Genomic DNA, 72,089 nt, shown 5'->3' on the forward strand with positions numbered 1-72,089 from the left:
GAATGTTCCAATATAGCTCCCTGTTGACTGGAGTATAGGATATGTGGGGTCAAGTGTTACAAACCAAATTCTGCGGCACTAGAAATTGAAGATATCACGTAGGAACCAGGATAAGAACGGCAATCAAAGCAAAATACATTATTCAGTTTGTACTAGCATCCTTATGCTATTGTCCGCTGATGGACGCATTCTCCAGGTCAGTGGAGAGCTGCAGAATTCCTAGAGTCTGTATAAAAGCTGATGCTCGCTCTTGTTGGCACGGGCCGAGCCTGTAAGAAAGTAATGTGCTTCGGGTTTATAGGTTAAACTGTAGAGCACATGGGAGAGAGACAACGCCACATTGTTCCTGCACGGGAGCTCGTATTCAACTCATTCCAAATCAACTATGTGGCATTCCATGACTTCGTCTTCTTTCCTGGGGCGATTGCATCGATGTCACTGACGCTATATGGCTCCCCCTCTAGAGGTCAGCATGATCTGCGAACGATGTCAGCACGCCTATGAAACTGGCAGACTGAGGCACCGTGACCACTGACCGGAAAGGAGACGTCAGGCGTGGAATTGAGGGATGCGACTGTAAGAGTCGCCTCGCAGTAGGCTGGCCTCAGCCAGTGAAATACGATGGTGTCAGGTTTGCCATGAATGTTCACGATGTGTGTGGACTCGCGTTTCTCCATTACGGCAAGGGGCCCAACGTAGTGTGGGTGGAAAGCAGGTCGAACGGGTCCATAGCGCATATAGACGTGGGTTGCGTTCTCAAGGTCAGTTCAAATGTAAGGTATGTGCATGCTGGAACTGGACACGTCGGACAAGTTTCAGGTCCCGAAAGAGGTTGCGAAGAAGGTGCACGTATTCCTGAGTCGACAGAGCATCCAAAGGTGGTTGCGCTGAAAAGTAGTCATTGGGTAGCACAGTAGACGAGCTCCGCACTCGAGCACGCGATGTCCTAATTTAAAGCGCACTGGACACCTAGAAGAACCAGTGGTAGACGTTTAACCCGTTGCGATGGCCTGCTATGAGCAATCAGCGCTGGCTTGAGATGCCGATGAAAGCGTTCCGCGAGGTCGTTGATTTGGAGACGGTAGCAGGCCGTACGAAGAGGACTCGTACCAAGCAAGCACAGAAGCTGTTAGCAGAGAGCGCACTCGAATTGCTGTTCGCTATAAGTGAGAACTTTGGCAAGGCATCCGAAGCGGGCAATGCATGCCATGACAAAAGCAGCCACAAACGTTGCGGTAGAGCTGTCGTGAAGTGGCGTTGCTTCTGGCCAGCGGGTAACCTTGTCGATAGAAGTGCGCAGGTAGCGAAAGCTCTGAAATGGTCGTAGTGGTTCAACAATGTCAATGTGAACAACGTCGAAACAAGGATTAGGTTAGAGAAACGCGTGCTGTGGGAACAGGATCCCTATGTACTTTTGCACGTGGTTAGGGTGCAGACGCACAAATGTAGTCACGTGCATCAGCTTTCATCCGGGGTCATAGGTAGCGCACTGAGATAAGGTGCTGTGTTGCACGAACGCCATAGTGAGCGAGCTGGTGCAGTGTGTCGAAGGTGTGCTTGTGCTACGTGCTGGGGAGAAATTGTCTTCGTGCGCCTGTATAAGTGTCATAGACGAGTGTGAGAGCATCAAGGAGCTTTTAGCCCAACCGCAGTGATTTTTTGGATGAACGCAGTTGAAGGAGCTCAGCATCATTAACTTAAAGGGTGGCTAATGTCTGTACATCGAGTGGCGCAGGACGTGCAGGTGGTGTCACGACGTTCACATGGCTCAGAGTGTCAGCAGTTACATGCTGGTCACCGCTGACTTGTCGGATGCCGTTGGAGAATTCCAGTATGAACAACAGCTGACAGATTTCTTGTGGCGTGTGTATCGACGACTCCTAGTGATCCGTGAAGGTGGCAGAGAATGGTCCCTCGACGATATCGCAAAAGTGAGGGATGGCGAGGTAAATTGCAAATAACTCTCCACCAAATGCGCTGTAGCGAGCTTCGGTGAAAGTGAGTTTCTTGAAGAAAAAGGCTAGGAGTTGCACTAAATTATCGATGTTCTACAGCAGAACCGCTCCCACGGCTGCGCTAGACGCGTCAGCCATGAGCGTCAGTGATGCCGTGGGGTTAGGGTGTGCAAGAAGTGTGGCCTTTGTCAGTGCGCCCTTAATCTTGATCAATACGCATTCAGCAGCGGCGTCCCAATGAAGCAAGCTCGTCCTATTCTTGCTGGTAAGGAGGCAATCCAGAGGTGCTACTATGTCCGCACAGTTCTTGATAAATCCGCGGTTAAAATTAACCATGCCGAGGAACTGTAGCAGCTTCTTGATCATTGTGGGCTTGTGGAAGCTCTCTGCTTCTTCGACGTTTGATGAAAGTGGGCGAATGCCACTGGCATAGAGTCGATGTGCTATAAACTGCAAGCTGCCAATACCAAACTCGCTTTCGGGGACGCTGATGACGATGCCGCGTTCACATAGTCGTCGAAGCAAAAGTTGTAGATGTAAATGCTATTCAACGGATGTGCTCGCTACGACCAAGTTCTCGACGTGCACGAATACGAAGCGTTGTCCACGCGTTAGCGTGTCAATAAAACTTTCTAATGATTAGGTGGCTCGCTGAGAGCAAACGGCATTCGCAGACTCTCGAAGAGTCCGAATGGCGTTGTAATTGCCGTGTTTTAGATGATCTTTCTCAGCCACAGGGATTTAGTGTTAGGCGCGGGCAAGGCCAACAAATGAAAAGACTTTGACGCTGGGAAGAGCGACGGTGAAATCTTGTATGCTCGGCAAAAGGCACTAATCCGGAATAGTCTTAGTATTGAGACCCCTGTAATCTCCACTTGACTTCCACTCACCCGACATCTTGGGCACCCTGCGGAATGAAGCTTCCCAGTTCCGGAGGACGACCGAATAATGCAAAATTTCGACATGTGCTCAAGCTATGCACGTGCTAGTTTGAGCTTGTCGGGAACAAATAGACGTGCCGGCAGACTGCAGGATGTCCGGAAGTGTTTATGTGGTGTCTTACGTCGTAGCAGATGGGTGTTTTCCAGTTGGACGGCGCCGTGATGTCGGCAAATTTTCGTAACAAAGCCGAGAAGGGTCCATTGGAAACCGCACGTTGCCCAAGAGATCGCTAAATTTGTGGTTTTCGGCGCATAAGTTGTCGTGCCCAGGAGACGTTATCTTTTGACGTCTACAATGAGTCATGACCAATGTGGGAATCAGGGCCGATAATGGCAGAACTCATGTCAGTGACCATGAACAATCACCGTAATGCTCTTCGCAGGCCCAAGTATAAGTGAGCGTTTGCAAAATGCTGGAATTCCAATTGCATTCACGGCCTTCACGTATAGAATGGGAGCAGTTGCGCCATCCGCTCGTATAGCAGGTAGAATGCTCACCTGTGCACCCGCCTTGATCAGGAAGCGTAGCACAGCGACGTTATCGATGACGTAGAAAAGGCGATATGGGGTGGGACCCTGACCGCTCGTCATCTTTAGCAGTCGGCCGGGCACTTTCCCGACTAAGTGCAAGGAAGAAGCAGCGAAGTGCTGGCGCACTAAAACCACTGTGATACCAGAATATGACCGGCTCATCTGCTGCACTGTATGGCTGGCCGTCGTTGGATGGACCGCGTTGACCAGATGGACATCAGCGATGACGGCGGGAACGGGGAGGCACGTTCCTATAGGAGAGATCGCAACCACGAACTTGTCCAATCTATCACACAGCTCAGCAACCGGGCTAGTTGTCGATGCTATCTCTTGCCAGGTTGGAGGTGAAGAACGCGCCGTGTGCGATGCTGACGCAGGCAGCACAGCTGGAACCAGCGGAACTGAATTGAACTTCCATCACTTCGTAGGCCAATGCAGCGAGCCTTGACAGATCCTGGGTAGAAGCAATCGCCCGCAGCAGCTTGATTTGGGTGCGCAAGCACTGAAAAAATAGCTCTCGTACAACGGCATGGCCATGGTGGAAGTGCTTTGACCGAGAAGGTTAAGCATTCGGCACAGTAGCTGGCTTGGATGCTGATTGCGCAGCTGTTCGAATAAGAGTAGCTGTTGTATTTGTGAGCGTTCCGGCGTAGCTGTACGATCCTGTATAGCAGCCATGACTGCATCATGAGGCGACGCTGGGAGGTTGTGCCTGAACGAAAGCAGAAGCTCAGCAGTCTCGTCGATGACGGCTGCTCGAAGCGCCTCGACCACAAGGAGGCTTTTGCAGGTCTGTAACGCTGTCAGCGAGAGTTCGAAATGGGCCCCTGATTGGAAGAACCAGGCCATGGGTTCCAGTCCCGAAATTCTGGTAGGCGGGTGATGTTCGAGACAACCACAGTGGTTGAAGTAAGCTCAGCGGCTTTCGGGTTGGTCGAAACTTGCTGGCGTAGACTGTTGGCGTTCGACATCGCTCGACTTCCTTTTTGTGTGGCGCGTTACTACCAGGCAGAAGTTGCGCGTTGGTCCACACGTCCGTGCTCGTCTATTGTAGAGCACGTGGGAGAGAGAGACAACGAGACGTTTCAGCGCCAGAGCTCAAACTCAATTCATCCATTATTTCTACGGCTCCCAGCCAACTAAGCTCCCATGCCGCTCGTAGTATCCCCTGACCGCGTCTTCTTTCCTAAGGTCGTCGCGGCGATGTCGCTGGCACTACAGGTCTTTCATTGGTGAGAGGATAGATTCGGTATGGCCCCGTGGACCTTTGTCTCCGGAGGCCTAACCAGGAAACTACATAGCGGTGATCGCTAATCCTGGTACCAATTTCCTATTCGACTGATTGTTTTAGAGGACCCTGGAGGTTCCCCGAAGCCCTTGAAAGAGCTTTAAACGAGCAGTACGAAAAAGAGCAGGTGGAGTAGTTATTGCGGCGCTTCATTACTGCTACTCGAGCTGGTTAATACGAGCAGTCTGTCTTACTGCCCTACACAGTCTAAGTATATGCCGAACCTAGGGGTATCACAAGAGTCAGTGTTTTAAGCTGCCTTAGTCAATATGTCTTTAAGCCTCATTCGTTTGCTACAGTACGTTCCCGCATACGTTTATGCCAATGACATCGTTTTTTTTCGCATCAAACCATGATCTGCATTCACTTCATCAATCGTTATAAAATGTTTTGTACCCTTGAAACTTGGATCGATAATGTACATAGGTCTCTGAACGTCATTAAATGTGCAGTTCCTCTCTTTCTTTAATATTTTTCCATTCACATTTCACTGATGTATCATTAAGAGTTCATTACCAAGGTGAATTCTTTTGAATATTGGAAAGATCAGTAAGATACTATATGAGTTGCGAAGGCATGCATTATTTCGGATATATAAAATGTATGCCCGACCAATCATGGAATTTCAGTGTATCTTCTTTTACGGCAGCCCAGCTTATAAAATTCAGCCTCTGATTTTATTAGAAAGCGAAGCCCTATGACTGCGCCTTGGACTTCCCAAATTTGTCGCAAACACCCTTAAGTATATGGAGGCACGAATACCATGCCTAAAAAGCAGGTTAAAGATTCTTAAAGTCCAAACGCACTTAAATATTTACAATTTTCTTCAATAAAAGATCAATGTGTGGTTTCATTATTAAGCCAGTTCATTTTTCAATTATCATTGCTCGCGACTACAAGCCCCTCAGACTGTATTCGCACAGGCACAACGTATACCACCAACAAGTCCATCCGAGATAAGCTTCAGTTTCAGTTTCAGTTTTTTATTCTTTAAGTACAATGAACTGGTAAGAGACAATATACAGACGAGTCTCCCAAAGTCAGAGACTGCAACGAGACCCTCGGTTAATAATAACAATGCAGAGATGTATTAAAGAAGAGCAAGCAAACTAAAAGAAATACACAAAATCACGAAAATACAACAGAAAAATAAGATCACCGAAAAGAAATTGAATGTATACAAGCATATAGTTCAAAACAAAAAAAAACAGTCAACACACACAATTGACAAAGGTAATGAAGGAATGACGCAAACTTAGTTACAGATATAAAACAGCTTGACAGCATGACTAAATCTATGAAAGGATGAAGGTTTAATGCTGACAGCTAACCCATTCCACAGTTTTATAGCAGCGAATGATGATGTCATTTTTCCATAGTTAGAATGAACATTAGGTAGTAGAAAGTTGGAGTTACGCGCAAACCTGGTATCATAGTTATTGATGAGTTGGTTGGAATCGATGAATCGGTATGAGAGCTGTTTAGTAAGTAATTTATACAACATTATTATTAGATGATAATCGAACAAGTTCGTTACAACAAAGGTGTTATTTTCACGAAGTAGTAGAGTAGCACTCGCGAAAAACCCACTGTTAGTGATAATGCGTATTGCTTGGTTTTGCAAGTGCTGAATAGACTAGATATGGCAGCTATATATCTTTCCCCAGGAAACAATACCATAATTAAAGAGATTGTGAATGAAGGCAAAGTACAATACTAATAACGCGTCTTTAGAGAAATATGTTCTTCAATAATGCACTAATACCGAAGGCACACTTTTGCTTAATGAAGGCAATGTGTTGAGTAAACTGAAGGTGAGAATCTAATTTGATGCCTAAATATGATACACATTCAGAGACGGGAATGTGATGACCATCTAGAGTTATCTCAGGCAAGTCAGGTAGTATTCTTTGGCTAGAACGGAAAATCATAAATTGAATTTTTCAAGGATGGATAATTAAATCATTGGACGATTGGATTGAATAACTTTAATGAGAGGTCCTGCGAGCTACGGGACGCAAGGTCCCATAGAGCGGGCTACTCCCACGTTGGGACCGGGAGTTGTAAATCCCTGGCCGCATCGTGGGCTCGCTTGACGGCCCATAGCTGCTCCGCCAGGTCCGTGCTGCGTAATGCTTCTTGTAGCCGGGCGGAGTCTTGATCCTTATTTGCGTGGGTCCGACCACACGGCCAGAGCAAGTGATGTACGTCTAGTGTGCTATGGCAATTTTCGCAATATGATGTTTTGTATAGGTCAGTCATGTAGTGATGTAGTCTGTTCTGCGTGGGGTACGTGTTTGTTTGAAGCATTCTGAACGTGAGGGCCTGAGGCCTGGTGAGCTTATTGTGAGGTGTGCTGTATATTCTGCGGTCTAGATAAAAGTGCTTTGTTATCTCGTTATATGTGGAGGGAGGGTTGAGCACCCGAAACAATATGGTCAAGCTCATTGTTTAGTTTAAGAATTAAGGTATTTAAAGAATTGTCACGCATCGAGATAGTAGTATCGTCTGCGTATAGTACACAATCTGCCGACTTAAGACACGTGGGTATATCATTAATACAAATAGAGAATAGTAAGGGACCTAATATGGGGGGGGGGGGAGCCTTGTGGTACACCTTGGTTAATAACTTTAGTATCAGAATAAGCACCTTCAAAAAAACTGTTTGTTCTCTATCATGTAGATAACTTTTTAGGAGGTTTAGTACTAGACCGGTAGTTCCCAGAGATCACAGCTTAGTAAAAAGAATGTTAGGATTAATTGTATCAAAAGCTTTAGTGAAGTCCAAGAATAATGAACCAATGAAGTTGCCCGTATCAGTCGAGTGACGAACGTAGTCGGTTAAAGATATTAAAGCCAAGTTAGTCGAACTGCCAGCGCGTAAACCAAATTGAGAAGATTGCAACAAATTAAATTTGTTTAAGTAATTATTTCGGCGCTTACAAAATAACTTCTCAACAACTTTTTTAATCGACAATAGAATAGAAATAGGACGACAGTTAAACACCTCCGTTTTATCACCTTTCTTAAGAACAGGAATAATCTTAGCCCTTTTAAGCGAAGTGGGAAAACTACCACGTTTAAAAATATTATTAATTATAATACTGAGTGTATCAGAAATAAGTGGACCGACAAGTTTTAGATGAAATACAGCAATGTTATCTAAGCCAGGGCTAGTATACTTTAGAGCTAATATCATTGAACATACCTCATCTGCAGTTACGGGAAAGAGAAAAAAAGAATGATTGCAGCGATAAGTGGGATAAGTAGTAGTCATATGACGACTGCTGTATGTATTATAGAAGTAGTCACTGAAGCTATTTGCTATGCTAGAAGAATCAGTATGGGTTTTATTGTTGTAGTTTATTTTATAACTAGTATTACCGGACTTAGGTACGCTCATGAATGCATTAAGAAGTTGCCATTGTTCTTTGGGATTGTTCTTGTGTTTTGTAAATTCATAGTGGCAATGCTGTCGTTTAGGCTTCTTTACCAAGCTATTCAGAATGTTACAATAATTTGTATAGCGTACCGCTAAGCGTAAATTAAAAAAATTGATGACGTTTTCTCCTCAAATGCTAAACTAATGTCATACGCATACATAAATGACCAATTACAACGTTACCTTTCTAACCTGGAGACAAGCAATATAACAGCCTCTTATGCTTCACTGTCCTCAGAGAAGTCTGACGTAGGCATTTTCTCTTCTTCTCTTGGTCGGCTCTTTTCTATTTGCCTTTTAGATTACACCCCTATTTTTATAGCAGAATTATTGGCGATTGTTCTAGCGTTCTGCAAACTTTCAGCTAATTAGTCGTCAGCTGTCGTAGTCACAGATTCTCGATCGGTATGTGTGTCGCTTTCCACGGCAACGAATACAGCTATCCTAAGTGTCTTCCAAAATTTAGTCCCTACAACTTTGCAAAAGAATTAATTTGTTTTGGGTTCCTGGCAACCATAGTTTATACTTTAAAAATTGGCAGATTTATTAGCCACATGTTGAGGTGGGCCTTTGACTGTTTTTTTACCGAATACTGCTTACGTCACTCTTTCGAGATAGAGAAAATTCGGTTTTCAAAATGATTTAAGCAAATTATCGCTGACACCATCTCCAGACCTGTCTGTTTTTGCTGGAAGAAACCGTAGTATCCTCCCTGGTTAATTGTAAGTTACATACATCAGGTTAGAATATCGGCTATCCCCGTTCGCTCTCTCTTCCGTACCGCTCTCTTCCTGTCTCCTAACGTTACGCCTAACATTCTTCGTTCCATAGCTCTTTGCGGTCCTTAACTGGTTCTCGAGCTTCTTTGTTATTCTCCAAGGTTTTACTCAATACGTTATCACCAGTATAATGCACTGATAGTGCATCTTCCTGTTCAATGACAACGGTAAGCTTCCAGTCAGGATCTCACAATGTATGTCGTATGTGCTCCAGTCCATTTTTATTCTTCCGTATGTTTCCTCGTCGTGATCAGGGTCCCCTGTGAGTATTTGAGCTAGGTGAACGCAGTCCTTCACAGACTCTACAGACTTACTTAATTGACATTAAGAAAAAAAATGAAGCTGGGCAGGTCATGTAATGCGTAGGTTAGACAACCAGTGGACCATTATGGTTACAGAATGTGTGTCAAGAGAAGAGAAGCGCAAGTGGAGGACGGCATAAGGCTAGGTGGAGTGATGAAATTAAATTCGCATGCGCTAGGTGGAATCGGCTGGAGCAAGACAGGGGCAATTGGAGATCGTAGGGAGAGGTCTTCGTCCTGCAGTGGTCATAAAAGAGGCAAATGATGCTGATGACATCAGATTACGCCTGCCGCATCCCGCAATTCAATTTTTACTTGCATAAAGCAGGTCCGACGATGTCCGCTCTATGCCACAATTGAAAGGAAATTGAATGAATAGACCATTACTTTTTATCATGCATACAATATTCACGCCAGAAAAAGTATTACTCGAAGGTGCTACTCTGCAAAATTTAATTAGGATTAAGTACACCAGTATTATTATCGTGTGGGCCTGGACACTAGTCTATTGTCACGGAGACGTTTGTTCAGCAGTATTTCATTATTTAACTGAAACAAAACAATTACCTTGATATTGTATCTTTATTCTACATATCAGATCTGCATTAGTTTCACCTAAATTTGTTTGCGCAAATTCTTTACTAACATTTCTTTTCTCCATAATTAACTACTTTCACCCCATGCAAGGACCTTGAATAACGTTTTCTCTCTCTCCCTTTGATTGTAGAATCTTTTACATTCTCCTTGCAGTGGTCTGACTGCTCGCTGGCATACTAGTATAGCTATTCCAACATATCTGTTTGTTTCGTTTTGTTGTTGTTTTTTCGTTTTTTTTTTACATCGTAGCTGCATATAGCTACCCTGCGGCAGTGGTCGATGTCTATATATCTACGCGTCGCGTCGACACAAACAAATTTTTGCCTCCAGTTTTATTAACTACGTAGTTCACAGTGAAGTTGTACATGTTTTGGAGTTCGCGTCTACCATGCGGCGGTCCTTGCACACGTCGCTACTATATAGAAGAATGAGTATAAAGCACTGCACAGTCAAAAGATGTATTCGTTGTCTGTGTCATTCAATAATGATAATCAATCAGATCAATTAATGAAGGGTGTTTATTATAGCGCCCAGGAACAACCTCGATGGTCTGGTTGGGACAAGAGTGCACAGAAAAAACAGTGCACACCCATACACGCACGCGCACACATAAAAAGAACGATTTCGCGAATACAGATTTTAACAGAGCACAAAATGTGTACACGAAGAACATTCAAAACAAGAGTGGAGAAACAGAAAAGGATTACAGAATCACGGAACACACAACAGATGAGAGTTTTTGTTAAGTTATTGAAATTGCTCTCCAGCTCGATCCTTTTAGGAAAATATTAAAATTAGCCATGAAGAAAGCCAGGCACTTAGAGTGGACGTTATATGTCTCCTTCACTCTAGATGGCCACAAAAGAGAGAGAATAAATGTTCTCTCTCTCTCTAAAGTGCACACTAGAAATCAAGTGCAAGCAGCAGATTCTTTCACGTATTGAATGCGGGGAGAAAAAACATCCGATTTGTTACACCTACAGCTGAGGGTTTGTAACGTGTATGTCAGTCCCAGCTTTATGGTCATGGAAGGAATTTACAGATCCGCTGTTTAACTACACATGTGGGCTCTACTTTAACACTTTCGAGAAGTTCACAATTTCACCTACAAGTACCGCCCCAAACGATGGAAGCATACTCAAGAACCGGAAAGCATACTCTCTTATGTAGAGTTACAAATGGCCCAGGTTGTTTGAAGTCTCTCGCCTGCAGACATACTGCCCCGAGCGTTTGAAGTGCACGCTTACTCACCTATTGAGCGCGGGGCGAGAAAGTCAGAGAGCTATGTAAGTACCCTCCAAGGTCCTCTGTTCCCTGAGCTCTTGGCAGGAGAACGTCTTCGACGCTTTAGAGAAATATGGCCTTGTTAGTCACCTGCGTGAAGCTTAGTATTTTTGTTTTTTATGGGTTTATGACGAGCTTGCTTCCAACGCACCATGACGGAAAATTTGCAATGCTCTTCTAAAGACTGGCGCAGACATAAACTTTCTTACCGCTAGGAAAGTTTTGTGTCATTAGAATTTAACAAAACTGACGTATTTAGAATGGCCGCCGAAACGTCGTTAATACGCAGCGAGAAAAGAAGATGGCCCGCGACAGACCTCTGATGAAGTCCACTTGTAACCGCATAAAGTTTTGACGACTGACCACTTACGCTTACATAGCAGTAACGGTCGCATAGGTAGTTTCTTGTCGGCGCTGTGACAGAATGGTGCAGATCAAGTTGTTTCAACTTTTGAAGGGATATTTTGTGGCATACATCAAACGCCTTACTGAGGTGATAATATAAATGCTGCGCTTGGGAAACAAATTGGTCTGTGGAAAACACCGTCAAGGCGGGAGATGGAAATTCAAGACAATGCCCACCTATATATGCTGTGACAGAAAAACCCCACCTATATATACTTTGGCGAAGAAAGCATTTGTCCCCTTGAAGGAGACAAGTCCACTTGTCGAAACATTGGCTACTGCTTTCACCTTGTTCTCGTTTTGCTGAATAGGTCCATACTTGAAGCAGTTCTTACCCTTGACCTAAAGACTGGAAGCACCCATACTGTTTTCCAAGTTTTTGAGCATGTATTTGTCTTTAAAGCAGAATTAAAAATACAAGTAAACAGTGGGACAAGCAAGGCGCCGTATGCCATAATCAAAGCAGGTGGAATGTCATCAGGACCACACGGAAAAGATGGTTTTCAGCCTTTGGTGCTACTAAAGACAAGTTTGTCTGAGATCGATAGACTTGAGTCCACCGAAGGGTTACTGGAAAGCTCACTAATTCCTACACTTTACCCTTCACGGTACGCAGACCCAAACTGTAGGGCAAACGCCCCCGCGATATTTGGAACAGCTTGGCTCTCGCCGCTAAGTAGGGAGACAGCTTGTTTCGTATTCTTCGGTGACTGTTCACGAACGTGCCTCCAGAAAGATTGTTGAATTTTTAGAACTAGGCTCCATGTGTGCTATAAGATTGAATGCGCACGTTTGTAAAGACACTTAGAGAGTGCCCTGTACATTTTTAAATCTACATGCCAGTGTTGCTGATTTTTACGCTGTGCCTTCCTTTGAGCACGGTCATTAAAGCTGTAAAGCTGTTTGCAGTTAAACAGAAAACCAGTAATACTAATAATAATATAAATACCTGTATATAGAAAGTACGTCGATTGAGGTAAAACACGCCATGGCTTCGCTGCCCATCCTTCTTCACAGAGTGGTCGGGCTGATAATTCTTTTTTTCATTTACTGAGTATTTCTCGCTTTTTAACAAGAATTTTCATTAGCTATAGCCTGCCACCAGATTCTTGGCCTATCCTCCACAGTGGGTGCGGGCCATGACAGAGGTTCATCATTATGAGCATCATCAACACTCTCGACGCCAAATATTGAGCATATAAAAGGAGGTGCGCCACATTTTGTACCTAAAAAGGAACGCCAAGCGAGTTCGCAGCATGCCCGACGACATGTTGAAGAATACGTAAGCCAAAACATTTGATCAACGTGGCAAGAATACTTTTGCATCCCCACACGTAAGCAGTCCCAAGTGACTCTGCCGAATTTTTTTGTCTAACCGTTTCCGTCTCACAGCTCTGGTACAGAAAACTTGAAGTGTTACGGGAGGGCTACAGAACCACCGCTTGACTAGGCTACAAGTGACTAGTGCAGGCAGTGTCCCTCACAGGTGTAGGAGCCACTCCCAGTAAGCTTGTAGACTGATGTTGCTGCCATAAGTGCCTTGGAAATATTTGATGAATGACTATAGTCTCTCAAAAGTTTCTCTGAGACTGTGGGTACAAAGGAAAAAAACATATATTCCGCAGCCTTACTACACAGCTTGTTATTAATTGGTAAAACGCAGGTATGCGTGCTGAACAATTGCAGTAAATATTTGTTCTACAGTCTGCTGCGGGGACATGCTACAAAAGAACTTGGTTTTTAGTGTGTCAGCATTCTCTGGCGAGTACATCAGCAAAATCTGTCTGTCCCGTGGCGCCTTATATCGGCGAAATAAACGCATAATTGATGAAATTACCACATGTAGTTCGTATTATAGTGTAATAGTAGATGATTGGTAGCACTAGAAACAAAAAGAAAATAACAATGAAAATTGCTTTTAATCGGGATAAAAACCGCGGGCCGAAACGTGGCAGGCAATTGTCTCCGTGAGCCACATTAGAATATTGGTAGTCAAAGGTACTTCGTCCTCAGTTTACATCACAGCTTGTTCAAGGTGAAAAGACATTAAGAAGCGCCTCTCCTTAGCCTCCTACAGTCCTGTAGTAATCCATAAGGATTCGTTGGTGAGTACCCCAGCAATATCTCTTCGTCGCGTGACGCCTTATACCTGCAAAATAAGTGCATAATTGGTCACCTTAACAGATATACATATTAAAATAGTGTAATGGTAGATTATTGGTGCTGTTAGCAAAAAAAATCTGCTGACGTTTCTTTCGCCGCGTCAAGGTAGCAACGCAAAAGGAACATAAAGAAAGAATGTTGTGGTGTAGCAAATACAAACTGGTTGTGACGGCATTTCGGCTAACTTGATACGGTATATCTCAAAAATACATGCATAATTACCTAAGTTAACATATGTAGTCGTTATATTATTGTATAATAGATGATTGGTAATGGTGTGAACACGAGCATCAGCTAGATAAATAATTAAGCAAAAGCGAAGTAACAGTCCAGCCAAATAATACTTACGCAGTAGTAGACAATTCCTTGAATTTTGGAGCATTTCTTTTTCCTGCTGCCATGGTCTCTGAACTTTTGTTTGCGATTGCACATCCCCGTGTGGTGTGGCCTGCGGTTTACAACGACGCGAATTTTTTTGGTTTAGCACCTTGTCGTTATCGGAATAAAACGCTTAGACAAACACAAGGTTCGCAAAATTGCAATGCATCCTTTTGCTGTGCACTCGCAATCTTCAAAACTGGTCGGTTCATTTGTTCCGCCTATTTACCTGCCATCATTTACGCATTTTCCTTTCCTAGGCATCCATTCTACAACTCTTGACAACTCGTTATCTTCCCTACGAATCTTATGACCTGCACAACTCCATTTTCCCCTTTAATCTCAGCGATACCACAAGCTACTCCATATGATCTTTAATACAGATCGCTCTCTTCCGGTCTCATGAACTCATACCAAGCATCTTTCGCTTCATTTCACGTTGGGTAGCCCTTCACTTGTGAAGCTTTCTTGTACTACAAGTTTTTGTCCAATCTGGTAAAATACCGGCAGAATGCAATGAGAGTCTATTTTTGATTTAAAGGATATCGGTGAGCTAATAACATCTGCAATTTCCACCCCAACACCTTTGTTTTATTTCTCAGTAGATTTCCTTATCATCTGGACGCTCACGGGTAATCGGGAGCAGAGTGTCACTGGAAGATATTCTGGCCTTATCCGATGAATCAAGGACGCGGGCCGCAAATACATAACTTGCATTTGAGGACGTGAGCTACCCAATACTTAACAGCAGCATTTTGCTCGGCGTCGCAAGAGGAGGGCGCAGCTGCTAAGGTTCCGTTTTCTCTCCACGCGAATTGCGCTGTGCTTATCTGTGTTCACATTTCTTTCTGCCACATAGTCGGAAGGAGAGGAGGGACTTCGTCGTCGCTGTGAGACGCTGGCGCGTCGTCTGATGTACGGGGAATTCGGAACTCCTGCCAGCTCCTCAAGGTGCTTAATTTCATGAAACTTCACGCAAAATTTTGTGCCTCACATTTAGGACGAGGTTGATGCATAAACCTTACCAATGGACACAGTTATTACGCTGAAGAAAACGGGACCCCGCCAGCAACGCTGGCTACGCGCTAAGTCTTCGATTGTTCACCCATTTTGATTGAAAATTGAGTGTGCTATACAGAATGTCACCGCATGGTGTAGCCTTAACCTCGAATAATGGGACGCTAACTCGGTTTAGCTGTAATTAAAGAGGTTTCCGTAAGCGTAGCATTAGAGTACGCCCCAAAACAACAATTTCACCGCCACTCGTGGCACGCGTACTGTAAAACGGAACAATGACACCTGTGAGTTCACCGGCAGTTCGCAAACAAAAACCTTCACAGTGACAACATCACAAATGCTAACTTATGCTGAGGAATTTCTAACATGAACAGAATCATTTCAGAATGAATCAAGCCAGACAGAGCTTCGAGGAAAAACACCTGCGTGTGCCAATCACCGTAAGCGACAAGGGAAGACTTTCTTTTCTACTTATTTTTCGAGCGTTTACATATATAGTTAACATCGGGCACATCTGCCGTCTGGTCCATTACTGTTTTGCGGACATTTACCTTCTTCATATATATGGCAGTCGTTGTGCTAATGAAATTCGTTGTCAGTCAGCTTTTTTGTGGCCCTTCGTTCCCTTGTTTAGTTCATAGTCTGCCCAACCCCACAATCAATTCCAGCGCTTTGCGTTGGTGTGCTTTCAAGATAAACATCCACGGAGTCACCCGATTCGCTATTCTGCCGGAGCTGCGAAAATACTAGTGACGCTGCTCAAGCACGTGCCAACGGCTGGGTCTAAGACCTTCTTTCGAAAATACTGACCGGTCGTCACAGGACACACGCTGACAATTTGGCTTGAATCGCTGCTACAGTTCGGCTCGCGGTTGTGGCCTCTGGGCTGCAGGAATATAACGGTGGCAAGTCGGCCTTGCGCAACCATTGGCGGAGCGGCAGCTGCGAACAACCTGTACAACATAAAACGACATTCCAAAGACAGCACGCCTCAGCGCTGGCCACTTTCAGTATACGCTCGACTACAAGCCCGTATAGTCACCAGCCGTAAGTTTACGGACGCGCAGCCTGCTGCAGAAACTGGCTGCTGCTGGGCACAAGAAACCCTCCAGCCCGTTCGTCATCCCTTCTCCATCCTTCTGGCAGCAATGTTGTCCTTGGGGACAATCGCACTGCTGTCTCTGGCCTCATTCCAGTTGTTCCTGTTTTCTGCGTCGGCGCGCTCCTTCTGGAGACCTCACAAACACCACCATGAGACTCGTAACGCATTCAAGGTATGCAAAGTCGGCTAATCGTTCGCTCGCTCTTTCTAAGTAATGTGATGTCGTGGAAACAAAGTGAAACGGGCACAAACGGGGAACTAATTTAACGAAGGTACGCATAAACTCAAGGTCGTAACAACTATTTCAGGAGTAGAGGGGCAAATCGCAGATGATCTGACCTCTCTCTCTCTCTCTCTGGCTCCCTATATATATTGCGAATTACTATTACAGTAAGTGAAAGAGCCTGCAAATGCTTCTCTCAGTTATAGTTATATTTAACAGACATCCACGTATTTATCAATCACACATTGCGAACCATGGGGGCCCGACAAATGATTTGACTTTACATTCATCGCTTCCAGTTATATAATATGTCCATATGATACACGGACAAAAAGCATTGAGTGACCCACGGAGGTCCCGGATCCCTCCCAGTAGTAGCAGTACAGTATACGTAAAAAGGCACATTTGCTACAAACAATTTTCATAATTAAACAAGGAATAGCACTTCATGTTTAAGTCTACAGCATAAATACGTATATCGGTAGTTTAGGTAGTAGTATTCTGGAGGTTATACGCAACGAAGTACAATCAACATAAATTGCTTCCAGTATTCACAAAAAAAAATTGACTCGCCCTCCCGGCATTGCGAAAGTGGATGTCCTGCGAATCTGTTCAGAATCACCTCTACAACTGCTGAGGGGGGTATGCAATGCTTTATTGCTTTGCAATAATAGGCGTAATGGTAATTTAGATAATGATAGTAATGAGACTAACGGTAATTTTGACAGCACGCCTCGTATTAACACTCCTTCTCCGGAGTCCTAACTATGCGTTACGTACACACAGCGGTGCTGCAACAACAATGAAATCAGTTGCTAGGCTGGTTCACTTACATACGAAGGGCTAGTGACATCACTGCACACGTCGCAAGTTCCCGTCGCCGCGGCCACTTGCGCAACAGTAATCCTCACCATGAAACGTATGCGGGGAGCGCTACGTGCTTCGTATTGTGAGGAGCGCTTTATCATCAATTATGTGGTTCGGGTGGTTTTGTGCTTCTTTATTCACAGGAATGCTGTTCTCTATGTTGTACGCGTGTTTCCCGTGCGTGTATGCACTTTTCATTTCATTTTGCCGATTGCTTGAAGCCTGCTTCACCTCCGCCGCGGGCCGGGTCTCGGTATTGCACTACTTCCAGGATCGGCCCATATTTTTGTCCAAGGATGATGACATGAAAACTTCCGACCAACTAGAGGCTAACATCACCCCTGCAAGAAATACAGCAGATATGTGCCACCTTGGTAATTTACAAATCGATTTCTATCGAACAGCTGCAAAAAAACTCGTTTCTTGTAATTATATCGCATATATTAAAAAGTTGCCCTTATATGTGCGACTGTTGTTTCGAAACTTACCCCACGGGATAATTTAGAGCACTTGTTCGTAATATTTAGAAAGCCAGTAATTCATCAACACACACGTTACCTCACCACAACATTTGCCATGGTGTCTTCCCTCGCAGCCTGCCCCACCCCCCCTCCTTCCTTCCCCATTCCATTGCCGCTAGATTTCATATCTGTTTAGTTCGCAGATCTTTAAACACGTTACTTTACCACAACATTTGCCATGGTGTCTTCCCTCGCAGCCTGCCCCCCAACCCCACTCGTTCCTTCCCCACTCCATTGCCGCTAGATTTCATATCTGTTTAGTTCGCAGATCTTTACACACGTTACTTTACAACAACATTTGCCATGGTGCCTTCCCTCGCAGCCTGCCCCCCCCCCCCACTCCTTCCTTCCCCACTCAATTGCCGCTAGATTTCATATCTGCTTAGTTCGCAGATCTTCCAAGGCAACGGGATGAATCGTTTGTTAAAACAAATTCATGGAACTCCAGATCGCTTGCATGTGTAATTCCCACAAATGTCATTATTAGTCCCCTGCCTTTGAAGTTAGTCTACAGATTGTCCATGATGTGCTCTTTATTTTCGCCAGCTATAAGCAAAATGTCCCGGAAACTATGTCAGGAAGTGCTGTGACGCTTCAAAAAGAAAAACGACGATTCAGTAATTATTTGCAACGCTTCTAACCAGAACAGGAACATAAAATGTTTGGCGCACATTGCAATTACCATGTCCCCCCTCCCCTTTCGACAAAATATAAACCTGTTATAAACTACTGCTATGTCAGGTCACTGAGAAGCATAGAGGAAAGCGATCGTGTCACACGCTCTAGCAGTTGAGTAAGAATTTTATTTTTACGAGGGCTCTGTTTGATACTGTCACGTGGTCCTGCTAAATCGTGTCCATCACGCGCTGGACCGTTGAAAGCGCCGAGCACAGTCCAAATGGCATAACCTTGAACTCGTAGAGGCCGTCTGGGGTGATGAAGGCGGTCTTTTCACGATCTCTTTCGTCGACTTCAATTTGCCAATAGCCAGACTTGAGGTCCATCGAGGAGAAGTATTTAGCGTTGCAGAGCCGATCCAATGCGTCGTCTATCCGTGGGAGAGGGTATACGTCCTTCTTCGTGATCTTGTTCAGACGACGATAATCGACGCAGAAACGAAGGGTTCCGTCTTTTTTCTTCACCAGGACAACAGGGGATGCCCACGGGCTTTTCGACGGCTGGATGATGTCGTCGCGCAGCATTTCGTCGACTTGTTCTCTTATAGCTTCACGTTCTCGCGGTGAAACTCGGTAAGGGCTCTGGCGAAGTGGTCGAGCGTACTCCTCGGCAATAATGCGATGCTTGGCGGCTGGTGTTTGTCGAAGCCTCGATGACATCGAAAAGCAGCTTTTGTATCGCCGGAGCAGACTTCTGAGCTGCTGTTGCTTAATCACGGGGAGACTTGGATTAATGTCGTAGTCTGGTTCGGCAACCATGGTCGTCGGGGTAGATGCGGTGGAATCCGAGAGGACAAACGCATTGCTGTTTTCCAGAATTTCCTCGATGTATTCGATCGTCGTGCCCTTGTTGATGTGCTTGAACTCCTGGCTGAAGTTTGTCAGCAACACTTTCGTGTTTCCTCCGTGCAGTCGAGCGATCCCTCTTGCGACGCAAATTTCACGGTCTAGCAGTAGACGTTGGTCGCCTTCGATGACACCTACTACGTCAGCGGGTGTTTCGGTGCCGACCGAAATAACAATGCTGGAGCGAGGCGGGATGCTCACTTGATCTTCGAGCACACTCAAGGCGTGGTGACTACGAGGGTTCTCCGACGGTATCGCATTGTCTTCCGACAGAGTTATTGACTTCGACTTCAGGTCGATGACTGCGCCGTGTTGGTTGAGGAAGTCCATGCCGAGAATGACGTCTCGTGAACACTGTTGGAGGATAATGAAGGTGACAGGGTAAGTCCGGTCGTGACTGGTAATTATTGCCGTGCACATTCCAGTCGGCGTTATGAGGTGTCCTCCGGCGGTACGAATTTGAGGGCCTTCCCACGTAGTCTTAACTTTCTTCAACTGGGCGGCGATGTGTCCACTCATGACGGAGTAATCAGCCCCTGTGTCGACTAAGGCGGTGGCTGCGTGGCCGTCGAGAAGCACGTCGAGGTCGGTGGCTCTTTGTCTTGCATTACAGTTCGGTCTTGGCGTCGGATCACGACTGCGTCGCGTTGACCTGTGGCTGGTATGTGACGTCGTCAGGTCGTCTTTCGTCGTCGCATTCTTTCCTTCCAGACTTCGTCGGGACGGCGGCGTGTCGTTATGTCGTCGAGGTAGTTTCTTCGGCGTCTTTGTCGGCGGCGGAGGATCTTCGACAGTTCGACGGACAGCAACCGCACCTCCATCGGTTGCTGCTTTTAGTTTTCCGGATATGGGCTCGCTGACCAGCCCCGAGCTGGGCCAGTGTATGGTCGGCGCTGCGGCGACAGGTAGCGGCCTGGTGATGGTGAACGCGACGTACGTCGAGAGCTCCACTGAGTAGCCGCGAGGTAGTCAGCGATATCGCGAGGGCGTTCACCTTGCTGCGGGCGCGGAGCGTTGACGGCGAAACCTCGCAGTCCCACTTCCCGGTATGGACATCGTCGGTAGACGTGACCCGCTTCCCCGCAATGGTAGCAGAGCGGGCGGTGGTCAGGAGCGCGCCAAACGTCGGTCTTCCTCGGGTAGCTCCGCTGGGCGACGGGTGGGCGCGCTGTCGGCGGCGGCGGCGGACGACGGAATTGCGTCGTTGCAGGGCCCTGGCGTGGTCGCGGAGGGGGACCTTGACGGCGTGCGACGGCAGCGTATGTCATCGCTTCTGGCTGGGGCTGCGGTAATTGTGGTTGCAGCTCGGGAACTCCAAGTGATCGGTGCACCTCTTCTTTCACGATGTCGGCGATTGAAGCCACTTGGGGCTGCGACGAAGGCAGGACCTTGCGCAGTTCTTCGCGCACAATGGCCCTGATGGTCTCCTGAAGGTTGTCGGAATCCAGTCCTTGGATGGCGTACTGCGGCGTAAGCCCCTGGCGGTTATATTGCCGGGTGCGCATCTCCAGAGTTTTCTCGATCGTCGATGCCTCTGCAGAAAACTCAGCTACGGTCTTCGGAGGGTTACGGATAAGACCTGCGAAAAGTTCTTGCTTGACACCCCGCATCAGGAAGCGGACTTTTTTCTCCTCAGGCATTTCTGGGTCGGCATGCCGGAAAAGACGGGCCATCTCCTCCGTGAAGATCGCGATCGTCTCGTTTGGCAGCTGCACTCTGGTTTCTAGGAGTGCTTGGGCTCGCTCTTTACGTACGACGCTTGTAAACGTTTGCAAGAAGCCGCTTCGGAACAGGTCCCATGTCGTTAAGGTGGCTTCCCGATTCTCGAACCAGGTCCTGGCGGCGCCTTCCAGTGCGAAATAGACATGCCGCAGCTTGTCGTCGCTGTCCCAACTGTTAAACGTAGCGACCCTCTCATACGTCTCAAGCCAGGTTTCCGGGTCCTCGATTGTTGATCCGCGGAACGTTGGAGATTCCCTGGGCTGCTGCAGCACGATGGGGGATGCTGGGGCTGCCATTGGGGTTGCCTTGGCCACAATCTTCTTGGTCTTCTCAGGTAGAAGTCCGTGCTCCGGGTGCAGCTGTTGAAGACGGCGGCTTGCTCGATGCTCCGGGACTACGTTGGTGTTCTCTTTGCGGTCCGGGCTTGGATCACGGCTTGTCGGGGGCGTCCGGTACATGAACGAAAAGCACCTCCACCAGATGTCACGTGGTAGTGACGGTGTAGAAAGCAGCAATACGGTGGAATACAAAACTAGCTTTTATTGGGCGAACCTGTGCCCACAAAACACGCTACACTTAAAGCACAACGAGAGCGGCGAACACAGTCGGCGATCGTCGTAAATCTGATCAGTGGGTCCAGCGCGTCGGCTTTTATACTGCAGTCATCGAATGTTCCAGACTAATCGTTGGGACCCGCGTGCTTTCCACAAAGTTCTACACCATTCGCATCACACGATTAAATCAGATAACAGAAAGTTCGGCGACAACAGACAGCGGATAGAAACATCGATAACTTTCCAGAAACTTCGGATACATGCAGGCGCGTCGCGCGCTGTGCGACATTTGTTAGGCGGCGAAACTTGGTCGCCCGATAAAGATAGGTACACATGTCAATACAACTGCATTTAACTTCGCACAAAAAGTTTCTATAGTGTACCACCATTTTTCGCTGTTTGCCTTGGGGGTTTTTTAGTGGTGCCAGATCAGCGGGCTCGAATCTTCCCCGCTCGATAGACAAGCTCAAACTCCTCTGCAGTGCCTGCATACGTAATTCATTGATAAAGCCCCAATTACCCGTCTATTCTGTACTTCACCTACACAACATCCTTTAACTTGTCCTTACAGTCGGCAAACATAACGAAGCTGCCTCCTTTGGTTCCGTGTGGCAATCAGGCGAAACTAATATATCCCGCCTGAAAAAGTAAAAAGAAAAAAAAAGATCAGCGTTCAATAATGACTCGCAACTCGTCTAAATAAACCAGATACGTTAAAACTACGTGACGCATTGCACTTAAAATGCTGCCTATTCCTTCAAGGTGTGAAATATCTGAAACGTAGGGTTATCTTGTGAGACTCAGAAACCTAGCTAAAAGCAGCAGCGTGATACCTTCGACGACTTGCTTGTAATTTTTACCGTGTGTTTGATCACGAAGTTTTTACCACAGCACATCAACTTGGCGCATCGGTCCCCTTATGTTCGCAAAATTTGCTCTCTTTGTTATTGTAATTATGCCAGCGCAGCTGTCTCAGTCCTACACCTCCAATAGCGGTATGTAGCACTTGAATACGTGGTCTACTGGAAAACGCGCCTTCAACCCACTCGTTTGGAACATTGCCTACACATTGGCCATACCATGCCCCTGATTTCACTCAGATGTAAACGAGATGCCTTGTTTAGCTCACCAAAGACGCCTGAGAAATAAACTACGAATCGGGTTTTATGCATGAGCATACATGAAAAAACGAAGGTTTAGTAATTATCGGCGACACATTCATAAAGGAGTAAGGTGAATGTTTCACAACGCATTACACTTAAAATTGTCCTGTTTGCACGGAATTTCACGTCCCTATCATGCGCTGTTGTTTTTAGGCGCATGGGAAAATTTCAGATTGGTGATATCTATGAGACTGCATCAGTCAGTCAGTCAAGAACATTATTGAGGTCCTGAGGAGTTTTAAGCCGTTGGAGATCCCAAGCGGGCAGCTCCTCGGGCCGAAACCGTAGGCGACGCCCAAGTTGGGGCTGGAACCTGGTGACGCTCCGCCTGTTCTTGGGCCCTCTGGTGTTGAGTTGGAGGTTGAGGTCCGGGCTTTTGAGGGCTTGTTCCCTTTCGGGCTCACTGGAGAGAGGGCCCTTTGTTAACGCGGCACACTCTCATAGCATGTGCGAGAGTGAGCAATAGTGTTCTGGGCAGCCTGGGCGATTTGCCGGGATGTCTGAGATATAGTGACTTAGTAGGCCTCGTGACGGATACGAGTCCGTTTGTGGCATTCGAAACTCGGCCGCGTGCGCGCGTTCGAGTTTGGCGTGCGGGAGTAGGTATTTGATTCTGTTTTTTCGATAGTGTGAAGTGATTTCTTGATAAATGAGTAGCGTGTCATTAAACTGAATGTCCAACCATTCGGAGGCCATGGCAGTGTCACGGCGGGCAAGTTCTCGCGCGCGGTTGTGGGCCGTTTCATTGAGGTTTGGTATTCACGGGTGAATGTCTTTCCCCATGTGAGCGGAGAACAAGGAGAGGTATCGTTTGCTCTCTTTTGAGCTCGCTAGTAGTATATGCGCTACTTCTTTACATACGTTGCCGCTTTCGTAGGCCCGAATTGCGGCAGGCGAGTCCGTGAGAACATGGGTAAATGTCGGGTCTGCCATGACGATGGTTACGGCTATCTGTTCTGCTTGAGCGCTGGTGGTCGTTTTAGTCGATGCGGATGATCGTAAGGTTCCGTTGCCATCAACGACTGCTATCGCAGAAGTGGATGTGTTGCCGTACAAATGCGATGGCTTCACGATCCGTGCCGGTGCGGTCGAGAATCATGCGGGCGCGGGCCCGGCCCCTACTCACGTTGTGTTGGGGTTGGACATTTCTGGGAAACGGTGAGACTTGGTAGTTATCTCTAATTTCGCTCCATAGGGTAACCGCGTGTTCGAGATAGAGCGATGGGGAGACATTGGCGTTGGGCTAAGATGGCACCTACGCCATGACCACTGGCATCTGTACGCAATTCTGTAGGAGCATCAGGGTCAAAGTGGGCGAGAATGGGTGGTGAGGTTAGAAGAGCGACGAGACGAGAGAAGGCGGCGGTTTCCGAAGTACCCCACTCTTTTCTTTAAAACATTAGTGAGGCGTCTAGCAATTGCCACAATATCTTGAACAAAACGACGAAAGTACGAGCATAGATCTACAAAACTTCGAACGTCTGCGGCTATCTTTGGAACCGGAAAGTCTCGGACAGCGCGAGCTTTGTCGGGATCAGGTTGGACTCCAGAAGTGCCAAAGAGATGGCCCAGAAGAGCAATTTCGCGGTGACAAAAACGACATCCGGATGAATTAGGTTGCTGCTTCGCCTTTCGAAATACATCAAGTATAGTTGTTACACGCTCAAGGTGAGTGTCGAACGTTGGCGAGAAGACGATGACGTCGTCGAGGTAGCTGAGGCAAGCGCACTATTTGAAACCTAGGAGCAAGGAGTCCATCATACGCTCGACGGTGGCAGGGGCGTTGCATAATCCGAACGGCATTACTTTAAACTGGTATAGGCCATCAGGTGTGATGAACGCGGTTTTTTCTCTATCCATATCGTCAACAGCAATGTACCAGTATCCAGAACGAAGATCAATTGAAGAGAAATAGGTGGAACCGTGCAGGCAGTCAAAGGCGTCGTCTATACGTGACAGCGAGTAGACGTCTTTCTTAGTGATCATGTTCATATGACGGTAGTCGACACAGAAGCGCCTTCTTCTTAACGAACACCGCAAGTGACGCCCAGGGGCCCGAAGAAGGCTCAATGATGTTTTTATCTAGTATTTTGTTCACTACACTTTGAATTACTCGGCCTTCCGACACGGAAACTCGACGCGGTCGTTGGTGAATAGGTGTAGCATCGCCAGTAAGAATCCGATGCTCGATCACGAACGTCCGGCCTAAAGGGCGATTGTCGAAGTCGAAAGTATCTCGGTAGGACGATAATACTTGGCAAAGGTCTTCAGTCTGCGCAGGGGACAGGTCCGTCGCAACCATTTTCTTTATGTTGGGATCGGCGCCCGAGCCTGGCGTGGGGGGCTTGCTGAGCTCGCAAGAACCATCGGTCGATACCGCTGCCATGTAATGGTCGCCGAGACAATCAACGTTGGCAAGGAAAATACCTTGCGGTAGAATTTGCTTTGCCAATGCAAAGGTAAAGAAAGGCATGCGAGTGCGGTTCACAGTAACAGTAAGTATACTGCGAGGCATGGTAACGTCAAACTTTAGTGGAATGTTGGGCAGAGGAGTTACGAGGTACTCGCCATCAGGAACTCGTGGGGAAGACAACAGTTCAATATAGGCTAATGACTTTGGCGACAGGCGAACAAAGCCGGTGGGACATAAGCTGCACTGTGATGCGTCAGAAGGTTCGGCTAGAATTGGTGACTCAAGGCGAAGGGTACTGGCAGAGCAGTCAATAAGAGCAGAATTCGCGGAGAGAAAATGGAGGCCAAGAATTAGGCCGTGGGGCCAATGAGCAATCACGGTGAAGAGCACAGGAGTGTGTTGGCCGGCGATGCTGACACGTGCCGTACACATTTTGATGATAGGCACAGTACTGCCATCCGCAACGCGGACGATGCGTGCCGACGCTGGAGTGAGGAGCTTGTTCAGTCGTCGTTGGAAGGCAGCACTCATAATAGAAAAATGTGCTCCTGTATCGATAAGTGCCGTGACAGGATAGCCGTCAACGTGAACGTCAAGAAAGTTTTGGTTCGTAGGTAACGTGAGCAGAGGATACGAAGGCAGGGTCGACAACGCAGCTTCACCTCCAGAAGCTGCGGTGCCTAGATTTCTGGCTGGACCCAGGAGGCGATAGGCAGCGAAGAGAAGCGACGGGGTTGGGGCGAACGAGACTGATGGCGTCGAGGTGAGGGTGAGTGGCTGTAGCGAAGGTACGGAGCAGGAGCATCAGCGGCAGTGGGTTCATGGCGGGTAGTATAGGGAACAGAAAGTACAAAGGTGCCGCAATAAGCGCCGGCGTATGTCTGAGGAGGTGGTGGCCATCGGTTGCGGCAGTGAAGAACGACATGGCCGATGTGACACCAGTGGCAGCAGATAGCCTGTAATCAGGGGTACGCCATTCGGGCGGGTTGCGGAGAGATGTGGCCGAAGAGGAGTGCCGGGGACGAAGAGGGCCGCTAGAGAACTGGGGAACATTGGGTTGAGAAGTTGAACACAGACAGTTCAAACCGATGTTCGCAAATTCCTGTCTGACGACGCCCTGAATCCTCCCAATCGTGGTTGCGGGTGGATCGGGAGGCGTCGCTGAGAAAGCTGGCGAACAGGCGGCCTCGAGTTCGCGGCGAACAATACGGGTTATGTCGTCACACGTGGTAGTCTGACGCTGTCGACCCTCGCATGTCGACGTAGCAGCAGTGTTGGGTAGCGGTGTGATGTGGTGTCAGATACGGCGGCTCTTCGCTTGTTCAAGGTGACGACATTCTTTCTTGATGGCGTAGATAGTAGAAACGTTGCCGAAAACAAGTAAATTGAAAGTGTCGTCGGCGATGCCTTTGTGCACATGCGCCACTTTATCTGATTCAGACATGGCATCGTCAGCTTTGCGGCATGGAGCCATAGATATAGAGGCATAGAGCTAAGATGTCGAGTATATATGAAACGTATGGCCCTGTAGGTGTCTGAACACCAGACGCAAGAGCCTTTCTCGCGGCAACCTTGCGCCCAATGGGGTCCCCGAACAGTTCCCGCAGCTGTTCTTTGAAACTGTCCCAACTGATTATCTCGTCGTCATGCGTTTGGTGCCAGACGCGTAGAGTGTCGCCAAGATAAATGATGACATTGGCGAGCATTATGGTTGGGTCCCACCTGTTATTAGCGCTGGCATGTTCATAAAGCTTTATCCATTCGTCAACATACTGTCCCTCCAGGCCAGAGAACATACCAGGGTCGCGATGTTGGGCAACCGTGACGACTGGAGCAGTCGGACAAGCTGAAGCCGCTGCAGAGGCGGTGTCGTCACCGGGAGGCATGGTGACAAGCTCGATGTACCGACCACTTTGGAGTTCCGTGGCGAGGACGGGGACCGCTAACCTCCACCAGAATGTTGCGTGTGGAAAGACACAGATCAAAGAAGCTATTTACTGGCTATCTACAGCGGAGCCAGACAGCCAGGCTTGCACTCGCTCGCGCCAAGGGCGCAGACCCACTTCGTCATTCTCGCGGCGGCTCGTCTCTTGGGCATCGTGCGGATAATATCCTAAGATTATAAACACCGTGCCCCACCTATTTCACCGAGGATACTGGGGGAAAACAACTAAATTCCCTTTATAGCCCATAAAAGCTGGGAGAAAGCGCCTATTAGGTAAGTGTTTTCAGAGTACATAAGCAACCTACACAGTGCAAACTTGTGGCACACGTCAATAAAAAGCGGCCCTGATTTTTTCTAAATAAAAAATAACTGCTACTCTTGCTCCTGGCGGGAAACCAGTAATAGTGTAGCTCTTATTTAGAAAAAACGCGAAAATAAAATCCGCGAAGTACGAGGTAACACATGTCTTTAGATAAGATTCCAAGTGAATCTTCTATTAGCACTAAAATGGCTCAGGATGTTTGACCATGGCCATTTTCGCCAGCATACCTACGATAAATGGGGATTACACAGTGAACTTCGACGGTTATACCGGTAAGAGGTTTGATTAGATTTTTCATAGTGGTAAGGAATTGAGACTGCTATTGAGACGTTTAGGCACCTTCCTGTTTGTGCCACGTAACAACTGCGACTACAGGAACATAATCAGAAAGTTCAAAAAGGGAGAGAGGGTTTCCTTGGGTTCCATTGCTCCCAATATATATGTCATCCACTGTTTGGAAAAACACAAATAGCAGGCAACGTGCAGGAAAACACTAGACTCATCAGTGAGGCAGCAGCTATCGCAGAAAGCAACTGCGTTAGCAAATCGATCCCTAGCATTGACTGCTAAAGAATTTGCGTACCTGTGGTCTGTATGTGGGAAGCCGCCTTAAGCCTTGGCGCATCCATGGTGCGCTCTTGTTTATTTGTGATGGCCATGTTGACTTGCATGATTGTAAATGATTTTGATCAAGTGCGTGCGAGCATATACACGGCTTTTAGTAATAAAGACAAGCTGGAGGTTTGCGCTTGTCCTTGTCACCTTTTTAAGTCCCCGTGTCCACTCTTGCTCTAGTCACTAGTCACAGTCTGATTAAACGGTCGTTTTTCTTCTGTTTTTTTTTTTGCGGGGCCAGGGGAGGGTCCGTTTGCGGAATCAGTTTTTCACCCACATCAACGGATCATGAACAATAATGTCATCAAATTCCGGCATCGTTTGACGCAGCCCATTGTGTTTTTATTGCACAAAAATGTTGAATCAGAAAAAGCGTTCCCTGATCTATCCGAGCGCTTTCACGCGGCTTTTCACCGCAAAAACTATGTCAGAATACTCAAAAATAACATTTAATTCGTCACACCATGATACCACAATTTCAGCAAGAAATTTAAAAATTTACTTTTGGCACCACGTATAGAGCGGAGCTTTTTTCCCCGATTTTAATCTCTTTTTTATCATTTGTCGCGCTAGGACCGTGGATAATCTTAGTGGTAGCTGGGAAGCGGCTTTGTGCGAGCTATTCACGAAAGCCAAAAAGTAATAATGTAAAAACGATCGTTACAAATTACCGCTCTTGCTACTGATTTATTAACCATACGTAGTCCGTGATAAATGAACAGAACTAAGAGGGTGACCTGTTTTACCAGATTGAAGTTTTTTTTTTCTCCTAATAGTCCTTCAGTATGGGGCATGTGCAAAACTGTGTAGTCAGTCAACACAATGCAATGCCGGATACACTAGCAAAATGCATAACGATTCAAGGCCCCGAAAAAGTGGGTGCAGTATGGGGCACTGTCATTGATAGCGAAGAGCCCTTCGTAGACTTGTTTTCTCAAAACGAGTTTTTTTATATTAGGAGGCATCTTGCTACACGCAAAACAAAAAAAATCGACGTTTGGGATTGCTGCGGTTTCAGTACAATAAATTTCAAAGTTTCTATTCTGACCCCTCAGATCTTGGCTGTGAATCAGTTTGCCGTGGCCGTAAGAGACGTAAATCAAGACCCCATGTTGAAATGTCTGACAGCGACTCGCATCAACGTCGACCTTGACGTCCCGTCAGCGGCCTTCCTGTGGTCATTCAACAGAAATGACAGCGCTGCAAGGTAAGATATGGCGTTTGTTTTCTGAAAACTCACAAGTCGTGAAGGAGAACTCGGGCGAAGTAGTCAACCCAGACGCAGAGTTCTTAGTAGCTATCCATGGTCTTTCATTCCCACACCATTTCATTTCTAGCGAGATGGAGTTGCATGGACATTCCAGGTGCAGTTTCGCCTTCGATAAGCGATCTATAAAAGGCTACAATATTGTTCATCCTCTGCACCTCAATTAGCACCATAGCAAATACCCCCCCCCCCCCCTCTCCCCGCCCGGAAAGGCACCAAAACACTTCTCACGCGAGACACCTCCCCGTGGATTAGCGTAACAGCCTGCAAAAAATACGAAGTTATTTCTCCAATTATAAGCGCTCCAAATATCTTATTCATACAATATGCTGACCCGAACCAAAATTTCGACAAGAGTTGGTACTGATGCATGGTTGCCATCACCCTCATCAACATGAAGCGTACAGAAGGCGCCATATAGCATGGCGTGGATTGGCCACAAGAACGTGCTTGCGGACGCATTGCCGAGCATCCCGGAGGACCTTGTTGGTCATGCTTTTGGGAAGTGTGGCGTTTCGGCCACGCTCGACGGCACAGAGAATGGCTATCTCTGGGATGAGTTCTTCGACAAAGTTCGAAGACAGCGCAACCAAGGGCAGCGATGTTTGAAGAGGAAAGTCGGATGTAAATGAGTGTTTTCGCTGAGTTTACCTGACTCGTGTTACACGTGGGTGAAAAACCTTTTTTCGCATTTCGCTATCCCCTAATCTCAGCTCATATTACATGGGGGCTTTAAACCGGACCTTACTTTGTCTCTTCATTCGACTTTTGCGGTTCTGCTGCTGCACACCGCGCCGGGCGGAGGGGGGGTACACATGGCAGGATCGTGGCAGAGAGGAAAGTCGACGTGAGGTACTCGTTCGGACCTTTTCATCGCGTCGCACGTGGACAATGCCCTCTGGACCTCCCTGGGTGTCACTACATTAGCACCTTTACAGTTGTAACTATCCGTGATCCCCCTTACAGGCATTGCAGAAACTGCAGCGCTTAGCTGTCTACTAATGCGCAAGCCCAGAGTGATCGAACTGTAGAAAGGAAGGAGAGAAGAGACGGAGATTGGCGCGGGGGGAGGGGGGGGAGGGGTAGAACCGGCGCAGCTGCGACACAAGTGAATAACAAACATCTTTGCCACTTTCGCAGCTCCCACGCAGGGGTAGAGGGCAGGAGAGGGATAAATGACGTCAGAAGGCAAGCAAACAGCGGTCGTCGACAAACTGAAGTATACGGGGCGATACATTTCTGCTATTTCTGAGAAATAAACACCATGTGAATTTCTCAAACGGACAACTGACGAGAGACGCAGATGCAAAGCCGCATTAAACCACTTCAGGGTCTATGTGACATTACGGAAGTGGTTGCACATCAAATCCACGCTTCTCTGCCCGCCGCGGTACCTTTGCGGCTATGGCATTGCTCGAGGTCGCGCGTTCGATTTCGACCGAGGTCGCCACATTTGGCGGGAAATCCTGAAATCCTCAAATCCGCCGGATACGTTAGCGCATTAAAAATGTACATACATGCCTGTAAGGAAATACTCCGCATCTGCTCTGTTTGTAATTGTATACCGTGGTTGTTGTGCGCACACAGTACTTACAAAAGCCCTTGCAAGTGATAGACTGAGCTGACAGGCAAGAGGGGCTATGTCAGGCTGAATGTAAAAGCGCAGCAAACGACACTCAGACCGGGGAATACTTCGAGTGAATGAGCCGCGGTCGAGTGCATCCTCGATGTCGGTGTGCGCGGCGGGTGCTTTGCGCCAGTGAAGTGTGTGGACGCGGAGATTGCGCTTTCCACCTCATGCGTCAGTCCATTGGCAACGAGAAAGAAAGTCCAATACTTCCGTACTCTGCGCTTCGTTCGGTGAGCAGTCGAGGCAGTGAACCCTGACCACAACAGCCACTACAAGACGATGCCGTGACGGCCAAACTACACGTACGATTGCCGGCGCGTGAAGGCTCGTGCCCACGCGCCTCACGCATGCACAGGTGCTGCAGCACAGATATTACTTGTCGAAGCGCGGCGTGAGCACAGATTGATAGGGAAGCATTATGTTCCCCATGTTGCGAAAATCCAGCGGCGGCGTGGCCAAATAATAGTACCAAAAATAACCGATGGTGCAAAGCGCCTTCCCTACATGCAAAGGCTCACGTAACACTTTCGGTGGCCTGCGGCTCACCATTATCATCGTCTCCTATCACGCGCAAACGATCCCTCTATAAGAAACGGCGCTGCTGAGCGCGTAGCCATTTCTTAGCCAATCCGCCCTAGTGGGCAGGAGCCACATAGATCACAGAAACACAACACTCCCGACGCAAATTACAGTGTGCTAGGATTCAGGAGTGATAAGGTCACTGCGTGCTAGTGGAAACGGGGAGAGGTGAAGCCAACGATGTTAACTTGGAAGCGGAGCTACAAATTTAAATCGACGGTGCGATGCCTGGTGTTCCACAGGGAAAGCGCACATTGCTTGCACATGCAAATAACAGATGCCGCGAACACGCACAGCGAGCCCCGCGGCGTCCAAACACAAACGCAAAGGAAGCGAACGCGGACGCTACATAGAACTCTTCCGTACGACGCCGCTTTTCTCCGCATGTGTGGCATGGCGCGCTTTCCCTGCGGCGCACCAGGCGTCGCACCTGAACGGTGGCTGCATGCCCACGGCGCCGCTTAGGCCACTAAATCTTAGTACACTGCCGCCAAATCATGAGTGTCTAAAATGAGCTATACCACAGCCATCGCGTCACAAAAGGAACGCGGCGCAAGGTTATAACGTGCACCACGACATGCAGATGCATACCTAAGCGGAAACATTTCACCAAAGCAACTACCATCCTTTCGCATTCCCACACGTTACCAGTTTTAAGTGTGTCGGCCGAATTTATCTTCTCGAGAGAGATATCTTTACTCGGGCTGCCTCACGAAAATGCGAAACGATGTCTACCAAGGCTAAAATAGTGAGCCGCGTGGGCGCGCGCTGGCGCGCGTCTTGTAGGTTGAAATCGCCATTACTCGCGAGGCACGGTGAACGAGAGACGTGGACGGGAGCTTTGACGTACCGGCACGTGCAGGTGTAGAGAGAGAGAGAAGTTTAATGATACAAAATGCTGAGAGGTCGGCCTGAGGTATATTCCTCTAGCCAGCGACTCGGCATTGGGGGAAAGGGAAGAGGGAAAGAAAGAGGGAAGAAAGAGGTGCAGGATGGCTGACGATGACGACAGAAGGAAGATGTGGAACATATGGCAAGCAATTTGGCATGCTCAAAGTCTGCAATCCAGTTTGGCCTTTAGAGTTTGCCGGTGACTTTATGGTCAACCTGCGAAAACCAAACAAAATTGCCGGCTACCGAACATCAATAAAGCCGTCTTCGTCATCACCTCGGCCGTGCAGTCATTAGCCGTTGAAGCGCCATCGACTATTAGTTCAGCGAGGCATTGAGTGTTTCTCGTTAGGTTTCCTATTTGTCGACGCAGGTGCCGTTTCTCGCACTTGTTCGAAGTCAGAAACAAGACCAAGAAGAATAAAAGATTACAAAAAAATGCGAGGCTCGAGTTTCGTCGGTGTCTCTCCTGCCGTCGTTAAAAAATTATTCGGTTGTACTTGCCAAAGCCAACACCTGGTTAAGAGGCACGCCGTAGTGGGGCATTCAGCATTAACTTTGCCCACCTGGGTTTCTTTAACCGTACACCTAATGCATGGCACACGAGGGTTTTTCCATTCCGCCCCGATCGAAACGCGGCCGCCGCATTCCGCAGTGAACCCACGACCTCCAGCTCAGCAGCGCAATACCATAGCCAGTGAGCTACTGCGGCTGGTCACTGTAGTCAGGGCACGACGCCCGTGCAGCCACGTGAAATTGGGCTGCTTCAATTTGCATTGGCGATTATGAACACTGATATTTCTGGCGGCGCTAAACGCACAGAAAACGTGTTGCTTTCTCGCGCGTCCATGTGGCATTGACGCGTAGCGCGCGCCTGCATCGAAACGTTTGCTTCGCTGGGTTTGCCTAATCGCGATGCATATGGATTAACATTGAATTGCATTTGTGCCACTAGTGTTAAGTTTTCGTAAAATAGCATATCCTTAACGCCATGTTAGGCGAACATAACCGTCATTACCGCTATGTTTGGATGAAATTGGAATTAGCATTTGCTCAGACATCAAGGAAAGCTTCGCTTAGCGGATATTTTCCCATAAGAATGGAATCTGCAGATATTTTGTCTTTTTTTCGGCAGACTAACGCCATATGCACACAACAGAGCATCTGTGTCAATGCGTGTCTAAACTTCTAAAACGATCATTACGTGCTTTCTCCATTTTTTTTACTCGTCTGAATTTGTTTTTTTAAAAGCTTACTAATGAAAGGCGATGACTCTCGTATTGCGAAAAGGTACATGACGAGGCCCGACGGCGCAGTTAATTGCATTGTCTCTTTAAGAATAATTTTGTACATATTGCTTTTCTCTTTCAATATTATGTCCAATATCTGCTAAAGTTGATGATAATTTCTTTTATGGATGTTATCGCCATATTAACGTGCCCTATGAACAGTATTATCCTGCTCCTAGGTACAATCCCACTCTCTATTTTCTCCTGTAACTATACATTAGGCTTACCGATTACTTGTCCTGTGTCAGCTGACGTACTGAACAAATGACCGCTTGCTCTTACTGCAATAACAGAACTGAATTACAGCTACAAGCCCGGGCTGCGTTGAAGTGGGCTTGTTTGGTGGGCTGGCACTGCAAAGTTTCCTTAAATAAATGTTGATGATGGTGCTCGAGACGATAGATGTTGTAATCAAGTTGTGGTCGCACCCTTTACCATTTTGTCCTTTGCCTCCAGAAAGAACGCCACGCTCCATTTCACAAAAGGGCCATCAATCGACACTGCCAACATAGTGGTGGACACTGGTAAGATGCGTGAATTACTTTGTACCTCCGCACCCTACGCCTAATTTTGCTTTCTCTTTCTTTCTTTCAAAAGCACTTTACTTTCTGAAACGAAATTCGACAGAACTTTGGCCACCGACGCGCACAATTGTTGCGGTTACTCATTTTTACGCAATAGTGATTATTATTGTATAAAAGATGTTGTAAGCGGAAAAGAAACGTCGTAGGCTCGGAAAATATGGAAGGGAGTAAGAGGAGAGAGTAACTGAAGTCCTGATTTAAACCTACACACGCCGGAACATGCACAAATAGACCCCCAGTACAGGTTGCAGCACACACTGCACTGATTTCCAACGAATACACGTATAATGAGTTCCGAACACGTAAACGAAGCCAGGCAATGATCCAATGTGAACAGCGTACAGACGAAGAGTGCCCAAAGAGAATAATGCACATCCTCGTAAATGATACACTAAAACAGTTTCTACTGTTTATAGCCTCTGCGAGACCTGCATATTAAACAACTCTAGCGTAAGAGATTTACGGTCCTGTAACAGTAGATCAAACTGCAAGGCAAACAAACAGTTTGATGACATTAGCTGCAAACACAATGAAAGGTTATTCTACGAGCATCCGTGAAAAAAAAACCTTGTAGAACAGAAAATTTTGAGCAGTGTTGCTAAACTTTTCATGAGATATTTCACCAGGTGGCCATGTAAAAGTCATAGCCTACTAGAATAGTTGGCTCTGGGCCATAAGGTTTCAGACATTTACGGCAGGGAAGTGAGGAGCTATTCTCTAGGGGAGCTGCAAGCAGGGCACTTCAGCCAGCTAGGGAATGATGGATGTAGTACATGGATTTGCCTAAACTTCGCCCTTGTGCTTTTAAATAGCTTCGCAGCCTTCCAATGGGACACTTTATTTACAATCTACTGTGGTATAAATGAATAAAAATACATTACCAATGCCCGAACGCAGGGATCGAACACAGGACGTCTCGCATAGAAGCCCGCTATTCAAACCATTACGCCAGTGGCGCATGGACAAGCAGCGATTATATGTGCTTGCAAAATTATTACCATCTGCACTGAAAAAAATATTAGGCATTGCGTTGAAAGTTGGACCAATTTAGGCCCACTTAAGGCGTACTAACCGAAAGCGTAATAAACGAAACCGTAAAAATTTCTGAAGCCCCAAGTACGAAGGTCAGCCAAATTCATGTGCTACTCATTATTGTCATGGTGGCTGAACAATGGCAGCGCCAGAGATCCCTCTTGTAACTGTAGGAAACTTGATGCTACTGGCTAAGCAGGAGGCGCGCGCCAAGCGTTGGAGCGGAGCCGGAAGTCTGAACGCGGTGGTGGCGCTGAAGTCGCATGTATTCGTTTGTTATGCCGCGGCCCCACTGTTGAGCCGGCTGTGGTCTGCTTCTCCGAGTTGCTCGTTCGCGTGCGCGAGCTTTTCTTGCGTCTGTATCCTCATAAATGCTGAACAGTTTGTGACAAGAATGTGACGTCGATGGTGGCAGAACCATTTATTTATGCCAGGATACCAAGCGGGCTTCCAGTGGGTGAAAATCAGGTAGCCATTGTTTTTCACCGTACAAAAGGACGAAAGAAAGCGTGATTGATTGGTTTGGCCAGATGTGTGAGTCTGAGTGTCTCTGTCCAGCAGAACGTATGCGTCCGCTACTCCTGCTTAACATGAAGTCTATGCAGAACAGCGAAGCAACCACAGACTTTTTCGCTACGTGGCATGTCACATGGCATGCAGCTTGCACACGTAAAAAGATTGCTATTGCATAAATGAACACACAGAGTCACAAACTCTGCATACACCGAGATTTGCTACAGAAATTTTTATCAACCTAATCTCCTTTCGAACCTGCGAAGAAGCTGTAAGACGCATTTACTGCCTCTTTCGTCGACATCAGTTGTGCAGCGATAACATAGTTGATGAGATGTTGCTCGTGAGCGCATTTTTCGCGTTACATAGGCCGACAGCCATCTCACGTAATCTTTGGCAGTGCACTTTAGCACCGTTCCACAGCTATCTTACATTCGTGAACCAGTCGCGACAAGCCGAAAGAAATCGCTCCATACAAAGCTTATTCGTTGCTTGAAGCCAAGAAGTGACAACATTAAAGAGAGAGTTGTTTTTCAAAAATTTCTTTCCATAGTCAGCGGAATGCCATGCGTACCTCTCCTCTGAGGAAGCACTGAAATATTTTTAGTTAAGAGCACGTAGTAAGAAAAGAGCAAAGTTAGCATTTATGTAAACAGGGTTTGGATGTTGCTTACTTGTTTGTTTTATTGCACAGAGGAAATTTTCTTGCGAAGTCCTCGATTCACCAGCACTTCAGCTCAACACCAGTAAAGTACACCTTTCTTTTGCTATTTCCTATTGCATCGTGTAGTGTTATTCACAATCTTTAGTACTAATTTTAGCCTATCTCTCTAATATTCGGTGCCTGACCCGCCGTGGTTGCTCAGTGGCTATGGTGTTGGGCTGCTGAGCACGAGGTCGCGGGATCGAATCCCGGCCACGGCGGCCGCATTTCGATGGGGGCGAAATGCGAAAACACCCGTGTGCTTAGATTTAGGTGCACGTTAAAGAACCCCAGGTGGTCAAAATTTCCGGAGTCCTCCACTACGGCGTGCCTCATAATCAGAAAGTGGTTTTGGCACGTAAAACCCCAAATATTATTAATATTCGGTGCCTGATTGCCAAACCGCAAATAATGGCTTCATTAGTTGCTTCAAATGCCCAAACGCAATTAAATCTTCAGTGTGACAGTAAGAACAATTCCTGTTCACTTGTATGGCATATTTCATGGTTGATTTGTCGCCTTAACTTATTACCCTTCTTCATAATGTAGTCCATCGTACTGTGCGATCCATAGTTCCATACTCCATACCATACTCCAGACGAGATTTAGCCATCGTCGTCGCCATGATGTTCCGCATAAAGCCCAAGCGCCATATGGTCCAATTGCACCCGTTTTCTGCTTGCGCCGGATGTGACGGGGAGCCGAGTATGATGCTGGCTTGAAGCGCGAACAACGTTTGAAATAACTTGGTGAAACATGGCAAGGCGGTGAATGCGCGTCTCATCCGCTATGCAAGCCGTGGCTGCGCATGGCCTTCTTTTTTAAGGGTTTTTACGTGCCAAAACCACTTTCTGATTATGAGGCACGCCGTAGTGGAGGGCTCCGAAAATTTGGACCCCCTGAGGATCTTTAACGTGCACCTAAATCTAAGTACACGGGCGTTTTCGCATTTCGCCTCCATCGAAATGCGGCCGTCATGGCCGGGATTCGATCCCGCGACCTCGTGCTCAGCAGCCCAACACCATAGCCACTGAGCAACCACGGCGGGTGCGCATGGCCTCGGATGAGCGCGCTCAACGTCATACCTTTTCTTGGGAGTAATCTCGGGTGGGTGTAATTGTCGGGCGTGCCGAGATGGCTGGTGGCTGCATGCACGCGATCTTCGTGCGCGCCTACTGCTTGAGGTCAGGTAATCTCGCGTTTCGTACACGCGTTGAAGAGAGGCAGCAGAAGCGTCCGTTCCCCTCAGTTTGCGCTCTTCACCCCGTCTGGGTTGCGCAGCGAGTGTTCGCGGTCATGGAGCGAGATCTGTTACGTTTGCCTGTGCGTGCGTGAAACCGTGCTTGTGAATTTCATTTACTTCGTACGATCAATTAAAACGGGGAGGTTTACTTTGTGCAGTTGTTTATTACTTTGCTATGGCTATCAATGCACCGGCTCTTTCTTTTTATAAGTGCTATACTGACAGCCAGCGACATAACGTTAGCAAATTAAGTAGGTCAATTGCAAACTGCACTTAAGAACGAAATCCTGTGTAAATTAGGCCCAATGCTCCTATTTCTTTCCCTTGCATGGTCTTGCGTCTTTACGTTTACTGCCAACATGCACGCAACAACGCCAAGAAGCAGAGGTCTCGATATGCCTGAACAATGTCTTTCCGTACTCGTCTGTTGAGTACGAATGGATCCTGTGCTTTCATGCTTGAATAAACGCCACACATGAGCTCTTATTCCGTGATGAGCACACGTCACCAGGCAAGCACTGGTCGTCTAGCGCAATGAAGTTGCTGGTGGGTTCATGCATTTACATTTACATGTGTGACTCTTATTGTGTCTATGGCGATGCGGTGCCAAATTGTGCCAAAACTTGCAAGGTTCAAACCCAAACAATAGTATTTCCAAATTTTTTTATCTTTTTGGGTGTGATTTCATACTGTGAATTGCGCTGCTTCAATTTCAGAATCTTGGTGAATGAACGAAGGTGCAAGCTTGTACTTGTTTTCGCATTTTGGCTTGTCCTGTTGACGTTGCTTGTACGATTTTAATGTCTAATATTACATCGACCACCGCCACACTACAGGCTGTTAAGCTCGGCAAAGCGTGGTTGAATTCACGTATACATTTAGGCAGCTGATATTACTCGTCGACTTCTCGTTACGCATCGAAGATGAGTGAATTTTATGGCATATCGTTCCGTACGTGCGAGAAATATGTCTTCTGCAGCTCAGTGAATAATTACAAAAGTCTTCTGCTGTGAAATAAAATCTATCATTTTTCAACGTTGTTGTGACTAGCCTTCTAAACTTCACTGAACCAGGAGTTCTTTCAGTTAAAAAAATATTGTATTGTCTTTAACGTTTCAGACACCGCTCATCCGGATGTTGTTCGCTACCTCTACGTCGATCGAGCCGTGACGTGCGCCATCATGGAACTGCGCTACTTTGGCTATCGTAAGAACAAACTAGCTGTCCCTGTTACTAGAGCTTCTTCGATGCGCTTAAATGCGAGTCAAATGAAGTCAGTCAAGTCAACTATAGGACATACAGGTTTCGGCGAGGTCTCGCAAAGGGCTGATTACTCGGATCACGACACAAACCAGCTAGGTTTGTGCGCATATGCATGACACAAACCAGCTAGGTTCGTGTGCATATGCATGACACAAACCAGCTAGGTTTGTGCATGATGCATGATGCAAACCGGCTAGGTTTGTGTCATGCATATTGTACATCCGTATATCATGCACAGTGTGCGAAAATTATCCTTACGACTGAAAGGAATCTTTCATATCACATTCGATTACGGGGATAGCCAAAGTAGGAAAGAGCATTCAGACAATTCTTTTGTTAGCCTGAGAGCGAAATGCTACACGCTGAGTAGAGCATAAATGTGATCGCTTTGGCGCAAACAAGGACGGAATGAAACAAGGGGGCGCCAGCTTTCGGCTGTTTATTCTCTATTGTATAACATGCAATATCTGCACGCAGGCGAATGCGCAACATACAAAACAGTTTCAATCGCGCAACACCCTAATCAGAAACTACCATCACAAAACCTTCTTCGCGAATGGTACTTAGTGTATTTGCTGTCGACTGATCCTGAAATACTCAGACAATTGGACAAGCACTGCACCGGAAGAATGCGCCTAAAGGGCCCCTAAGCACCGAGAGGTCCAAATTTTATTGTGGTGTGTCAGCTGTGCACGAGTCTGCAATGAACACGTAGCCGTGAGAATTTTTCGAAATGGCGCCATAATGGCGGAGTTACACGGATATGATGATCGAAACGCGGTTCTTGCTCGTTTCGCTCTTAGCTATGTTCCATTCGTCGCCTGGTATATCCTCCTTGCCGAGTGCTCCTACAGATGTCACGTGACATACGCAATCGCCAACGCGCTCTTCATAACTGGCCATTTCCGGCTACAGCGAGTCCACGCTTCTCGGCTACCCGCTGTTGCAGCCGGGTTGGCCCGTGCTCCTGCGAGGCGTGTCCCTATGGACCCCGTGCTGAGCGCACGTCTAGAAAGGTTCGCCAATATAATGGATCTGCACGGCGACACGCCGTGACGAAGCACCTCCGCTGGCAATGAACAGCCGCCATCGCCGCCTTCCTCCGATCGTGGCAACGATATGAGTTAGAATGCAAGGAGGAGCACTTATAAAATCTTACCGGCCTTCTTGGAAGGAACATAGTTGGCAGCGCATTTAGCCTCCTGCAGCTCCGCTCCTGCAGCAGGCGTGGGCTGTGACGGCTGTCTTCGGCATAGAAGTAGCGCCCACAAGCGCGTAAATCGCCGTTGCGCTTGCATCCGCAGTGCTCAAGCCAGGCATTGCCCAAGGCGTCGTCATATCAAGCCGCTGGTGTCGTGTCATTTTGTTTTTCCAGTGATCTCTTTTGCAGCCAAATACCGCACACGAATGCCTTCAAACCATCGCAAAACATTGTCGAACTCTGTCCGCGCAGCTAGTCAGACCGCTAGGCACGACTGTGTTGGAACGCGAGCGATTTGGCACGTGAGTTTCGGGCTGTAGTTACCGATTCGCAAGTGCGCACAAGCGATCAACACGATGACGAAGAGCAGAGAGCGTGCGTGCCTGCTAGCAGACTAATCAGAAGTCGTAGGTTCTTGTTCGACCAATCGACAGTGTCTGCTCCTGGTGACGTAAGCAGATGCAGCCTGGTGACGTCACGACGAGTGCTGGGGATACCCGGAAGCGTTTTTGCAATTGCTAGTAGGTATAGTGGGGCGTGGTGCTTTTGTCTGCGGTCGATGTTTCTGCGCAGGCGCGAGTAAGAGCGGGTGCGAGAGAGAAAATCTGGGGGCCTTTGCTCCTTGAATATGTCTCTGCCTAGGCACTACGGTGGAGAAGTATGGCGCGCCGCCATGGCGGAGGGGGGTCGAGTTTGTTTACGCTCCGCCGCTGACTGCCCGCGCGGTAAAGCAGTGGGCTCGGACGCCCCATTTGGAGATCACTGTCTTTGAAGGGGCAAGGTTCTGACTGGTGTTGTATAAATTGCGGGTCACTTTGTTAGTCGCGACGATAGATTGCATTTTTTTACAAACACTGCTCCAGGAGTGCACATGTAACCGGCAAACGGAGGCTTCAGAAGAGCACCTGACGTTATATCAAAGCAGGGGGCGCAGGATTTCTGGTGCACCCAAGAGGTAGCGGGGGGATCAAAGCTGGAAGCTGGGCGGCCCGTGGGTTGGGGCCGTGGAGGCCGAAGCGTGCCAAGGGGTTTTCGCATAAAAAATTGGCTATCCGCGATAGCGGACAACCGATCTTATACTCCTCTGGCACGCGCAGGCCTCCACGAGCCCCAACCCACTGACCTGTCCGGCTTCTAGCTTTCACTTCCCCGCTACCGCTTTGGTGTCCTGGAGGCGCCGACAATAATGCGAAATAGTGACACGTTGTTTTAATTAGCAAATAACACGATTGAATAAATATAATTGTGTCGAGCTGCCAACTTGCGATGCTAGGTTCAGCACTACCACGCCCCGCGACTTCTGCCGGCGCGCCTAGGGACAAGCACATAGAACACGCACTAAGAAACTCCTCCGTAGTGCCTAGGAAGCGCATGCACGCAAACCTCCGTCGTCTCCGCAAGTGCCACGCCCCGCTGTACCTACTAGCAATTGGAAATACGCAATACCGGAAAGGCCCAAAAAGGAGCATTCGATTGCTTTTTTTTATTTTGTAACGCGCCCGCGGCACGCACCGCTGCCGCGTTTCGCAACGTTGATCGTGACCGCATTCTGAATTCGATGCGCGTGTTTATTGAAATGCTTAAAAGTAGAGGAGGTGGTTTAGGGGTCCTTTAAGCGCGCTTTGTTGTTTCGCAATTGCATCAGATCCTTGGCTTAGGCATGATCAGGCATAAGGGTTGCACAGTATCTTTCACTCACACAAGCTGAGAGGTTCCCGTATTCATCTGCCTGTATACATTTGTCCACTTAGCGTGAAGTATTCATCCATTATTTCTTTGGTACATCTCACTTTTTCCAATGTGCTTATCCTCTCAGCATCTGGGACGCTGCAATATAAAACTGTTCGAAACTGTTGTTATTCCATTTATGGAGTGAGTGAGCCCCGTCAGATTCGTCAAAATTTTCGCGCTACCCCCGCGTCTCGTATTTCTCAAGAGGCGTCACGAATAATGCGAAAACTCACCATTTGATATGATGTGGGCACAGAACAAAACCAAAATAATTCTCATTTCACACCTCTTTCGGCAGTAGCCCTCCCTTATTGCTCAGGACTTCACCTTTCTCTCAAGCGACGTCTCAAAACTGCGAAAACTAACCACGTGAAAATGACGTGTACGCACTAAAGAGGGTCTAATATGCCGAAAAAGAAACTGAAACTTTTCCCAATAACCAAAGACTCCCCTATTCTGAAAGAAATAAAAGACGTATGCCTAGTTATAGTTCTAGCACTGGCTGATAGGAGCTGCTGGGGAGAACAGATTTATTCGCGTGCAATTAAAATTTTAACGTGCCAGTTTAACGTGGGCAATCACTTTCGGCACATATGCGACGTCACTCTGCCACGTCTTATTCGCGGAGGATCTGTCTTAGCGAGATTTTTAACCTCCCTTTGCACGCCATCGCAGTTTTCGACCAGCCACCGATACTTAAGGAAGGGGAAGTGCGAAAAACCCAGACGCCGGCACCGCTCTGCTCATCAGGTGCCCGCTTGTCAGTCAATTCGATAAGCAAAACTTGTCAACGTAGGCAATGCTATTCGCTTTGAAATCAAACAATGGTGTCCTCCTATAAACGGGGAGAACGTTTCATTGGGTGGTTCAAAGAACGCTGCGGGTCACCACCCTGTATTTAGGCTGGCGTTTGCTTTAATTGTAAGTTAGAAAATTGGAATAAAAACTGATTCATATAATTTTGCTTTATGGGGCCCTTGATTTATTACTCTTAGACAGTTTTCTTCCCCCTTCGTTTCCTATTTTTATTCAGCATTTTGCTATTTGGTTATCACGAACACTATAAACAGCGTTCTCAATTGTTTGTTAATCAGTAACATTTTCGTGCATTCTTTGTTTGCTTTTCTCCTCTTTGCAGAATGTACGCTGTGGGTTAGTAACACGACGAAGCACTTTGTTTCAAAGAAATGTTTTAAGGCGCACGCCAAACTCTGCGCAAACGGTGTTTCACTGTATGACAAAAATACCTGCGGAGAATTTTGAGCATTGAGCAATAATGAGAAATATCGAGAAAAAAACAAACATCGCACCCAGACTCAATATATCTGCAGTGTGAGAATTCCGAAGTAAACAAAAATGGGTCAAGTGTGCGGACGGATCGTCGTCCTTTTTCATTTTACTGTTCATGTGAACAGGATTGCGGAAGTGGGAAAAATAAATGGTTCTACCAAACCTTTCGTGATACGTCATTTGCTGTCATGTTGCATGCAATGTGCGTGTACCCTCAAAAAAATGGAGCGACACTGGTGTCACTCTTGGTCTCTTGTGCCGTCTGTCTATGAACGAGAGAGAGAGAGAGCACGCTCCTCATAAGTACATGGAGCTGTTCGTTTCGATTTGTTCTATTGTTATGAAATTCAACCCGAGATAAACAGCTCAAATTATTTTAAAAAATTAAAAGGTAGTTCTTAAGGCAGGGTTTTTCAGTAGCTCATCCGTCTTGTAACACCCCCCCCCCCCTTCAATAGGAAGGGGGCGGGGGAAGTAGCTGCGCCTCTATTTGAGCTACACAAACTCATTTGATCTATTGTGCTTTAGCTTTTCACACATTAAAAAAGCTTTCGATCGATCTGACTGAAGCAAAACGCTACACTGGCCATGCGCTCTCAAATGGCAAATTTTGCAGAAGCAGAAAAAGTACGCCTGTCGCTTGGGATCAATCAATTCACCATTGCCTATAGGCCAAGGCTTGAGGAAGGCCTTCCTACCTACTCCAACAGCAAGGACGCAAGCATATGATTGTGCACATGCTGCGTCAAGCACTGCCGTTTCTCTGCTTCACTGGGAGCCGGAATCGCGGCCTAAGCGAGCACCCACGCGTATTAGCTTTCCTTCAGGAATGACATCCGCACATCGCGAGAACGATGTGTGGACGTCACGATAGCAACTCCTAAAGCGTTACTCAGTCCAGATGGCGTTAAGCTGCTGAGCGCGAGGTTGCAGGTTCAACTGCTCGCTGCGGCCGCCGCATTCCGATGGGGGCAGAGTTCAGTAATGATTGTCCACTTAGATTTAGGTGCACGTAAATTAAATCCAGGTAGTCATAATGACTGCGGAGTCCCCGCCTTTTTCTACGACGTCCTTCACTACCTACTATGTAGTTTTGAGATGGTAAACCCAACAACTCGATTTTACTTTGAGTTGATTGCGAGTGTTCTTACATCAGGTAACTCGATCTTACGCCTTGTCGTGTCTTAAGAAAATCGGCTTTTGCGCTGCTCTCATTTTGAACTGGATTTACGCTGCTGCTTTTTCTCTTAATTACTTTAGTGCAGGTCCTTGACTACATAAGCAGGATTTAAGCATAAGCATAACACACAATACCACCGCGAACACTGAATAAGCGTCTCACTAATAGCTATTACTTTCAATAATCGCTGTCTGGTGTTACGTACAACCTTTCAATCTGGCGAGAAGAAAGCAGAACGGTGGAGAGCAATTCTACTTGTCATATCTGACTTCAATATTATCAGTGACTGCGTTTTACGCTAGCACAGACACTTAGTGGCTCTTTTATGAGACCTTAGTTCCGGTGCCTGAAGTCTCTGAGGCTACCACCCGAATATGCCATTCGTTGACCTAGGTCGCTGTGTCGTCACAGACGACGGCAAGCATAGGTGAAGTCCGCTCCGAATACCGCGAGAAGAGATGAAAATTTAGGACAGAGCACGCACATGGAAACCCAACAGACTATGTGGCATCATGATCATATCTGTTAGGCAACGAAACACGATTTTGACTACATAAGGAAAAAAATTTGTGACGTTTCACTTCGTGATCGCGGGTTACGCGCAAGCGTACGGACGCCGCGAACATGTACAGCCAGCACCACCACTGTGAAGCACAAACCGGAAGGGCGCGAACACGATCACGGACGCTACATTGATCTCGAAGGTGCGACGCCTGTCGCTCTACGGGGAAAGCACAAGTGTTAAGATACTTAGAGAAACGCCGTCAATAAGCATTCCGTCAGTCCAGCGACGAAGGCGGCGCCAGGCGGCCCTCCTCCGAAGCAGTCACCCGGTGATAGAAGTCTGCGACGCATTTCGGTGCTTCGGTCTGGCGGTATGCATGGACGCGCCGATGAGGAAAAAAGGGAATAGTAATCACACGTGTCGCATGCCGCAGTGCTCAAACCGTGCCGTAGCGAGTGTTCACTGCTAAAGCATCTTTTAAATGTACTTCAAGACAGGCGTAACGACCTGAGACAGTGTAACTGGTTATGAAGCTCGTACTACATTTGTATGACACTGCATTGCGTACAGAGGTGATCCCACTTGTTCACAGCGACTGTGCTGAGCTCTGCGCAAGGAAGACACAAATTTTAAAGGAGGTACCGAGTTGTGAAGAAACAACTCAAAACGCAAGCGCAAAACGTAAAACCCATTTAGGCACAAGTACTTTGTCCTTAGCCAAACAGCTGCGCTAAATTTCAGTTGATTTGCTCCGCCGTACGCGGCTTGAGGCTCTAGACGAGCCCGATCAACCCAGTACGTTGCGAGTTTCGTAAATTGTTGTATTCTACAGCCGTTCTTTTTTTAAGTTTACAGTTGGATACGCACTAAGGTTCGTTTCGTGAAAACAGGAGTGCGTCAAAAACTACAAACGTCTGTTACCGGTATGCACTTGCGTTTACCAAGTGTTTGCGAAAATACAAATATATGGTTTCATGCCCGTGAGCATTTTCAAGGCTAGTAACGACATGCTGACCTTTACAGAGCCTGTACCTCCGCGTACTGCGTTACTGCAGTATGTGAACGCAGTGTTAACGCAGTGCGGCGGGTCCTTGATTGCACTCGTCTGCAGGCAGAGCGATTCGACACCGACCCCGGCGTCTCTAGTGGAATAGTAAGCTGTTGGGCTAGTTGGTTTGGCATGATTTGTGCAAAGGGGAGCGCAGAAGCGTTGCGGAAAAAGGAGACGTGGACAGGAAAGACGCTCACATGCAACTAAGTATATTTTCAGAGACAAAAGGATTTCATACAACCTAAAAAGGATCGGGAAAAAACACAGTGTTGACCTCGTCTTCAGAGCTCCTCTCAAGTTTTCTCGGTTGTGCGCCCTTGCAAAACGGCCATAGCAAGAACAAGACTCATGAAAAGAAACACACGAAACCAGTCGCCTCGTATACTACCGAAATTGTATAACAGATACAACTGGACTGTGGGATAGTTTGCATTGCCCAAACTATGCGCAACCCTGGAAATTCATGATGAATGACTATAGTCCGCCAAGAAGTCTTTGAGACTGCGGGTAGAAAGAAAAAAACATGTATTTCGCAGCCTAAATATACAGCCTGTTATGCATTGGTAAAACGTCGGTATGCGTGTTACACAATCGCACGAAATATTTGTGCTACTTGCTATTGCGGGGCCGTGCTGCAAACGATCTTCGTTTTTAATTTGTCAGCATTTTCTTGCGAGTACCTCAGCAAAATCTGCCTGTCCCGTGGTGCCTTATATCTGCAAAATAAACGCTTAATTGGTGGAGTTACCACATGTAGTTGTTATTATTGAGTTATAGTAGATGATTGGTAGCGGTAGGAAAAAAAACAAATAAAAATGCTTAGAACCATGCATGGCTCGCCACGAGGCAGGGAGATATCTGCGTCACCCCCATAAGATTAATGGGGGAGTGAAAGCTACTTTGTCCTCAGTTTACATCACAGACTGTTCAAAGTAGAAGGGCATTAACAGGTGCCTCTCCTTAGTTTCCTACAGTCTTACGGTAATCCATAAGCATTCCTTGGTGAGTACCCCAGCAATGTCCATGCGTCCCATGACGCCTCATACCTGCAAAATAAACGCATAATTGGGCAATTTAACAGATCTAATTATTGTAATAGTGTAATAGAAAACAATTGGTGCCGTAAGTAACAAAAATTCTGATGACATTTCCTTTCGCCACGTCAAGATCGCAACACAAAAGGAACGTAAAGCATTAATGTTGTGGTCTGGTAAAAGTAAACTGGTTGTGACGGCATTTCGGCTAATCTGATAGAGTAGATCTACTAGATACATGCACAATTGGTCGAGTTAACATATGTAATCGTTATAATATGTATAATAGATTATTTGTAGCGGTGTGAACACATGCATAAGCTAGCTAAATAATTAAGCAAAAGCGAAGTAGCAGTGCAACCAAATAATGCTTACGCATTAGTAGACAATTCCTAGAATTCTGGAGCATTTCTTTTTCCCTGCTGCCATGGTCTCCGAACTTTAGTTTGCGATTGTACATTCCCGGGTTGTGTTGCCTGCAGTTTACGACAAAGCAAAATCTTTGGACTTAGCACCTTGTCGCTATAGCAATGACGATGATGATGATGATGACGACAAGATATATTCATTGAGGTATGGCTCGAAGGCATATAAAGGGGAATAGGAAGAGGAGGGGAATAAAACGCTTACAGAAACAAAGGTTCGCAAAATTGGAATGCATCCTTTTGCTGTGCGCTCGCAGTCTTCAAAATTGGTCAATTCTATTGTACCGCCCATTTACCTGCCGTCTTCAATGCCTTTTCCTTCCCTTGGCATCCATTCTCCAACTCTGACAACTTGTTATCTGCCCTATGGATTTCATTGGCCTGCGCAACTTCTTTTTCCACTTTAATCTCGGCAATACCACAAGCTACGCCATATGCTCTCTTATACAGACCGCTCTCTTCAGGTCTCTTGAAGTCACACCAAGCAATTTTCGCTACATTTCTCGTTGGGCAGCCCTTACTTGACAAGCTTTCTCGTACTACTTGAAGTTGCCGTCCAATATGTTTGTATACCAGCAGAATGCAATTATTCTGTTGTTTTAATTTAAAGGATATGGGCTTACAACGTCTGCAATTTCCACCCCTACATCTTTTTTTTTTATTTCTCCTTAGACTTACTACTCATCATCTGGACTTTTACGGGTAAACGGGGGCAGAGTGTCATTGGAAGATATTTTGGCTTTGCCCGATGAATGAAGGACGCGGGTCGCAAATACATTTATGCGACAATATACAATAGACAATGCAATACAATACGACAAATATGCGACAATATACAGTCGTATATTTTAGGACGAGAATTAGACTATATCTAACAGCAGCCTTTTGCTTTGCATCACAAGAGGGCTCCATGTTCTCTCCACGTGGATTGCTCTGTGCTTATCTGTGTTCACATCTCTTTTTGCCACGTGGTCGGAAGCAGAGGAGGGACTTCGTCGTCGTTGTGGGACGCTGGCACGCCGTCTGCTGCACGGTGAATTCGGAACTGGTGCCAGCTGCTAGAATGTGCTTAATTTCATCAAAATTCACGCAACATTTTGTACGTCACATTTATGAAGAGGTTGATGTATAAACCTTGCTAATGAACGCAGATATTGGGCTGAAGAAAACGAGGCCCCCTCCAGTAACGCTGGCTACGTGCCGAGGCTACGACTCTTCACCCGTTTTGATTGAAAAGTGAATGAGGTTTTGAGAATGTCACCGGGGGCTCTAGGCTTAACTTCGTAAAATGGAACGTTAAACCTGACTAGTTGTAATCAGATATGTGTATGTTAGTTCTACATTAGAGTACGCCACAAAACGGCCATTCAATCTCCACTCATAGCACACGTGCTGTAAAACGGAAGAATGTCAGCTGTGACATTTGCCGGCAGTTCAGAAACACAGACCTTCACAGAGACAACATGACAAAACCTAAGTTATGCTAAGGAGTTTTCTGACACGAACAAAATAATTTCAAAATAAAAAAAGCCAGACAGAGCATTGAGGAAAAACACCTGCGTGATTCAATCACCGTAAGCGGCGAGGAAATACTTTCTTTACTGCTTTTCTCGAACGTTTACGTATATAGTTAACAGCGGACACATGTGCCGTCTGTGCTCTTACTGTTTTGAGGAGATTTGCGTTTTTCATATATATGAGAGTCATTTTGCTAATGAACGTCGTTGTGAGTCAGCGTTCTTGTGCCCTTTCGTTTCCCGGTTTTGCCCGTAGTCTCCCCGACCCCACAATCACTCCCACCGCTGTCCGTTTGTATGCTTTCAAGATAAACGTGCACGGGGTCTCCCGATTCGCTATTCTGCCGGAGCTGCAAAATACTAGTTACGCTGCTCAAACACGTGCCAACGGCTTGACCTGCGACCTTGTTTTGAAAACGCTAACCGCTCGTCACAGGACAGACGCTAACTTGGCTTGAACCGTTGCATTAGTTCGGCGCGCTGTTGTGGCCGCTGGACTAGAGGAATATAACGACGGCAAGTAAACCTCGCACAATCGTCAGGGGAGCGGCAGCTGCGAACAACCTGTGCAACATAAAAACGGCATTCCAATGACAGGACGCCTCAACGTTGGCCGCTCTCAGTATATGCTCGACGACTCGCCCATGTAGTCACCAGCCGTAAGTTTACTGACGCGCAGACTGCAGCGGAAAGTGGATGCTGCTGAGCACAAGAAACACTCCAGCCGGTTCTTCATCCCTTCATCGCCCTTCTGGCAGCGATGTCGTCCTTGGGGACAATCGCACTGCTGGCTCTGGCCTCATTCCAGTTGTTCCTCTTTCCTGCGTCGGCGCGTTCCTTCTGGAGACCTCACAAACACCACCATGAGCCTCCCAACGCATTCAAGGTATGGAAAGCCTGCTATTCGGTCTAACCTCGGTCTTTTTGAGCAATGTGATGTCACTGAAGCAAAGTGAGACGGGCACAAACGGGGGATTAATATACCGAAGGTATGCATAAAGTCAGTGTCGTAACAGCTATTTCTGGAGTAGAGGGGCAAACCGCAGATGATCTGAGCTTTGTCTCTCTCTCTCTGTCTCCCTATATATACTGCGAATTACTATTACGGTAAGTGAAACAGCCTGCAACTGCTTCTGTCAGTTATATTTATATTTAACTGACATTCGCCTTTATTTCTTGCAGTTATATGAAATTTGGATATCATAGAGGAACAAAGAGCAATGAGTGTCTTACGTAGGTATCAGATCTGCCCCAGTAGCAGCAGTAAAGCGCACATAAATATGCACACTTGCAACATGCAATTTTAGTAATTAAAGAAGGAATTGTGCATGATGTTTAAGTTTACAGCATAAATATATCGGTAGTTTCGGTAATAGTATTGTGGAGGTTATACGCAACGAAGTACGATCAACATAAATTGCTTCCAATATTCACACACAAAAAAAAATTGTGCATACCTAGCTGGTTGACCAGCTAGGTATGCACAACAACATCGACGAAGTGATCGAGGCTCAGACTATGGCGCAAATACTCCGCCTATCCTCGTCCAAAGCCGGTAGGCTAATCTTAAATGACGCCAATGTCTCCCCGTCTCCCTATCTCGAGCACGCGGTTAACCTACCGAGCGAAATTAGAGACAAATACAAAGTCTCACCGTTTCCCAGAAACGTCCACCCACAACACAACGTGGGTAGGCGCCGGGCCCGCGCCCGCGCGATTCTCGACCGCATCGACGCGGATCGTGAAGCCACCGCATTTGTGTACGCGGCCCAGTACGGCAGCACATCCACTTTCGCAAGAGCGGTCGTGGACGGCAACGGAACGCTACGATCATCCGCATCGATTAAAACGAGCACCAGCGCTAAAGCGGAACAAATAGCCGTAGCCAACGCCATGGCAGACCCCACATTTACTTATGTCTTCACGGACTCGCGTGCCGCAATTGGGGCCTACGAATGCGGCAACGTATCTAAAGAAGCAGCGCGTATACTACTAGCGAGCTCAAAAGAGAGCAAACGGTGCCTCTCCTGGTTCCCCGCTCACATGGGGAAAGACATTCACCCGCGAAAAGCTAACCTCAATGAAACGGCCCACGACCGTGCGCGAGAACTTGCCCGCCGCGACGGTCCCATGGCCCACGAGGGGCTGGACATTCAGTTTAATGACCCGCTGCTCGCTTACCAAGAGATCACCTCCCACTATCGGAAAGGCAGAATCAAATTCCCGCTCCCACACGCCAAACTCGAACGCGCGCAGGCGGCCGCGTTTCGAATGCTACAAACGGACTCGTATCCGTCACGAGGCCTACTAAGTCACTATAACTCAGAAATCCCGGCAAATTGCCCAGACTGCCCATAACTTTATTGCTCACTCTCGCACATGCTATGGCAATGTACCGCGTTACCAAAGGGCCCTCTCTCCAGTGAGCCCGAATGAGAAGAAGCCCTCAAAAGCCCGGACCTCAAACTCCAACTCAAGGCCGTCCAGAGGGCCCAAGAACTGGCGGAGCGTCACCACGTTCCCGTCCCGACTTGGGTGTCGCCTACGGTTTCTGCCGGAGGAGTTCCCCGCGTGGGATCTCCAACGGATTGAAACTCCTTAGGACTTCAATAAAGTTCTTGACTGACTCACTCGTCCTCCCAGCCCTGCGAAAGCGGATGTCCTGCGAAGCTGTTGAAAACCACCACTACAACTGCTGAGGGTGGTATGCAATGCTATATTGCTTTGCAGTAATGGTGGTAATGGTAATTGAGAACAATAGTAGTATTGAGACTAACGGTAATTTGGACAGCACGCCTCGTATTGACGCTGCACTGGAGTCCTAAACATGCGTTGCATACCCATAGCGCTGCTGCAACAGCAATGGAATCAGTTGGCAGGCTGGTTCTCTCATATACGAAAGGCTAGTGACGTCACTCGCCCACCCCACCCCCCTCCGTGGCATGTTGCCATCGCCACGGCCACTTGCGCAACAGTAATATTCACTGGGAAACGTGTGCGGAGAGCGCTACGCAGTTCGATTTGTTAACTAGAGTGCCTTATGATCAATTATGTGGATCGGATGCGTTTTGTGGGTGTTCTTTAAATAAACAAATACGGTTTTCTATGTTTTACGCGTGATTCCAATGAATATATGCACTTATCGCTTCATTTTGCCGAGTGCTTGAAGCCTGCTTCACCTCCACCACGGGTTGGCTCGGTATTGCATTACCTCCAGGTTCGGCCCATATTTTTTCCCAAGAACGATTACATGAAAAATGGTGACAAGAGGCTCACAGCATCGCTGCAACAAAAGACAGCAGATGTGTGAGCCCTTGGCGATTAGAAACTCGAGTTCTGTAGAACAGCTGCAATAAACGTTTCGGTTTCTTGTAGTTATATCGCATACCTTAAAAAGTTGCCCTTATGTGTGCGTCTGTTTCAAAACTTTTCCGCATTTAATCATTTGGAGCAGTTGTTCAGAATTTTTGGAAAGCCAGTAATTCATCCACACACACGTTACTTCACCGTAACATTCACCATGACTTCCTCCCTCGTTGCCTACCCACCCTTCTGCACCACTCAATTGCCGCTAGATTTCATATCTGTTGAGTTCGCAGATCTTCCAGGGTAACGGATGAATTTTTTTTTTCACGAAACAAATTCACAAAACACCGGATCACTAGCACGCGTAATTTCCACAAATCTCATAATTAGTCCTCTGTCTTTGAAGTTTGCTTACAGATAACCCATTACATGCTCTTTCTTTTCTGAAGCAAGGTTTGAGTACGGGCTAGTTGGTATTCCATGGTATAAATCGACACTTACAACGCATACATAGACGGAGGACAAAAAAGGACGACGTAGACAAGCGCTGACTTCCAACTGATCTTTATTTTCAGAAACAAACGTATATAGCCTGAAACACCAAGACAAAAGCACCCTATACAAGCAGCAACCCGACATGAGAATGCATTCAGAATTTATTACCTAAGATGAACGAGACCGCATGTGCGATCTCAGGAAAACCAGTTCTTTGTCTGTTAGTGCGATTGATGGCTTACTAACCGAGTCGCCATCGGCAATCGCTGCTGCTTCAATGATAATTCTAATACTTTCATCGGAATGCCTAGCTAAGATAGTAGTCTCCTCGAAAATTGGGACGCAGCCGCATTATGCGCATTGAACACCTAGGAAGCCTTCCCGCCCTTTGCGCACTTTATTGCTGTGTTCTTGTAACCTAACGCTGAGACATCTACCAGTCTGTCCTATATAAAACCTACCGCATTTCAGGGGTATCTTATACACTACACCTTTCGAACAACCTGTAAACTTCTTCCTATGATTAATGCTGCAAATACTACGTTTCTTAGCAGCAAGATTGGTTCTGACACAAAGCTGGGCAAGTTTTTTTGGAGCAGAGAAAACAACGTCGATACCTGCTCTTTGTCCTATTTTCTTAAGTTTGTGGAATATTCCATGGACGTACGGGATAACAGCTGTTTTTTTTTTACTTCGTTCATGTACCTGAGCCTCAAAGCTGTGAGGATCGGTGCTAAACGTATTACGCAGGCTTTCCGAAACTGAGACAAGAAGGTTGCTCGGGTACCCTGCAGCCCTCAACCGAGCTATCTGCGCACTGAAGCTGGGTTCTATCAAATGACAGCATGATTTCGTTAGTGCATTATGCAAGCAATCCTGAACGATACCTCTCTTAACGATTTTAGAATGGGCAGATGCATAGGATAACAGAGGCTTGTTAGCTCGAGGCTCGTACATCCAGCATGCATGTTGCCGGGTAAAAGATAACTTCAAATCTAAAAACCTAAATGACCCATTATCCTGAAGCTCATGAGTGAGTGTGAGGGGAGATAAGCATTCTTCGAACAGGTCTAACACTTGACGAACAGAGGACGCTACACAGCTCTCCTCGCTATTAAACAAAACCAAAAAGTCATCGACATAGCGAAAGGCTTTTTTTATTTTTGTATTGCCCATCCGTGACACGACGTTCCTGTCTAGGTAAGCCAAAACTAAATCGCTCAACAAGGGGGCGATACATGACCCAATACATATGCCACTTTTTTGAAGGAAAACATTTCCATTCCATTCGGCGAAAGTTGAGGAAAGGTAAAGTTGAAGCAATTTGGTAAAGTCTGAAACAGACACACCACATTCATTCTGGAACGCAATGTCACCAAAACTACTTATTGCTTCTTCGATAACAACCAGGAGCGCCTGATGCTGAATGGAATATAACAAGTCTTTTATATCTATGGACATAGCCTTAAATGGGACATCAGAATGTTGAGACAGGTAGTGGATAACCTGAGATAGATTCTTTAACCAGAAACGGACCACTAACATCTAGCTTCTTAAGCTGACACTGAAGCCAGCAGGAAAGAGAGTATTGCCACGTGCCTTTTTCCGAAATAATGACACGGAAGGGCGCTTCCGGCTTGTGGATCACTCTGGAGTGTCTGCATACGTAATTTAGTGATAAAGCCCCAATCAGCCATTTCTTTCGAACTTCATCTACACAACACCATCAGCTTGCCCTTACAGTCACCAAACGTGACGAAGCTGCCGGGCGAAACTAATATATCACGCATGAAACAGTGAAAATAAAAAAAAAAGATCACGGTTCAATAATGATTCCCAACTCTACTAAATAAGCCAGAAACGTACTAGGTGACACATTGCACTTAAAATGCTGCCTATTGCTTCAAAGAATAAAATATCTGAATCGCAGAGTTCTCTTGGGATATTGTGAAACCTTGTTAAAGGCAGCAGCGTTATACTGTTGAACACTTGCTTACAATTTTAACACTGTATTTGGTCAAGACGTATTTACCATCGCACATGAACTTGGCATATTGTTCCCCTTATGTTCGCGAAATTTCACCTCAGCTGTTGTTGTAATTATGCCAGCGCAGTCGTCTACGTCTTACACCGGTCGTAAAACATACTAATAACAGCATGGAGCCCAAACACGCGTTCTACTGAAAAATGCGCATTTAACCCACCCATTTCGAACATTGCCTACACTTTGGCCATACCATGCCCCTGATTTTCCGAAGATATAAGCAAGATGCTTGTTTAGCTCACCAAGGTCACCGGAGGAACGAAACTGTGATTCAAGTAATATGCAAGAAATACATGAAAAAAAAAACAAGGGTTGAATAATTATCGGCGACCCTTTCATTTAAAGCAGAACAGTGAAAGTTTCCCAACGCATTGCACTTAAGGTTTCCTTGTTTGCACGGAATTTCACGTCCCTACCTTGTGCTGTTGTACTAGTAGGCTGGGAAACGTTCGGATTAGCGGTATGTATGACACCCTGGAACGTTTCAGTGAGTAACTTTCTACAAAAGCTGTAAGGAACCTATGCGCAATAAACATATCTCGCTCGTCACTTCGCACTTCGCATTTCGAATGAATATATACACTGTGCCCCACATATTTTACCGAGAGTATCGAGGTAAGCAACTAAATTCCGCGTATAACTCATAAAAATTGGTAGAAAGCGGCTATTCACTAACTGTTTTCAGAGCACATAAGCAACCTGCACCGAGAAAATTTTCGGTACACCATTAAAAAGTAGCCATCATTTTTTTTTCAAAATACGAGATAACTGTTGCTTTTGCTGCTGCCGCGAAACAAGCAATAGTACAGCTCTTATTTGGAAAGAGCGTGAAAATTAAATCCTCAAAGTCAGAAGTGACACATGGATTTAGATAAAATTCATGTGACTGTTCTATTGTCACTAAATGGCTCTGCGCGTTTGACCGTGGTCATTTTCGCGAGCATATCTACGATAAGCCGTGATTACACAATGAAACTCGAAAGTTATACCAGTAAGAGTTTTGATTAAATTTTTATAGTGATAAGATATTGAGACTGCAACGCTATGTAGGCCATCCTTGGAAATAGTATAAATATTTGCAGTATTTCATAATCCAATGATTTCATTCCGTAAGGCACACCAGTCGTGGGGTGCGGATGATTGTAATACTTTATCCGGATCTCCACCTTGCCCGCAGCTGCAAGGTAGCAAGCTGATTATGTTTCCGAATACTCTTTTAGCGGTACCAAAAAACTGGGCATGATGCAAGTTGCGCAAGTTGACAGCTCATTAAGATGGCAACCGCTCAACGCGAGTTTGTCTAGCGAATCTCCCGCGTCGTCCGCTGAACGGCATCCCTAGAAATGCACAAAAGACAGTCCTCGTTGTGCTCGCACGTAGTAAAGAAAAGCACTGCTTATGTGGTCACTCTATTAAGAAAGAAAATTTAGCTTCAGCTGTAGTTTTGTTTGACTTTCCTGCGTACAGCCGGAAGTACCAGTCCCCGCTATCAAAAGTTTGGGGGTAGGGGGCAAGTGATACACTTTTCCCCTCCCCTTCTTACATTGGGGGGGGGCAAGTTCCCCCCTGCCCTCCCCCCTCCCCGGTAGATACGCCTATGGGTAAAGTCCTATGGGATGGCCTATGGCCTATGGGATGAAGTGGGTACGGACAAGGGATGTCGGGGTAAGTGAGACTGGCAACCGAGGCTTCACATACGAAGCCCTATGTTAACGGTGTCATTAGCCTTAATTTTAGTAATGACGTTGATGATGTTAATTTTAGGAACCTATTTTAGGAATGACGTCGATGTTTCAGTCCTTTACTTTTCAGGAAACGTTCTTAGTCCGTAGCATTTCAACGAGATAGGACGTGACCAACAGTACTAGTGCAGGAAGGATAATCGCAAATAAATGCCTTAGTTATACGCGTATCACAACTCACCTGGGAAATACTGTTCAATCCTTACGATATCTAGAATGAGCCGAGATTTAAATGAACAGTAAGGGAAAGCTCAGTTGACCTGGATCGCTGGTACAGACTTTTGTAATATCAGAAACATCAATCTTAGCCTGCGTAAACACGTCGTAAGCAAGGAAAGATGGGCAAGAAGTAGTGGTCTGAAATTTTCACGCTAAATATTCTCACGTTTTGACAGCGTCACGTGAAAGCACAGCAGCTAAACTATTTACGCTGTATATTTAGATGAGGTAGCACGAACTGTCCAACATAGGAACCACCTAAGATGATGATGATCATCATGGCCACCATATTATGGTTCATACACACACTGGCGGATTGGCCGAGAATTGTGCGCTGAAACATTCACTTAACCTTTTAAAGTGTTACATATTCGATTAAACAAGAAAAAAGAAACATACAAAAACAAAACAAACGAAAAAACATTCAAGGAGCTAATCGTTTAGTTTATTGTATGTAACCGCAAACGAAGTTCAGTAAAGTGGAAAGTTGGGCTAGTTCGTGAGTGATCATCTTACCTTGCTGGTGAAGCAGCGCACAGACATGGACACAGCGAAGACAAACAGGAAAAGACGACACTCGCTTGTGTCGTCTTTTCGTTTGTCTTCGCTGTGTCCGTGCCTGTGCGCTGCTTCACCAGCAAGGTATGATGTTAACCGCAAACGACATCAAACACGTCCCCAGCCGACATCAAGCAAGGCACGTCATTGTCCTCAGGTCAGCCATAGGCCGCTTATGGGTACGTCCCACTAAATTCAAGTGTCTACATCAACTTCTTCGATTAGCACGTAGCAATAATTAGACTTCGTTTAGGTGGGGCTTGTTAATAGTATATTGACAAATTAAAATGGCAGTGCAGTCTAATGGAACCACGACCTCCACCTAGTGAATTCTGAGATTTTTCTCTGAATGAAAATGGGCACCACATGCGAAAATTCATTGGAATGTCTTGTTGTCACAAATACCCTACCGGCGCTGCGGATGTGGAACGAAATATGAAATACGTCAACTGTGCCTTGCGATTTCACGTTTAAAAACAACGCTTTTTCAAGCAACAAATGAAAATAGAGCGTTGGAACAAACGCTTATCCAGGCAAATCTATTATTTTCTTCTCAAAGAATGCGTGCGCACATAGGACACTGAACCCAGACCCTTGCCCACCACCTCCCAAGTCTTCCAGTAGAAAATCTTCCCATGGCATTCAGTGCCGCTGTCTTCGCACACCGTGCCTTTCTGAGGTCAGTCTACGCACCTGCGGCAAGACCTTCGATTCCTCCATGGTGTGTGAGCCATACTCAAGTAAACCTGATAACTCCAATCCCAGGACTTCAAAAAAAGCCGGACTTGCCAGGATCAGCACTCAAGCAACTTGTTTGCTCCTCTTGTACGAGAAATACAGCGACTGCACACACGTCTATACTGATGGCTCAACTACCTCAACCAGTTCAGGTGGCGTTGTAGTTACACCAACGATGGAAATAACCCAGTGGTTCAAGATTTCCCATCTCACTAAGTCAACATCTTCAGAGCTCGCGGCCCTCCGCGACGCGCTTCATGTGACAAATGCTGAAACTCCTAGAAAATGGGCAGTCTTCTGCGACTGAGGGCCGGCCTTGCGATGTGCGCAGTCGTTTCTGTGACATGAAACTCACGATCAGCTCACGTGGGAAATGATATCTTATTTCAATGGATACCACGTCATTGCGGTATCATTGGAAATGTCAACACAGATGAGGCAGCTTGAACTTCAAACAAAGAAGACCGCTGCTTCCCCATTGCCCTCTCAAGAACCGACGCTGCGAGACAACTTCGCATTCTAGCACACACGCTCTCCTTAGCAGAGGGAAATACCGCACGTACAAGGCGCCCCAGGCTGCACAAACTAAACCCTTCACTGCTACTCAGACCTCCGGCTAGACTGCACCCACGCGAAACGTCTCTTCTGTGTCGGTTGCGGCTGAAAGTTCCCTTCACGAAAGCTTCCACAGTGCTAATTGGAATGGCTGATAGTCCCGCATGTGGTTTTTGTGAATTGGAGGAGAACATTGACCACTTATTGTGCCACTGCCCTCAATTTCAAGCACAAAGACAATCTTTGTATAACGCATTCAGGAAACTAGATGATAATCCTCTGAGTTAACAGAAAGCTCTAAAGCACCGTCCCCAGCGATCGACTCAGAAAGAAGTGAACGTATACTTTGGTGCTTTCTGAGAATGTCTGGATTGTATGGTAGGTTTTGGCTCAATGATTGTCTATGCACGTGTCTACACCTTCTCTCTCTCCCTTCTCTCTCTTCCCTTTCTCCCTTCCCCCAGCGTAGGGTATCCAACCAGACTTTTTACTGGTTAACACTTTGCATAGCGGAAGAATGGAAGTAGAAGAGGGGTGTAGCCCTACCGCGTTGAAATGCATGCATTAGCGTCACCGCTGCAGTAGTTTAGTGGTTATGGCGTTGTGCTGCAGGCTCGTGGTGGCGGGTTCAATCCCGGTTACAGCGGCCACATTTCGATGGGGGCACAATCTTAGAACGTCTCGTGTACTTAGGTTTAGGTGTGCTTTGAGGATTTCCAGGTGGTCAAAATTAATCCAATGTTCCCTACTACAGCGTGCCTCAAGATGAATCGCGTTATGGCATGTGGAATCCGAGCCATTCATTTTTCATTTTTCCCATGAAGGGAACTGCTAGGCCTCCTGGCTAAAACTGAAATCTGCGTAACGTCATTGTTGTGTCCTAGTTTGCCTTATCTCAGATTGGCAGTTGCCAGCATTGTGTTCTTGGTGGTGTATATAATGTTACATGTCCTGATTCAAATCTCTCTTTTTTTTGGGGGGGGGGGGGAGGGGCGAACACTGCTGTCATCAAATTCTAGCATGGTTTGACGCAGTCCATGAATTTTTGTATTGTATGAACATTTTGAATTCAAAAAAACATTCCCTCGTCTATCCGGACGCTTTCACGCGTCTTTTCTCCGCAACAATTATACGAGAATATTGAAAAACAACAGAATTCTTCACACCATAATACCACGATCGGTACCGCTCCTGCTGAATACTAATTTCAGCAGGACATTCAAAAACTTAGATTTGGCTCCGAGTTTGAGATTAGTTTTCTTTCGCCGATTTTGTTCTCTCTTCTATCATTCGTCGCCCCCAGACCGTGGAGAATCTTGGTGGTAGCGGGGAAGCGGCATTATGCGAGCTATTGACGAAGGTCAAACAGTAATAATATAAGAACGATCGTTCCAAATGACCACTCTTGCGACTCATTTAGTAACCGTAGCTTTTCCGTGACAAATGAACAGAACTAAGAGGGTGACCTATTTTACCAGATTGAAGTTTTATAGTTAAACAACACAATGCAATGCCGGAGCTACTAGCAGAGAGCCTAACGATTCGAGGCCCCGAAAAAGTGGGTGCACTCTGGGGTACTGCCATTGATAGTGTAGCGATGAGCAATTCGTACACTTGTTTTCTCAAAACAGGTTTTTTACATTATGAGGCCTCTTGCTACATAGAAAATAGAAGAAAAATCGACGTTGTGACTGCTGCGGATTCAGTACAATAAATTTCAAAGTTTTTATTCTGAGACCGCAGATTTTGGCTATGGATCAGTTTGCCGCGGCGGTAAGGGACGTAAATCAAGACCCCATGTTGAAATGTCTGACAGCGACTCGAATCGACCTCAACCTTGAAGTCCCGTCAGCGACCTTCCTGTGGTCATTCAACAGAAATGACAGCGCTACAAGGTAAGATATGGCGTTTGTTTTTTCAAAGTTCACGAGTCGTGAAGGGGAACTTGGGCGAAGGGGTCAACCTAGACGCAGAGTTCTTAGTAGCTATCCATGGCCTTTCATTCCCACATCATTTCATTTCTAGCGAGATAGACTTGCATGGACATTCCAGGCGCATTTTCGCTTTCGAATAAGTGATTTATAAAAGGCTACAATATTGCTCATCCTCTGCACCACATTTAGTACCGTAACAAATACGCCCCCATCCGGAAAGACACCAAAACACTTCTCACGCGAGGCACCTTCCCGCGGATTAGCGTAACAGCCCGCATATAATACGAAGATATTTTTCAAATTACAAGCGCTCCAAAGATTGTATTCATACAATATGCTGGCCCAAAGAAAAATTTGAACCAGAATTCGTATTGCTGCGTGGTTACCATCACCCTCATCATCATGAAGCGTACAGAAGGCGCCATATAGCATGGCGTGAATTGGCCACAAGAACTTGCTTGAGGGCGCATTGCCGAGCATCCCGGGGGACCTCGTTCGTCGTGGTTATGGGAAGTGCGGCGTTTCGCACACGCTCGACGGCACAGAGGATGGATATCTCTGGGACGAGCTGTTGGACAAAGTTCGAAGACAGCGCGACCAAGGGCAGCGATGTTTGAAGAGGGAAGTCGGATGTAAATAGGTGTTTTCGCTGAGTTTCCATGACTCGTATTACACGCGGGTGAAAAACTTTTTTCGCACTTCGCTATCCCCAAATCTCAACTCATATTACATGCGGGTTTTAAGCAGGACCTTTCTTTGCATCTGCATTCGACTTTTGCGCTTTTGCGGCAGTCTTGCAGACCGTGCGGGTGGGGGGGGGGAGGGAGAGGGGGCGTGTATACACATGGCAGGATTGTGGCAGAGAGGAAAGTGGACGTCAGATACGCGTTTGGACCTGTCCATTGCGTCGCACGTGGACAATTCCCTCTGGAGCTCCATAGGTGTCACTACAGTACCACCGTTAAAGCTGTAACTATCCGTGATCCCCCTTAAAGGCATTGCAGAAACTGCAGCGCTTGGCTTTCTATTAACGTGCAAGCCCTGAGTGAACGTGGATCGAACTGTAGAGAGGAGGGAGAGAACAGACCGAGATTTGGGGGGGGTGGGGGGTATAACTGGCGCAGCTGCGAAACGAGTGAATAACAAACAGCGTTGCCACTTCCGCAGTGCTCACGTACGGGTAGAGGGCGGAAGAGGGATAAATGACGTGAGAAGGCAAGTAAACACTGGTCGTGGGCAAACTGAAGTATACGGGGTGGTACGTTTCTGCTATTTCTGAAAAATAAACACCATGCAAATTTGTCAAATGGACAACTGATGCGAGACGCAGACGTAAAGCCGCATTAAACCACTTCAGGGTCTATGCGACATTACGGAAGTGGTCGCACATCAAATCCACCCTTCTGTGCCGGCCGCGGTTACTTTGCGGCAATGGCATTGCTTGAGGTCCCGCGTTCGATTCCGACCGTGGTCGCCATATTCCGGCGGAAAATCCTGAAATCCTGAAATCCGCCTGTTACGTTAGCGCATTAAAAATGTATATACATGCTTTTAAGGAAATATTACGTATCTGCTCTGTTTGTAGTTGTATCCCGCGTTTGTTGTGCGCACACAGTACTTACAAAAGCCCTTGCAAGTGGTAGATTAAGCTAACACGCAAGAGGGTCTATGTCAGGTTGAGTGTAAAAATGTAGCTAACGACGCTTAGACCGGAGAATACTTCGAATGAATAAGCCGCGGTCGCGTGCATCCTCGATGATGGTGTGGGCGACGAGCGCTTTGCGCCAGTGAAGTGCGTGGACGCGGAGATTGAGCTTTTCGCCTCATACGTCAGTCCATTGGCAACGCGAAAGAAAGTCCAATACTACTGCACCCTGCGCATCATTCGGTGAGCACCCGAGGCAGTGAACCGTGGCAACGACAACCACGACAAGACGATGCCGTGAAGGCCAAACTACACGTGTACCTGGCCGGTGCGCGAAGGCTCGTGACCATGCGCCTCACGTACACGCAGACGATGCAGGACAGATATGACGTGTCGAAGAGGAGCGCGAGCACAGATGGATAGGAGAGCATTGTTTCCCCATTCCGCAAAAATCTGGCGGCTGCGTCACCAAATCTTTGTACCCGAAAATGGCCGACGGTGAAAATTCTTGCCTACACGCAAAGACTCACGTAACACTTTCGACGGTCTGCGGGTCACCGTCAACATCGTGTTCTATTACGCGCCAACGATTCCTTTGTGAGAAGTGGCACCCCTGAGCTCCACGTAGCCATTTCTTAGCCAATCCGCCGTAGCGGGCAGGAGCCTCATAGATGACAGAAACACAACATTCCCGACGCTAAATTATAGTGTACTAGGATATAGGGGTAATAAGCTCACTGCGTACTAGCGGTAACGGGTAGAGGTGAAGCCAACGATGCCAACTTGGAAACGGAGCTATACATTCAAATCGGCGGTGCAGTGCCTGGTGTGCCAGAGGGAAGGCGCACGTTGCTGCACATGCAAATAAGAGATGCCGGGGACCTGCACAGCGAGCATGGTGACGTCGAAGCACGAACGGAAAGGACGCGAACGCGGATGCAACATAGATCTCGACGGTACGACGCCGGTCTTCTTCGCATGTGCAGCAATGCGCGCTTTCCCTGCGGCGCACCAGGCGTCGCGCCTCCGATTTCAATGCATTCCTCCGCTTCCAAGTTGACGTCGGCGGCTTCACGTGCACGGCGCCGTGAGTCCCCTAAGTCGTAGTACAGTGTAGCCAAATCCCGAGTGTATAAAATGAGGCATACCTCCGCCATCGCGTCTCAAAAGGAACGCCGTGCAAGGTAACAACGTGTACCACGACATGCGGATGCATACCTAAGCGGAAACATTTCACCAAAGAGACTACCATCCTTTCGCATTCCCACACGTAAGCAGTTTTAAGTGTCTATGCGGAATGTATCTTCTCCAGACAGATATCTCTACTCGGGCTGCCTCACGAAAATGCGAAACGGTGTCTACCAAGGCTAAAATAGTGACCCACGTGGGCACGCGCTGGCACGTGTCCTTTAGGTTCAAATCGCCATTGCTCGCCAGGCACGGTGTATGAAAGACGTGGACGGGAACTTTCGCCTACTGGCACGTGTAGGTGCAGCTCGGCCTTCATAGTTCGCCGGTGACATTATCGTCGACTTTTGAAAACCGAACAAAACTGTCGGCTATCGACCATCATTCAATCCGTCTTGGTCGTGCGTCTCGTCAGTTGTCACCTCTGCCAGTGGAACCACTAGCCGTTGAACACGCATAGCACGATCGACCATTAGTTCAGCGAGCCATTGAGCGTTTCTAGTTAGGGGTCGTATTTCTCGAAGCACATGCCGTTCCTCGCAGTTGTTCGAACTCAGAAAGTGCACCAAGAACATGAAAAGATTAGAAAAAATAATGTGAGGCACACGTTCGGTCGGTGTATCTCCTGCCGCCATTAAAAATTTTTTTGGTTGTACTTGCCGAAACCACCATGTGGTTAAGGGGCACGCCGTGGTAGGGCATTCCGCATTAATTTTGTCCACCTGGGTTTCTTTAACCGTACACCTAATGCATGGTACACGAGCGTTTTTCCATTCTGCCCCGATCGAAACGCGGCCGCCGCGTTCGGCATCGAACCCGGACCTCCAGATCAGCAGTGCAACACCATTGCCAGTGAGCTACCGCGGCTGGTCACTGCAGTCAGGGTACGACGCCCGTGCAACCACGTGAAATTGGGCTGCTTCAATTTGAATCGGCGATTATGAACAATGATGTTTATGGCGACGCTTCAAGTAGAGAAAACGAGTTGTTCTATCGCGCTTCTGTGGCACTGAAGCGTAGGGTGTGCCTGCATCGAAACGTTTGCTTCGCTGCGTTTGCCTAATGGCGACACGTTTGGATCAACATTGTATTGCATTTGTGCCACCAGTGTTACGCTTTCGCAGAGTAGCATTTCCTTATCCCCATTTTATGCGAATATTGCCGTCATTAGGACTACGTTTCGATAAAATTTTAATTAGCATTCGCTCAGACATCAAGGAAAGCTTCGCTTAGCGGCTATTTTCCCATAAGGCTGTAATACGCAAATATGTTATCCTTTTTCCACAGACTAGCGTCAAGCGCAAATCTCAGAGACTCAGTGTAAATGCGTGTCTAAACTCCTAAAACAATCATTGCGTGTATTCTCCATTTTCTTTATACTCGTCCCAATATGTTTTTTAAGCTTACTAATGAAAGGCCGTGACTCGCATTGTGACAAGGTACATGACGAGGCCCGACAGCGCAGGTAATTGCACTGTCTCTTTAGGAATAATTTTTATACATATTGCGTTTCTCGTTCAGTATTCTGTACCCTGTCTGTTAAAGTTGATGATTACTTATTTTATGGATGTGATCGCCTTATTCACGGGCTCTATGAACAGGATTGTCCTACTCCTAAGTACTATCCCACTCTCTATTTTCTCCTGTAACTAGTTATTAGGCTTAGCAATTACGCGTCCCGTGTCAGCTGACGAAGTGAACATATGCCCGCTTATTCTTACTGCAACAGCAGAACTAAATTACAGCTCAAAGGCCAGACAGCGTCAACGTGGGCTTGTCTGGTGGGCTGCCACTGCGAAATTTCGTTAATTAAATATTGATCACGGTGAACGAGACGATACAGATTGTAATCAAGTTGTGGTTTTCCCTTTATTATTTTCTCCTTCGCCTGCAGAAAGAACGCCACGCTCCATTTCACAAAAGGGCCATCAATCGACACTGCCAACATAGTGGTGGACAATGGTAAGAGGCGTCAATTACTTTGCACCTCCACACTCTACGCCTCATTTTACTTTGACTTTCTTTCTTTCTTTCGGAATCCCTTTATTCTTTAAAACAGAAATCAACAAAAATTTGGCCACCGACGCGCGCAATTGTTGCGGTTACTCCTTTTTATGTAATAGTAATAATCATAGTATAAAAGATGTAAGCTCAGAAGAAACGTCGAAGGCTCTGAAAATCTGTAACGGAGTAAGATGAGAGAGTGACTGAAATCCACATATAAAAAACTGGACACGCCGGAACATGCACAAATAAACCCCCTATACAGGTTGCAGCACCCACTGTACTGATTTCCAACAAATGCACGTATAATGAGTTCCGAGCGCGTAAATCAAAAAAGGCAATGATCCAATGTGAGCGCCGTACAGACTAAAACACACTAAAACAGTTTCAGCTGTTTGTAGCCTCTGCGAGACCGCATCTTAGAAAACCTACCGTAAAAGATTCGCAGTCCTGTAACGATAAATCAAACTGCAAGGCAAATAAACATCTTTCACTAACGGAAATCCGTGTTATCTGGAGCTTAGTGACATCAAGTGCAAACAGAATGAAAGGTCATTCTAGGAGCACGCGTGCAAAAAAAAAACAAATACATTATGCCGCAGAAACTTTTCGCCAGTGTTGGTAAATTTGTCATACTTCGCCAGGTGGCTGCGTAAACATCATAGCGTACTAGAATACTAGGCTCTAGGCCATAAGGTTTCATACAATTACGGCAGGGCACTGTGACGCTAGTCTCTACGAGAGCTGCAAGCAGGGCAGCTCAGCCAGCAAGGTAAAAAAGAACTTAGTACATGGATTTGCCTAACTTCGCCCTTGTCCCTTTCAATGGCTCCGTAGCTTTCCAATGGGATCGTGTTTTAATAAACTATTGCGGTTTAAATATTTAAGAAAACATTCACATTGTCTGAATGCAGGATAAGAACACATGATGTTTCGCATAGAAGCCGGATATCGAAACCATTACGCCACTAACGTATGCACAAGTGGAATCCCTGCAAGTAGCAGTGATTATGCGTGCTTCAATCTTATTACCTTCTGCATAAAAAAAAGTAAACATTGCGTTCAAAGTTAGACCAATTTAGGCCCACTTAAAGCGTAATAAACGAAACCGTAAAAACGTCTGAAGCCTCAAGCACGATGATCAGAGAAATTCATGTGCTACCCATCATTCTCATTGTGGCTGAACAATGGCCGCGCCAGAGATCCCTCTAGTAATTGAAGGAACCTCGATGCTCTGGGCTATGCTATCAATCGTCACTTACAACGCATACATACACGAGGGATAAAAAAGGATGACGAAGACAAGCGCTGACTTACAACTGATTTTTATTTTGAAAAACAAACATATATATACTGAGACACCAAGGCAAAAGCGCCCCCTACAAAGCATCAACCCGACATGAGTATGCATTCAAAATTCATGACCTAAGATGAAGGAGAGCGCATGTGCGACCTCAGAAAAACCAGTTCTTTGTCTGTCAATGCAATTTATGACTTGCTAACTGAGCCACCATCGGCAATCGCTGCTGCTTCAATGATAAGTCTGGTGCATTCATTAGAATGCCTAGCTAAGAGAGCGGTTTCTTCAAAAAGCGGGATACAGCCGCATTGTGCGCAATGAACACCTAGAAACCCTTCCCGCCATTTGCGCACTTTATTGCTGTGTTCTTGCAAGCTAACGTTAAGACATCTACCTGTCTGCCCTATAGACATCACGAAGAAGACGATTGACTTGCTCGTGCCAGGCATCTACTTCACGTCTAATTCTCCTCATTTTCATATTCAGCTTGTCTTTTGAGCGTAAAGATGCATCAAGGCAAGGGTGGTTGCAGTCAATCATAGACTTATCAGTTAAAAAGTTCTAGCGGCGTATTCACGAAAACATTTACGTCAAAAATGTTCGTTGAAGCAAATGCGACCCTATTCTGATGCTGGACATAGCGTTATAATAGCGAAGGCAGCGGACCAATGCCAAATTTCGCTCACCAATGAAAAGCTTTGTGAATCTTGCCCGCGCTTATTTGCACATAGTGAGAGGCTTTACGTTACCAGCTCTCGGTAACGGCATCAAGAACTTTCTCTGAGAACGTGTGACTAGGAATAACGAGGCAGTCACCTCCTTTCTCTACGTGTAGAAAACAAAAATCGTTCTGTTTCTAGAAAGAAACGATAACCTAAATTAACAAGGAGATCATACGCTACAAATATTATTGAAATAGCTAGTACGCAGGTACTCCAGACGAGATTTAGCCGTCGTCGTCGCCATGAGGTTCCGCATAAAGTCCAAGCGCGATATGATCCTATCGCACCCCGTTTGCCGTATGCTGCCGATGCGAGGGCGAGCCGTGAATGATGCTGGCTTGAAGCGTAAATAACGTTTGAAGTCACTTGGTAAAGCGTGGAAAGGCGATGAGTGCGCGTCTCATCCGCTATGCCGGCCGTGGCTGCGCATGGCTGCGGATGAGCGCGCTCACCGCCCGCGCCTTGTCTTGGGGAGTAACCTTCGGCGGGTGCAAACGTCGGGCGTGCCGAGATGGCTGGTGGCTGCATGTACACGCTCTACGTGCGCGCTTACTGCTTGAGGTCAGGTAATCTCACGCTTCATACAGGCGTTGACGAGATGCAGCAGTTCCCGTCCGTTCGCCTCAGTTCACGCTCTTCACCCCACCAGATTTGTGCAGCGAATGTTCGCGGTCATCGAGCGACATCTGTTACGTTTGTCTGTGCGCGCATGAAACCATTCTTGCGAATTTCATTTACTTCGTACGATCAATTAAAACTATGGAGTTTACTTTGTGTGGTTGTTTATTGCTTTGTTATGGCTACCAATGCACCGGCTCTTTCTTTTTCTAAGGGCTACTGTCAGCCAACGTGATGCTGGACATAATGTTAGCAAATTAAGTAGGTCAATTGCAAACTGCGCTTACGAAAGAAACGCTGTGTAAATTAGGCCCATTCTCCTTTGTCTTTCTCTTGCGTGGACTTGCGTCTTTACGATTACTGCCAACATGCTCACAACAACGCCAAGAAGCAGAGGTCTCGATATGCCTGAACAATGTCTTTGTACTCGCCTGTTTAGTACGAGTAGATCCCGTGCTTTCATGCTTGAACAAACGCCATACATGCGCTCTTATTTTCGTGATGACCACACGTCATCAGGCAAGCACTAATGGCCAAGCACAAGGAAGTTGCTGGTTTGGTTCTTGTGTTGTGCCAAAACTTGCAAGGTTCAATACCCAAACAAAGGTATTTCCTAAATTTTGATTTTTTGTGTGTGTCTGTGATTTCGTACTGTGAATTGCGCTGCTTTTTAAATTTCAGGGTCTTGGTGAATGGACGAAGGTGCAAATTTGTACTTGTTTTGTCATTCTCGCTGGTCCTGCTGACGTTGCTTGTAGGATTTTAATGTCTAATATTACACCGACAACCGCAGCACTACGGGCGGTTAAGCTAGGCGGAGCGTGGCGGAATTCATGTATACGTTTAGGCAGCTAATATTACACGTCGGCCTTTCGTTACGCAATGGAGATGCGTAAATTTTATTGCATATTGTTCTGTACGTGCGAGAAATATGTCTTCTGCAGCTCAGCCAATATTTAGAAAAGCCTGCTGCTATGAAGTACAATCTATCATTTTGCAACTTTGTTGTGACTGACCTTCGAAACTTCACTCAACCAGGAGTTTGTTCAGAGAAGAAAGAGTATTGTGTTGTCTTTTATGTTTCAGACACCGCTCATCCGGATGTTGTTCGCTACCTCTACGCCGACCACGCTGTGACGTGCGCCATCATGGAACTGCGCTACTTTGGCTATCGTAAGAACAAACTCTGTTCCTAGAGCTTCTTAGAGGAGCTTAAATATTGGAAGATCTTACATGCGAGCGAAATCAAGTCAATCAAGCCAACTACAGGAGATACAGGCTTCGGCGAGGTCTCGCAAAGGGCTAATTACTCGCATCACTACACAAACTAGCCAGGTTTGTGTCATGGATATTTTACGTCCGTATATCATGCATGCTGCGCCAAAATTAGCCTTACTACTGAAACTAATCGTTCATATTACATTCGATTACGGGGATAGCCAAAGTAGGAAAGAGCGATTAGACAATTCTTTCGTCAGCCTGAGAGCGAAATGCTACACGCTTAATAGACCACAAATATGATCCCTTTGGTGCAAACAAGGAAAGACGTAGGGGAAGAAGGGTAGCGCCAATTTTGGCTGTTTATTCTTTATTGTATAACATCCAATACATACACGGAGGCGAGTGCGCAACATATAAAACAACTTTAATCGCACAACACCCTTATAACCGCCGACCATGATAAAACCGTCTTTGCTAGTGCCGGTTTGTGTATTCGCTGTCGACTAATCCTCAAATATCGACATAATCGGAGAAGCACTACACCAAAGGAATATGCTTAAAGGGCCCCGAAACCACCCAGAGGTCGAAATTTTGTGGTGCTGTTTCTGTTGTGCACGAGTCTGCAACGAACACGTAGCCAGGATAATTTTTCGAAATGGTGGGATAACAGCGGAGTTACACGGGTTTGGCTCGTTTCCCTCAATCCTTCGCTACGTTCCATTCGTCGCCTGATCTATCCTCCTCACCGAGTGCTCCCCCAGATGTCACGTGACATGCGTAATCCCCAACCCCCTTTTCAAAACTGCTCATTTCCGTCTACCACGAATCCACGCTTCTCGGCTACCCGCTGTTGTTGCCGGGCCGGCCCGTGCTCCTGCGAGGCATGTCGCTATGGGTCCTGCAGGTGTTGAACGCACGTCTAGAAAGGCTCACCAATATAATGGATCCATACGGTGACAAGCCGTGATGAAGCACCTCCGCTGGTGATGAACAGCCGCCGTCGCCGCCTTCCCCAGATCGTGGCGACCATACGAGTCAGACTGCAAGGAGGAGCATTTATAAAAACTTACCGGCCTTCTTGGAAGGAACCGACTTGGCAGCGCATTTGGCCTCCTGCAGCTCAACTCCTGCAGAAGGCATGGGTCGTGATGGATACTCTTCAGCACCGAAGTGGCGCCCACAAGCGCGTAAATCGCCGTTGCGCTGCGATCCGCAATGCTCAAGCCAGGCATTGCGCGGCATATCAGGCAGCCGGACTCGTGTCGTTTTGTTTTTCAAGTCGGCGCTCTTGCAGACAAGCACCGCACACGAATGCCTTCTAGCCATCGCAAAGCACTGTCGGACTCTGTCCGTGCAGCTAATCAAACCACTAGGCACGACTGTGTTGGAATGCGAGCGATTCGACACTTGAGTTGCGGGCCGTATTTGCCGATTCGCCAGCACGCACAAGCCATGGCGACAAAGAGCAGGGAGCGCGCGTACCTGCTAGCAGACCAATCTGAAGTCGTAGGTTGTTGTTCGACCAATTGACAGCGCCTGCTGGTGACGTCAGCAGATGGAGCCTCGTGACGTCACGACGAGCACTCGGGATACCGGAAAGGCCCGGAGCGGAGCACGGTCTTTTTTTTTCTTAATTTGGCGTTTGTGGCGCGCCCGCGGCGCGTACCGCTGCCGCGTTTCGCAACGTTGATCGTGACCGCATTCTGGATTCGATGCGCGTGTTTACTGGAAATGCTTAAAGTATAGGAGGTGGTTTAGGGCTCCTTTAAGCGCGCTTTGTTGTTCCGCAAATGCGCTAAATCCTTGCCTTAGGCATGATCAACAATTAACGTTGCACAGTATCTTTCACTCACATAAGCTATGTGGCTTCCGTATTCAGCTGCCTGTACGTTTGTCAGATTAGTGTGAAATATGTCACTTTTTTCAATGTGCTTATCCTTTCAGCATCTGTGGCGCTATAATGTAAAGCTATCCGAATTCACGGAGCGAGCCTTGTCACACAGATTGGTCAAAATTTTCTGGGCTACCCCGGCTCCACGTGTTTATCAAGAGACGTCACGAATACCGTAAAATTTGATATGACGCGTACACGGGACAAAAGCTAAATAATTACTTATGATTTCACACCTCTTTCGCCATTAGCCCTCCCTTATTGGTCAGAAGTTCCCGGCTGTAGACACTTCGCCTTTGTGTGTAGCGACGTCTCAAAACCGCGAAATGTAACCATGGGAAAATGGTGTGTACGCACTAAAGATGATCTAATATGATGAAAAATAAATGGAGAACCTTTCCGAATAGCCGGAGACTCCCATGTTCTGAGAGAAATAAAAGGCGTATGCCTAGCGATCGTTCTGGCACTGGCTGCTAGGAGCTGCTGGGGAGAATAGATTTATGCGCGTGCAATTAAGATTTTTTCGTGCCAGCCTCACGTTAGCGATCCCCTTCGGCACTTTTACGACGTCGCTCTTCCACCTCTTCTTCGCCGAGGATCTGTCTTAGCGAGATTTTTAACCTTCCGTTGCATGCCGTTGCAATTTTCGACCAGCCACCGCAATTTAAGGAAGGGGAAGTGAGCCAGTCCCAGACGCCGGCACCGTTGTGCTCATCAAGTGCGCACTTCTGCGTATTCCTCTCCTCTTGTCAGTCAATTCGATAAGAAAAAGTTGTCAATGTAGGCAATGCTATTCGCTTTGAAATCAAACAAAGTTGGCCTCCTATAAACGAGGAGAGCCTTTCATTGGGTGATTCAAAGAGCGCTGCGGGTCACCACCCTGTATTTAGGCTGGCGGTTATGAAAATTGTAAGTGAGAAAACTGGAAT

At 46.8% G+C, this 72,089-nt stretch overlaps 2 protein-coding genes across 3 annotated transcripts in view; both read left to right on the forward strand.

Annotated features, from left to right (window-relative positions):
- The first annotated feature begins 15,979 nt into the window (after nt 1-15,979).
- Nucleotides 15,980-43,338, forward strand: LOC135913244 (uncharacterized). The gene is made up of 5 exons (XM_065445846.1): nt 15,980-16,356; nt 29,108-29,259; nt 34,165-34,232; nt 38,903-38,989; nt 43,117-43,338. The coding sequence occupies exons 1-5, from the start codon at nt 16,231-16,233 to the stop codon at nt 43,239-43,241; spliced, it is 558 nt and encodes a 185-aa protein (XP_065301918.1). The 5' UTR covers nt 15,980-16,230; the 3' UTR covers nt 43,242-43,338.
- Nucleotides 43,339-49,559: 6,221 nt separating this feature from the next.
- LOC135913245 (uncharacterized) overlaps nt 49,560-72,089 on the forward strand; it is a 23,026-nt gene continuing 496 nt past the window's right edge. The window contains exons 1-4 of one of the 2 annotated variants that reach the window (XM_065445848.1): nt 49,560-49,866; nt 60,374-60,532; nt 65,299-65,366; nt 69,135-69,221. In XM_065445848.1, the coding sequence (XP_065301920.1) occupies nt 49,844-49,866; nt 60,374-60,532; nt 65,299-65,366; nt 69,135-69,221 (337 nt within the window). In that variant the 5' untranslated portion in view covers nt 49,560-49,843. The remainder of the gene's footprint in view (nt 49,867-60,373; nt 60,533-65,298; nt 65,367-69,134; nt 69,222-72,089) is intronic. The other variant, XM_065445847.1, reaches the window with a different exon arrangement.

This window comes from Dermacentor albipictus, chromosome 5, assembly GCF_038994185.2.
Source record: "Dermacentor albipictus isolate Rhodes 1998 colony chromosome 5, USDA_Dalb.pri_finalv2, whole genome shotgun sequence".
NCBI lineage: Eukaryota > Metazoa > Arthropoda > Arachnida > Ixodida > Ixodidae > Dermacentor > Dermacentor albipictus.

Excerpts from the sequence above, each read along its gene's own strand:
- LOC135913244 (XM_065445846.1), top strand. The coding sequence starts at position 16,231 with ATGTTGTCCTTGGGGACAATCGCACTGCTGTCTCTGGCCTCATTCCAG. Across the intron at positions 16,357-29,107 it reads AGACTCGTAACGCATTCAAG|ATCTTGGCTGTGAATCAGTT; the intron begins GTATGCAAAGTC and ends CTGACCCCTCAG. Across the intron at positions 38,990-43,116 it reads ACTGCGCTACTTTGGCTATC|AATGTACGCTGTGGGTTAGT; the intron begins GTAAGAACAAAC and ends TCCTCTTTGCAG.